Below are 72,089 nucleotides of genomic sequence, written 5' to 3' on the forward strand. Positions count from 1 at the left end.
AATTACCTTACTCTATAAGATTGCCTCATTAATTCCTCTGGCCATGGGATAGGGACCTGCTTTGTGCTAAACCTTTCTCCAGTTCGGATATCCGTTTGTTAACATTCACTTGCCACTGCGGAATATCCTCACTGAGTATTTGTTTAATTGTTTGCACATCATTCTGTACTTGACTATTTACTGCGGTACTGAATGATTCAGAATCTCTATTTGCTATGGCTGCTTCTACTTTAGACTTAATATTCGTGTCAATCTCACTCTCCTTCACTTCTAGCCATGAGTTAAATTCTGTTTCAATTTTATTTGCCTGTTCATTCCACTTCTGCTCTACAAGCTGTGTGGAATCTATTTCGAGCTTTTCTACTCTGTTGGCTAATACACCTATTTCGTCTACCATGTTAGTGTTTGCTACTTGCAGGTTGTTGACCTGTTCAGTCAGCTCCTGCACGGCCCTAGGTATCGACTCATAATTCTTTTTCATATCTGCTATCTCTTTTTTCATACTTTCTATCGATTGCACAAGTTGCTGGTCTCGCTCAGCTTGCTGGCGATCTCGCTCTTCTAGCCTGCGATCTCGCTCAGCTTGCTGGCGCAAATTCTGCCTGGTAATTTAGCACACGCTCTAATATAGCCTGAATTGAATACCCACCAGGCAGATTACCACTCTCTGGCTCCTGCTTTTCTGGTGGTGGTACAATTTCTTTATCTACATCGACTTGATGACTAGTGGGCGGAGGCACTACTTCCTGTGCCCCTGCCCCCCCATTTTCGCCTGTTATATCCTCAAAGAGAGTACTAGTACTACTTGAGGCACCCGGTTCCACATTTCCTTCACTAGCTAATTGTTGTTCCTCAGTATCCATATTGCTTGGACGTTGACTACGCAACTTAACCATATTCCTAAATTGCTTACTAAAACACAAAATCTAACAGTTTTTCCCCTTGCACACAAAATACATCACTTTATATACACTACACTGCACACTAAAAATTACTATCTACCACCACTTTGTCCTGTCACAAATACTAACATCAAACTACGTACAATATGCACACCACTAGCGATATGAGATTACTCCACTGGAGCTCAACTTCTACCAACAGGACAACTACACTGTAGTCTTACCTTTAATTTATCTTATCTCGGGGTTCGGCTGCCCCCCGGATTACGTAGTCGTTAGAGCTTCTCAGTACTATCAGGATCGTCTTCTCAGACTCGCTTGCAGTAGTGCGTTTTGTCATGAAAGAGTGTTTACACATTCATTAATACATAGCATAGATCATGATATACATACATACATTTAACACTAAATACATATATATCTATACATACATAACAATAGACACTGAAAGAAAAATACATAAAATTTTATAATTGTGGCCACTGCAAATTCGGGCCCCGCGTTTTTGGGCGACAGTTTCCCGTCCTGACTACTCTTTCGTTAATTGTTTTTATAAATTGTTAGTCTCTTTGGTTCATTTATTTATTTTTTAATTATTATTATTAGCGTAACAACGCATATATGGAAAGAGTGACGAGAAATTCTTTTAACAATGCTGTGCCTTTAATTTATCTTATCATCGTTACCTTTTAGTAAAATAAAATGTATCTATGGAAGTCTTATTGTTCTGGATCTGGCCTACAATTTAAAGAACGATTTTTAGTAACTGCAACTCATGCTAAGGATCAATATATCTTTCCTACTTCATAGTTATTCAAAGTTGAAATTACTGTTTTATGATCACTGATGTTACAGTTCGTACAATCGTTCAAAAACACAAGTTTGCAGTGGATTTTATTTCTTACTAGAATGCTGTTTCATACCACGACTAGCCCAAGAACATGAGACTCTCATTAAAGAAAATTACGTTATCACTATAAAATTTAGCCAGATCAGAACGGAGCACAGCAAGATTCCTATCAGATTCGGTAAGTACATTAAATTATTTGCACTGTAATTTATATCCTATCAGCAGCCCGCGTCAACCTGCAACACATCATAAAATCTGCTGATCTTCACTGCCAGTCTGGGAGCTAGAAGAAATAATATTATTCTACTATTATTTTACCGCTTCCTTGCGGTATACTCGACGATATTGTAAGTCGTTTAAATACGCCGCGGCAGCGGCTCTTCTTTCTCCACACAGCTCAGCTCCACAGATAATAATTTTTTTTATATAACTGAAAAATATCTTAACAGGATGGGATAATAGGCAAGCAAGCTTTAACAATTAAATAATACACGTTTTCATTTAAACAACTCTATTGAAACATTTAAATATCTCAACAATTACAGACCTGTGTAAATGCACACGTAATGGCGTACAATTCCCAATCTCGACAAAAGAATGCTACCTTCTCGCTCTCTACGACAACAACAGGAGATCTTTCTCTCACAGCTTCCAGATTAAGAAGACAAAGACTTTACTTTACATCATGCATTATATACTAATTCATTTTGTGATCTCTGTACAACATTTATCTTCTGTGTCGGTCTTATTACTCGCCGACGCAGACGTTCTCAGAAATAAATAATAAAGAAAAAATACATAATTTTACACAATGACACAATATGACACATCTAATATTCTCATTATTACACAATATATTGTCTTTGTTTATTACTAGACGTTACAATACATAGCACACGCCCGTCGGGCATTTTGATCACAATATGCATACATCATCACGATATCGACCTATTCCGCAATTGGTAAACGGTCCATTTTAACACGGGTAATGTATCACGAAGCAAATACCGTCCGCACTGGCGGAATGTTACGTGATACCACGTACTTATACGTTAGTGACTACTACAGCGCCATCTATCACAAAGCGAAAAAAGTGGTCCAACTAAAACATTCATATTTCTTTACGTACTACACGAATATGTAATAAAAATTGAGGTTCCTATTTTTAAAAAAACGCAGTTGATATCCGTTTGACCTATGGCAGCGCCATCTAGCGAGCCAACCATAGCGCCATCTGGTTTCCTCCTTCAAGCTAGACGAGTTTCGTTCTTTGTAGTTTTTTCGTTTGATGCTTATTTATTGGGATATTTGGCCCGGTCACTATCAATGAACCACCGTGTATACAGAATGGTAGAAGCGTGTTATGCAATTTTCACTCCTTGATGTTTTAGCATACTCCATATCATTGAAAGATCTTGTAACACAGCAATGCAGTGTCTAACATAAGAAATTTTCGTAGTATTAATCTTGTAATTTTGATTAATGGAGTAATTTTTATGTAGTATACGAGGGTATGTCAATTATTATCCGCAATTTAGTTATATTTTTGTTTATTTTGGTAGTACTGCCGTTTTACGTTGATGATGCATGCTCTGTTTATTTGTTGTTATATCTTTGCAGTTTTCAAGCTGCCAGGTTATTTCCATTATCGCTGCCGTGCTGTTAGTAATCATGACTGCTTCGCGGTCTATTTGCACCATTGAAGAGCAACCTGCAGTGATCCGTTTTTGTGGTTGGAAAGCGTATCTGAGGCGGAAGTTCATCGAAGACTTTCGGTACAGTACGGGAACAGTGTTTTGTCACAACGGTGTGTCTACGAATGGATTGAAAAATTCCGAAATGGTCGCTGAAGTGTTACGCATGATGAAGGAGCCGGACGACCGTTTACCGCCACAAACGAAGAAACCATTGAGCGTTCACGTGAAATCATTCTCTTCGACAGACGATTAAATATTAACGAAGTGGCACATCGTCTGCAAATTAGTCACGGTTCTGCCTACGAAATCATCCACAAAAGACTTGGGTTTAATAAATATTGTTCAAGATGTGTCCCAAAATAACTCACACAGTTTCATAAAGAAACGCTCTTGTTCATCTGGAAAAAACATTTGGATCACTAAGGCAACGAACGGAACAACTTCTTAGAAAGGATCATTACTGGTGACGAAACATGGATCCACCATTACGAGCCGGAGAGTAAACGGCAGAGTATGGAATGGAAACATCCATATTCGCCGTGCAAGAAAAAGTTCAAGACCCAACCGTCCACAGGGAAGCTGATTCTTACTGTTTTTTGGGACGCACAAGGTCCAGTACTGGAACGTTATGGGGAAAGAGGCACAACAATAAACAGTGTACGTTACAGTGAGATGCTTACTGCCTGGATACAGCCTGCAATTCGAGGCAAACGCCGAGGATTGGTGTAGAAAGGTGTTGTGTTATTGCACGGCAATGCCCATCAGGATGCTGCTGCTCACACTGCTGAAATTTGAAGTACTGGGTCATGCTCAATATCGTTCCGATCATGCCCCTTCTGACTATCATTTGTTCGGTCAACTCAAATAGGCACTAAGGGGCCGATTGGCCTCGGACTAAGCAGTGAAAGAAGCGGTGCATTCCTGGCTCGCAGCTCAACCGAGAACATTTCTTTAGGAGGGGACCAGGAAGCGTGTACAACGATGGACCAAGTGTGTTGAAAAGGAAGGAGACTATGTCGAAAAATGATGTTCTTGTTAGTTTACTATTTAATTACAATAAAATTTTATAGCTACTATGCGGCTAGTCCCCCCATGAACCATGGACCTTGCCGTTGGTGGGGAGGCTTGCGTGCCTCAACGATACAGATAGCCGTACCGTAGGTGCAACCACAACGGAGGGGTATCTGTTGAGAGGCCAGACAAACGTGTGGTTCCTGAAGAGGGGCAGCAGCCTTTTCAGTAGTTGCAGGGGCAACAGTCTGGATGATTGACTGATCTGGCCTTGAAACATTAACGAAAACGGCCTTGCTGTTGTGGTACTTCGAACGGCTGAAATCTTAGGGGAAACACAGCCGTAATTTTTCCCGAGGGCATGCAGCTTTACTGTATTGTTAAATGATGATGGCGTCCTCTTGGGTAAAATATTCCGGAGGTAAAATAGTCCCCCATTCCGATCTCCGGCCGGGGACTACTCAAGAGGACATCGTTGTCAGGAGAAAGAAAACTGGCATTCTACGGATCGGAGCGTGGAATGTCAGATCCCTTAATCGAGCAGGTAGGTTAGAAAATTTAAAAAGGGAAATGGATAGGTTAAAGTTAGATATAGTGGGAATTAGTGAAGTTCTGTGGCAGGAGGAACAAGACTTCTGGTCAGGTGAATACAGGGTTATAAATACAAAATCAAATAGGTGTAATGCAGGATTAGGTTTAATAATGAATAAAAAAATTGGAGTGCGGGTAAGCTACTACAAACAGCATAGTGAACGTATTATAGTGGCCAAGATAGACACGAAGCCCACACCTACTACAGTAGTACAAGTTTATATGCCAACTAGCTCTGCAGATGATGAAGAAATTGAAGAAATGTATGATGAGATAAAAGAAATTATTCAGGTAGTAAAGGGAGACGAAAATTTAATAGTCATGGGTGACTGGAATTCGACAGTAGGAAAAGGGAGAGAAGGAAACATAGTAGGTGAATATGGATTGGGGCTAAGAAATGAAAGAGGAAGCCGTCTGTTGGAATTTTGCACAGAGCATAACTTAATCATAGCTAACACTTGGTTCAAGAATCATAAAAGAAGGTTGTATACATGGAAGAATCCTGGAGATACTAAAAAGTATCAGATAGATTATATAATAGTAAGACAGAGATTTAGGAACCAGGTTTTGAAATGTAGGAGACTTACAGGGGCAGATGTGGACTCTGACCACAATCTATTGGTTATGACCTGTAGATTAAAACTGAAGAAATTGCAAAAAGGTGGGAATTTAAGCAGATGGGACCTAGATAAACTGACTAAACCAGAGGCTGTACAGAGTTTCAGGGAGAGATAAAGGAACAAATGACAGGAATGGGGGAAAGAAATACAGTAGAAGACGATGGGTAGCTCTGAGGGATGAAGTAGTGAAGGCAGCAGAGGATCAAGTAGGTAAAAAGACGAGGGCTAATAGAAATCCTTGGGTAACAGAAGAAATATTGAATTTAATTGATGAAAGGAGAAAATATAAAAATGCAGTAAATGAAGCAGGCAAAAAGAAATACAAACGTCTCAAAAATGAGATCGACAGGAAGTGCAAAATGGCTAAGCAGGCATGGCTAGAGGACAAATGTAAGGATGTGGAGGCTTATCTCACTAGGGGTAAGATAGATACAGCCTACAGGAAAATTAAAGATACCTTTGGAGAAACGAGAGCCACTTGTATGAATATCAAGAGCTCGGATGGAAACCCAGTTCTAAGCAAAGAGGGGAAAGCAGAAAGGTGGAAGGAGTATATAGAGGGTCTATACAAGGGCGATGTACTTGCGGACAATATTATGGAAATGGAAGAGGATGTAGATGAAGATGAAATGGGAGATACGGTACTGCGTGAAGAGTTTGACAGAGCACTGAAAGACCTGAGTCGAAACAAGGCCCCGGGAGTAGACAACATTCCATTAGAACTACTGACGGCCTTGGGAGAGCCAGTCCTGACAAAACTCTTCCATCTGGTGAGCAAGATGTAGGAGACAGGCGAAATAACCTCAGACTTCAAGAAGAGTATAATAATTCCAATCCCAAAGAAAGCAGGTGTTGACAGATGTGAAAATTACCGAACTATCAGTTTAATAAGTCACGGCTGCAAAATACTAACGCGAATTCTTTACAGGCGAATGGAAAAACTGATAGAAGCCGACCTCGAGGAAGAACAGTTTGGATTCCGTAGAAATGTTGGAGCACGTGAGGCAATACTGACCTTAAGACTTATCTGAGAAGAAAGATTAAGGAAAGGCAAACCTACGTTTCTAGCATTTGTAGATTTAGAGAAAGCTTTTGACAACGTTGACTGGAATACTCAATTTCAAATTCTACAGGTGGCAGGGGTAAAATACAGGGAGCGAAAGGCTATTTACAATTTGTACAGAAACCAGATGGCAGTTATAAGAGTCGAGGGGCATGAAAGGGAAGCAGTGGTTGGGAAGGGAGTGAGACAGGGTTGTAGCCTCTCCCCGATGTTATTCAATCTGTATATTGAGCAAGCACTAAAGGAAACAAAAGAAAAATTCGGAGTAGGTATTAAAATCCAGGGAGAAGAAATAAAAACTTTGAGGTTCGCCGATGAGATTGTAATTCTGTCAGAGACAGCAAAGGACTTGGAAGAACAGTTGAATGGAATGGACAGTGTCTTGAAAGGACGATATAAGATGAACATCAACAAAAGCAAAACAAGGATAATGGAATGTAGTCGAATTAAGTCAGGTGATGCTGAGGGAATTAGATTAGGAAATGAGACACTTAAAGTAGTAAAGGAGTTTTGCTCGAAGTAGAGAGGATATAAAATGTAGACTGGCAATGGCAAGGAAAGCGTTTCTGAAGAAGAGAAATTTGTTAACATCGAGTATAGATTTAAGTATCAGAAAGTCGTTTCTGAAAGTATTTGTATGGAGTGTAGCCATGTATGGAAGTGAAACATGGACGATAAATAGTTTGGACAAGAAGAGAATAGAAGCTTTCGAAATGTGGTGCTACAGAAGAATGTTGAAGATTAGGTGGGTAGATCACGCAACTAATGAGGAGGTATTGAATAGGATTGGGGAGAAGAGAAGTTTGTGGCACAACTTGATTATAAGAAGGGATCGGCTGGTAGGACATGTCCTGAGGCATCAAGGGATCACAAATTTAGCATTGGAGGGCAGCGTGGAGGGTAAAAATCATGGAGACCAAGAGATGAATACACTAAGCAGATTCAGAAGGATGTAGGTTGCAGTAGGTACTGGGAGATGCAGGAGCTTGCACAGGATAGATTAGCATGGAGAGCTGCATCAAACCAGTCTCAGGACTGAAGACCACAACAACAACAACAACAACATGCGGATAGTAATTGACTTACCCTCGTATTTTGCCACTATTTTTTAAATATTTTTAATGAATAAATAAGATTACGTAATTTGAATGCAATATATAAAAAAGGTTTATGTAATGACATCTAGTAAACGTGCTGGTCTAGTCAGGGCGATTTGCTGTTGTGAACAGTCGAAGAGTATGGCTGAAGTAGGGAACATTGTCGCTGGGCTCGGATGTGCACAGTGTAATTGAGCCTGGGGCGAGCTCTTTTGCAGTAGTCTGACAGAAATGCTCTGGCATGGTGGTTACTAGTGGCATGTAATGTGACACGTTGTAACGTACCAAATTGGAAGAATTGTCTGTTATGGCCAGGCATAATTGTCACAGCGCAAAAAACATCAAGAAGAATTAATGTGAAAGAAGAGCACTGTGGGTCCAAAATTGTTTATTGTAAAGCAACACTAAGAGGAGCCTGTTGCCATGCATCGACAGCGATTATTCTTACCGATCGCTAGTAGTCACCCACTGAAGTAAGACCAGACCATCGTTAATATTTAGAGGTGTATCAAGATTAGCCAGCACAGTTATTTCATTGGTGAACAGTTACCAAATTAACGTTAACGCTATGTTAAAATTGGTTAATCTTGAACTATTCCCAAGTAGGGTCCTATCCTGTCACTATTAATTGAAAGTGAGTGTCACTGTTGGTGTCAAAAGAATAAAATTGCTGAGATAATTTAATTTCGATAATTTGTTTAAAAAATTGAAAGTTATCAAAACTATAAAAATTAATTGAGACTGATAGTTAAATGTAATATACTTTGTTGCTCAGCGAAAAACTCACTTAAAATGAATATTAATATTCACTGATTATGGAAAAGTAATTTCAGTGAGTAGATTATTATAGATCAGAATGTTTAATTTCTTTATGTGATCAATAATTTCTGCTCTCACTCCCAAAATACGTAACAGTGTTATGCAGAAGTTAATCTGAGGTTATTTAATGAAAGTTATACACTAAAAACATATATTTTGCTCAATAAAAATATTTATTTAAGAAAAATTACTAATATCAGAAATTTTAACTGTAGCCATTATGGCAGGCTAGGCAAAACTATTTATTATGAAAACTCAATGCCAAACAATTAGCAGTCAAGCGCATATACTTAGAGCAGTTCGCTTTATTGATTTCATAATTAGATTTATTTCAGGTTGCCAACTGTGATTTAGAATCTCAGCTCGAGTCAGTATAATTGTGTCCCTTCTGACTGTCTTGTATTAATTGTTTTATAAATACTTTTCCATTTTAATTGATGAGTATACATTATTGTTCACTCACACCGTGAGGTGGCGACCGTTTTCTATAACCCTTGCAATCTAACCTAAAAAATTTTTTAACATCATTATCTGAAATTTCACTAACTACTTTGCCGTTTTCATCATTTGTCAAAATTCTTTCGATCGTTTTGCGTACAAGAAGTTGCGCAATAGCAATTCAGTTATAACTGACTCTACATTTTTTTATTTAATTCGATACGTTTTCGCATGCAACAGGGACATTAGGAACAAGTGTCATCAATTATTTAAATTACCCAAAAGTGTAGCTCTGTTTCAACCTTGGCGATTCAATGTTTCCTGAGAATGTCTCTACTATACTGGCATTTTCTGTGTATACTATGAACGCAACTTCTTTAAGCATAAACTGTCTGTGCTCATCATCTTTGAAGCTCTGAGTGTCTGCAATGATATTCACATACTGAGATGCCATTGTGAAGTACTCTAGGTATGGCTCAGCCCCTTTTTAACTATAGAGCTCATTGAACAACATCGGTGAGCGAGCAATAGTTAATCACTGTCATGTAGAAGTGGAGCATACATTGCAGAGTGTTCTAGGAAATTTTCCGATGATTCAGATTCAGTTTGTACACCTAAAGGTCCAGGTTTAATTATCCCATTCTGTTTTAAGCAATCTGTTATCATGACAGGCAGCAGCTCCTTGAATTGCTGTGAGCTGAGTAGATATCCATCCTCTTCCTAGTATGACGCACTGAATCTTACATACATGTCATATGCTAGAATGTATACTTTCTTGCTCCACTGGCATCTGTTAATCTGCAGTTGTCAAATTTGGTGGAATCATTTGCTTTGTTTTCTGTTTTATTGATATAAAACGTAAGTATGCCGAAACTGAGCAACTCCAGTTGAAAAAAATGGCCCCTAAGTACTATGGGACTTAACATCTGAGGTCATCAGTCCCCTAGACTTAGAATTACTTAAACCTAATTAACCTAAGGACATCACACACATCCATGCCCAGAGCAGAATTCGAACCTGCGACTGTAGCAGCAGCGTGGTTCCGGACTGAAGCGCCTAGAACCGCTCGGCCACAGCGGCCGGCCATCTCCAGTTGAACAGAGGTTTCAATAGCTCACGTTTGTCTGTTTGCAATCATTGCTACTGGGCACTCGAAAATCACCCATATATGGAACGATAACTTAAGAAACACACTGGCATTGAAAACTTCTAAAAATTTCAAACGCTGCTCACCTGATACACTGATGAGCGGCATTCCCCATATTATTTTACTGATCGTGATCTCGTTCTCCTCTTGCACTCCTTGAGTGTATAGTTGTTATGTGGCACTCCGTAGCAGAATAAGTCCATGTTTAGCATTCAGAACTATTCGCCGTGTGTCTTCAAAGTATCTTATAAGCAGTTTCTGAGGTATATGTGCAGTAAATCTCTTGTACTGATCCACTATTCTACCAACAGCCGAAACAGGAATGCTAGAGCACCACCTGTAAGGTTTGATTCTATTGTTGCAGTACCATCCATTTTCGCAAATAATCTGTCAAGATATATGACACTCCTACATGGGAGATTTAAAGTGTCTTAGTATTGGATTACAATCCTAAATTCATCGTTCATGTTAAATGTAGTTCATGCAGCAATGGGCTGCCCTATACCCATATACTTTCTTGTACATATTGCCTTGGCTTTATCAGCTAAAATTGATCTGCAGAGTGACGCCTTGGGAGATCTTTATTTTTTGCATATGCAATTTGGTGTTCTAAGCACGCCTCATCGAGCAGGTTACTCCCCTTATTACCACGAGCCAATCGTTTTTGAAGTCAGCGCACACTCCGCTGCAGAGTGAAAATCTCATTCTGGAAACATCCCCCAGGCTGTGGCTAAGCCATGTCTCCGCAATATCCTTTCCTTCAGGAGTGCTAGTTCTGCAAGGTTAGCAGGAGAGCTTCTGTAAAGTTTGGAAGGTAGGAGACGAGGTACTGGCAAAAGTAAAGCTGTGATGACGGGGCGTGAGTTGTGCTTGGGTAGCTCAGTTGGTAGCGCACTTGCCTTCGAAAGGCAGAGGTCCCGATTTCGAGTCTCGGTCCGGCACACAGTTTTAATCTGCCAGGAAGTTTCATATCAGCGCACACTCCGCTTTAGAGTAAACATTTCATTCTAGAAACATCCCCCAGGCTGTGGCTAAGCCATGTCTCCGCTATATCCTTTCTTTCAGGAGTGCTAGTTCTGCAAGGTTAGCAGGAGAGCTTCTGTAAAGTTTGGAAGGTAGGAGACGAGGTACTGGCAGAAGTAAAGCTGTGAGGACGGGGGCGTGAGTCGTGCTTGGGTAGCTCAGCTGGTAGAGCGAAAGGCAAAGGTCCCGTGTTCGAGGCTGGGTCCGGCACACAGTTTTAATCTGCTTGGAAGTTTTATGCCTTTTGTACCAATTTTGTAAACTAGCTCAGTCAAGGCCAATACAGCAAGATGAATATCTCTGGTTCATTCTGTTTGGGGTATCGGACCTTTCCAGGAGGATACTATGTACTGAGACACTGCAGAAACATAAGTCCAAACTGCCCTAATGTGATCAGCAAAATGACTACTGTACCACAATATCCCAAATTTTTTTCATCTTCAAATGAGCACTCCATAGTGAGATCCTTCTTGTCCAACAGCTCGACACAGACTGGGCTAATACATCTGACTTCACTCCAGTCCTTGGTACTTGCAGAAAGTGTGGGAGTGGAGGAGTCCTGTCTTCTGCAGACTGATTAAATAAACAAAATGCAAATTGAATTGAGCATGATATTATTGTAACAGCTGAAAACGATTTGAATTTTGTGTCGTGAGATCCATCCTCTCTATCATCTCAGTACAGGCTGAGTCTTTTCCCTGCCAATTCCCAGATGGGGTAGTGAGGAAGGAAGTGAACGAGGGGAGGACTGGGAGATTTCCCAGGAGGGAAAAGAAGCTCACTACTGAACCGAGCACTCACTCCGTCTTCAGGCCACGAGTGGCCTACCGGGACCATCCGACCGCCGTGTCATCCTCGATGGAGGATACGGATAGGAGGGGCGTGGGGTCAGCACACCGCTCTCCCGGTCGTTATGATTGTATTCTTGACTGAAGCTGCTACTGTTCGGTCGAGTAGCTCCTCAATTGGCATCACGAGGCTGAGAGCACCCCGAAAACTACTGAACTGAGGAGGAGTGACAAAAAATGTGTCCCTTTCTCTAGAGGGGTGGGGGAGGGGGGGCGAGTGGTAGGTATTTCTCAGAAGGATGGATTATCCACTCACAGGTGGTCATAAACCACTTAGCAGAACAATAGGTTGAGGGGAGGGGGAGGGGTGGTTTAACTGATCAGTTTGACTAATTAGCATTCTCAATTTGATAAAATTTGATATCAAACCTCCTTTGCCCCACTATTGTTATGTTTCAAGAGAAATTTTTCGCACTTGAGTCTGTAACGCTTTTGCTTTAACTCACGATGTGAATGGCATAATAACATTGCATTATAAGAGCCATTTATATCACATGTCAGATATGTTCATTTTCACAGATCCACAGTTTAGAATGCAGTTTAGTCTATGGACCTTGGTGGTGGATCTATGTTTCGCCTACAGTCCCAGACATGCCAAAAGTTAAAGTCTCCCAAACAAAATATTGTAAATTCTTTCATTGCGTGTTTTTAGTCTGGAATGAACATTTGATGCACCCATAGGCACTCAATTACCTTGAGGATTCTATGAAAACTCTTGAGGAGGCCATTTTCACAACAGTCTGATTGATCTAAATGTGAGAGTTTTCTATGATGATCTGATGAATTTGGTGATAATTTCTCCGGAGGAATTTTCATTTGAGCGTCTGACGCTACCAGCTCTGCATTGTTCATGACTGCATGACCATTTATCTTCTGCCAGACGCGGGGTCGATTGTGGCAGTGTCTCAGATAATCATGCACCGTCCAGCACGGCAAATCGGCGGTATCTAATGGAAGCGCTGTAGCGGCTCGAGTACCTTAGGGCGCAGTTCTTGGAAGTTTTCTAGAAGTGCCCCATGCAGTACAACGAAGTCCTGCACAGGATTTTACGTGTAAGGGAAGCCAATGACGATCGTCATCTTGCTGGAAATATATCTCCGCAGCAGGATGTTTAATGTGCTTCCCATTCGAGGTGGAGTACCAATGTTCGGGCCGTTTTTGTGCTTCCTCCACATCGCAGACGTACCATGCAGCTCTGCGCAGATTATATGGCGTTAATTGCTCGCAGCATGGTCACAAAATTATTGCGCCACCGTCCTCTCCAGCACGCCTATTGCGACCTTGCAGTTTGGGCCACGAAATAGAGGCTTAGATTCAACGCATCCGTAAGTCAGACTGTTTTAACAACCCGGAAGAAGTTTCCAGCAGGTTTGCAACCAGTTCGCTCATGGTCGTGGTCTAGAAAATACCTCGACGTCATTCGGGGCCTCACGAGGAGACAGCACAACCGGTACCTCAACGGTAAATGGCAGAGAGACTCCGTGCACTTAATCCCACGATGCTGATCTGCCACTGCGGAATCATCACCCTATACACGACTCTAAATCCTTCAGTGCCGGAGGACACTGCAATAGTGTGGGGAAACGCTATCGAAGTGCTCGATAATTTGTTAAAAACCGTGCAGAACAGATCTCTCAGGCTTGTTCTTCTCTTTCTATGGATATTACAAACGTCCAAGGCTCCGCAAGATGGTCGGTATCTTCATTCTCTGGGATAGATTCCGTTTAACTATGCGCCTCTTTTGCATGACGTAGTCAACAAATCGTCTCATCCACAGACGGGCCAATCACGTTCATTAGCGTCTGGGTACGAGCTGATCGGAACTGCTGCGAAATTCGCATATCACACAGTAAAAGAAGAATAAAAATAATAGCATATGCCTACAATGCAAGGACGATCTACGCTATCTGATCATCTATTAGGCGACATTAATTCGAAATGTGTCCTTTCTTCACCTTTATGACGGCCTGAAATCTAATGGGGGGACTTCTTATGAGATATCTGAATGTCTGTAGAGGAATGGCAGCCCATTCTCTCCGAAACTGGAGGAGCTATTGGTGAAGTTGTACGCTGGAGTTTGGTGCGAAGTCGTCGTTCTGTCTCATCCCAAAAGTGTTCGACTGCGTTCAGATCGGGACTATGGGCAGGCCAGTCCATTTCAGGAATGTTATTGTCTACAAACAATTGATTCACAGATGCCGCTTTACGAGAAGGTACAGTTTCATGCTTACATAGTCATCATGACCCGAACTGTTCCTCTACTGTACGCAGTATACAATGTGTAAAATGTGTTCACATCCTTCCGCATTCAGCGTTTCCTTGAGCGCAATAAGGGGGCCACACACTAACCACGAAAACACTCAAATATCGTAATACCACCTTCTCCGTACTTCGCTGTCGGCACAACACATGATGACAGGAAATGTTCTCTCGAGGCTTTCACCAGACCATGACCCTTTTGTCGGATTGCCAAAGGGTACAGCGTGATTCATCACTCAAAATCATTCGCTTCCTGTCATACTCTGCCCAGTATCGTCGCACTTAACACCACCTCAAGAGCTGCTTAAAATAGACTACAGGAATGTATGAATTATGAGTAGCTGCTCGACCATTTTAGCCTTTTCCTTTCTAATCCCTATCCACAGCTAACTGAAGTACCGTTAGCACTTCCGAGATCATGATTGATTCCTTCCGCTGATTTCATGCGGTTTTTTACAACCACTCTCCTCGTAGCTCGACGCTCCCCGTCTGTCAGTACATGAGGTATGCCTCGGTTTAGCTGTGGTTGCTCCTTCGAGTTTCCACTTCACAGACACCTCACCAACAGTTGGGTTGGGCAGCTTGAGAAGAGTCGAAATATCCCTGATATTAAAGTGATATCCAATGTCTTGTCCAGTCTTGAAGTCACTGAGCTCTCACGACCGACTATCTCTGCTGTTACTGCTTCCCTACTGCCCCGTGCCTCCTTTTACATTGGTGGGCCCATCACTCGTGACGTCTAATGGTCAATTCGGCGTTACATGAGGGTGTCCGGATACCTCTGATAGAATATTTACGCACGCGTGGAATCCAATCACAGTTGCATACACATATACAGGTTCTAATATGTTTGATATTGATAAGCCGGGAAGTAAACAATGGCTGAACAGGGTTATAAGTTAATGGGACGACGCTTCGTCACTGCTTTCGTTTCCTGTAGCGAGGTTGTGGCTCCGCTCATGATAGGTATTTACTGCGAACTCTTTGCTTGTGCTCGCCGTCGGTGGAGTCGTGTGCTGCACAAATAATATTTTCGTGACCTGAGACCGAGCACAGCCTAGTATCGTTGGACAGTGGGTTACGAGATCTTCCATAAAGTTACTGCAAATTTTCTTTCTTAGATAATGCCCCGTCTCTTATTGTCTCTATATCTACGGACGTTGAACATTAATCTTCCTTCCTCGGAATATCTTTCACCTCTGTCTTTTAACCGGTAGAATGGTGGCCCGAAACGCTAGTACAAAATTCAAGAATGGGTCCCTTTTGCAAATGCATGATCCTTTCCCAGAACCATCCTAATAAACCGAAGTCGTTAATTTTCCCTATCAGCAATTGTTTTCTCATATTCCTCTATATAGTTCCGCAACTCCAACCCTGGTTATTTAATACACCTACTTAATCCACCATCTTATCACTACAATAGCCTCAAAAACCTACTGGATATCTTATTTATGTCCATTATTTCGAAACTATCCATATTTTATGACTCTGTCTTATGCGAAAAGCTCAAACTTCCTCAAGGAGGTCTCTCTTTCTTTCATTTATTGATCCGATGCAATTGAGGTAACTATGATGGATAAACTTGTAATTTTATTTCATTTGTCCTTGTTCGATACAGTAACTAAGAAAAAGTTGTAGGTCTGCTCTTTCCTGTGAGAGCTTTATTAAAAAACCTGCTTTACACTTTGCATCAATCAGTTAGTGCGTCACGTACCGAAAATATATTCCGCTCGTAGTTGCTAATTTACTGCATATCAACTACATTCGTCTGAAGTTACTCTGAAAATTCATTCTATCGATTATGACAATGCGATCAACTCCATGTCATTGTAACTTTCAAAAAATCTCCTTAACAATTATTTTTACTTTGAAATCTTATTAGTTTTGTCTGCATTAATTGTCTACTGTAACGTATGATATTATGTTTGTTTTCTTTTCGCTTCCTATTCCACACAGTAACGATGCAATGATATGACCCTCAGTTCATCTTTTGGAGTAGCAACATGAAGCCCCACAATATCATCCTAGACAACTTTCGAACTGATCATTTTTGCCGAGGTCTTGCTCAGGCCTTTCAAGTTTGTAGCCCCAGGGTGAACAAAAGCGGAGAATGAGCACTAAGACACAGTACATGAATCCTCGTATATAAGTTTTTACCGGCAGTTTCTAGCCGGCCGCAGTGGCCGAGCGGTTCTAGGCGCTTCAGTCTGGAACTGCGCGACCGCTACGGTCGCAGGTTCGAATCTTGCCTCGGCCATGGATGTGTGTTGTGTCCCTAGGTTAGTTAGGTTTAAGTAGTTCTAAGTTCTAGGGGACTAAAGACCTCAGATGTTAAGTCCCATAGTGCTCAGAGTCATTTGAACCATTTGGGGAGTTTCTACCACTGTGCATGTCTTTCCATTCGACAGAGAGGGCGGATCTAGAGAATCAGTCCATACGTTTCTCTTACCGGCCCATACACCTTGTACATTGGTACTTTCATCGTTACAAATAACATAGTACAATTTCCACGTCACAAAACAATGCGTTTTATTCCCTGCTTGTTTGTTTTGACGATACTCAGTAGCAAGCTTCTTGGGCGGCTTGGTCTCTAGAGTGTTCCTTGAGGTACACGTGCTGTACACGCCTCTCATCTTGGCTCGCGATGGATAGAAGCTGTTGTCCTTGACCGCGGGCAAGCTACGAACCTGCTCTCGCCGCTACCCGGAACGTGTGTTGCGGATACTGCAGGTCGTATCATTAGTTCCTAAATCGGACTAAGACAAGTGGATTTGTGAGCATAAATTGTTTTAGAACAGTGCTAAATCAACAATGCGCGCAGACACGAACGTCTGTTGAGCTTAAGTGTCAGAAATGTGTCTAAACAATAACAACGGTATGTTGATAATGTTTGCTTTTGGACCGTCCACTTAGAACAGAATGCAACACACTTATCGTGCTATACGCTTTTCGCCTTTATTCTTTGCAAGGGATCTTCAATGGCAGGTTTCATGCATGTTGTTCTATATGCTGTGCTTCTGTACAATTTTTGGCGCTGTCCTTTCTCTTATAATTACCACTTGGAATTTTGTTTTTCAGACTTCACAGCACTAGGAACTGAACACTTATAAGAAGAACAGAACAAGTGTTCAGTTCATAGTGCTGTAAAGTCTGAAAAACAAAATTCCAAGTGGTAATTATAAGAGAAAGGACAGCGCCATAAACTGAACAAAAGCACAGGATATACACTCCTGGAAATGGAAAAAAGAACACATTTACACCGGTGTGTCAGACCCACCATACTTGCTCCGGACACTGCGAGAGGGCTGTACAAGCAATGATCACACACACGGCACAGCGGACACACCAGGAACCGCGGTGTTGGCCGTCGAATGGCGCTAGCTGCGCAGCATTTGTGCACCGCCGCCGTCAGTGTCAGCCAGTTTGCCGTGGCATACGGAGCTCCATCGCAGTCTTTAACACTGGTAGCATGCCGCGACAGCGTGGACGTGAACCGTATGTGCAGTTGACGGACTTTGAGCGAGGGCGTATAGTGGGCATGCGGGAGGCCGGGTGGACGTACCGCCGAATTGCTCAACACGTGGGGCGTGAGGTCTCCAGAGTACATCGATGTTGTCGCCAGTGGTCGGCGGAAGGTGCACGTGCCCGTCGACCTGGGACCGGACCGCAGCGACGCACGGATGCACGCCAAGACCGTAGGATCCTACGCAGTGCCGTAGGGGACCGCACCGCCACTTCCCAGCAAATTAGGGACACTGTTGCTCCTGGGGTATCGGCGAGGACCATTCGCAACCGTCTCCATGAAGCTGGGCTACGGTCCCGCACACCGTTAGGCCGTCTTCCGCTCACGCCCCAACATCGTGCAGCCCGCCTCCAGTGGTGTCGCGACAGGCGTGAATGGAGGGACGAATGGAGACGTGTCGTCTTCAGCGATGAGAGTCGCTTCTGCCTTGGTGCCAATGATGGTCGTATGCGTGTTTGGCGCCGTGCAGGTGAGCGCCACAATCAGGACTGCATACGACCGAGGCACACAGGGCCAACACCCGGCATCATGGTGTGGGGAGCGATCTCCTACACTGGCCGTACACCACTGGTGATCGTCGAGGGGACACTGAATAGTGCACGGTACATCCAAACCGTCATCGAACCCATCGTTCTACCATTCCTAGACCGGCAAGGGAACTTGCTGTCCCAACAGGACAATGCACGTCCGCATGTATCCCGTGCCACCCAACGTGCTCTAGAAGGTGTACGTCAACTACCCTGGCCAGCAAGGTCTCCGGATCTGTCCCCCATTGAGCATGTTTGGGACTGGATGAAGCGTCGTCTCACGCGGTCTGCACGTCCAGCACGAACGCTGGTCCAACTGAGGCGCCAGGTGGAAATGGCATGGCAAGCCGTTCCACAGGACTACATCCAGCATCTCTACGATCGTCTCCATGGGAGAATAGCAGCCTGCATAGCTGCGACAGGTGGATATACACTGTACTAGTGCCGACATTGTGCATGCTCTGTTGCCTGTGTCTATGTGCCTGTGGTTCTGTCAGTGTGATCATGTGATGTATCTGACCCCAGGAATGTGTCAATAAAGTTTCCCCTTCCTGGGACAATGAATTCACGGTGTTCTTATTTCAATTTCCAGGAGTGTAGAACAACATCCAGGAAACCTGCCATTGAAGATCCCTTGCAAAGAATAAAGGCGAAAAGCGTATGACACGAAAATTGTGATTCATTCAGTTGTAATTAGACAGTCCGAAAGCAACAATTATCTACTTACCGTTATTTTATAAGCAACTGAGGACGACAGCACTGCAAAATTTGAAGATGAATAACAATGGTGTTTCGGACTTACAGCCAGACCTCGATATTTTGGTTGGCGGCCATTAAGCCATCTTCAGATGAGCTTCACACTGGAGTTTTCTAGTCCTCGTCGCTGCCTTCATGCCGAAAATATGTACATGGTGCATGTGCATAGGTTTAAAAATGGTGTCCGCGTGTTCTCGACATAATTATTTCATTAAAAAAATTTAAGAGCACTCCTGCATAGTACTGACTCCTTTTGCCATATTTCGGCTGACAACCAGGCAGCCATATTCGAGGAATCGATCATTTGCCGCTGCGAGCGAGATCGCGAAACGGTGGCATGATGCACTAATATTTCTTAGTAATAGGGAAGCAAAGATAACGAAAGGAAACAATTTGAGATATTCAAATAATATGCCATGGCTTAAAATTCTATATCTGTTGGTCCCATAGAGGGATGGGATGAAGATTCCAATTTTTGCTGTTTATCTGTACTCATTAGGTATTTAAAAGTTTCATGCTTCTTGACGTCGCACTGATTAAATAAGCCCTGTTCTTCTTCCGATATCCAAACATTTCGGAGAAATGGACATTTCTCCTTCATTTACGGAACATTCATGGCACATGCACTGGGGAAATACATTTAGTTAGACCGTGCTGTAGCATAAATTCTTTTCTGGAGGGCACGTTTACCTCGTAATAATTCCCTATTCATGGAGGCCCCTTAGAGAGAGAAACTTGCTGCAGTGGTCTGTGGGATGCGTTGCAACACACATCATAGTTTAGTTGGGCAACAAACCATGAGAGTGCCAACGCTTGTTGGGCAGGAACTAGACGCAGAGACACCTGTCCTTCACGAATAGGGGATGGATAGAACAGTGGCGGTACACACGTTTTTCTCCCGCTTCCTCCTACCTCAAGGGTTATGTCAGGAACAAGGTAATGAATTCTGACTCAAAGCACCAAGTTTAAGTAAAACGCTGAAACAAACATTTAAGAGAATGGAAAGAATCATAAGCTTATTCATCTGCGACTTGAACCATGGCAATTATTACTGTCAAAATAGCCACAATGCCAGTTACCACTGTAATTTTGGACATCTGGATAATACCCTCTGCTACATTATAATATAGGGACGGACTGGGTGAATTAAAAGACTTGTAATATCAAATCTAGGTAGATGTCAGAGAGAGGAATGGTGATCATCATAGCAAATGCCTTTTTGTTCCACTAGACAAGGACGAGAGCTTCACTCAAGTGTGACAGCTAGAGGAGGGAGACTGACTGAATGGAAACTGTGAGGGTTAGTCGTGAGTAATCTGTGAATAACTCAAACTGTATCTGGTCACGAAAGGACTGCGTCCGTACTGAAGGCCCGATCAGACACATTTTTTAAAATCTGTCACGACGTTTCAAATGCTGTAAAGTCCGGTGTAACCTCGGTAAAACGAAAATAACTACTGAATACCCAAATGTGACTTGCGGGAACGTCTTGTGCTTCCATAATCAGCTCTAGGTTGACTCTAAAAAAATTACCACTGCTATCACCACACCAGCATCACAAGAAAAAAAAATTCTTTTACTTATCGAGAGTCAGACAAATATATTTATCGAGTTAAATTCAGTTCCCAGATTGCGAGCGTTAGGAAAATCAAACTGACACCGACATTTATTTAAACGCATGACAATAGACTGACATGTACAGGAAGTTTCTTCGTGAGAATATTTTGGGAACAGCTGTAAAATAATTATTAGCATATTTGTAAGATTTAATGAACTGGTGGAAACTCTATGTCTGACGCCAGGAAATCCCGAGGAAGTGGGTGACAAATGTTTACCATCTGACGTCACCACATGACTTATCGTAAGTGTAGCGATTGAGCCTATCGGTTTGTTGCACTTGATCATCCCAACCACCGTCAAATATTCCCGTCCGTGCGGCTCTGGGCCCACGTGAGTGATTGTAGCGCTCAGGGGTCAGGGGTAGGAGGCAATACTTTTTTTTCATTCCGTTAAACAATTGTGTGTTTACAGTGAGGTAAGATTTGCGATTTCATTTACCGATCTCGCGATCTCCGTTTTCCGCTGGTTTATTTCAAAGTACAGTACAACAAAAATCTATCGTATTGCGTCACAAGTAAATGAATATAAGCTTCCAAATTATGTCGTTACCAGTAAATGACCTACGTTTCCCTTAGTAAAAAAGGTATGTAAAAAAATTTAAAAAAAGCAAGGCACAAAAGAAATGAAAAAGTAAGAACAGCTTTTGCATGGTTGCAGCAAGGACAATAATTTTGTAATTTCAAGCTTCACAACAGACCACATTTACAAAAGGTGATCAAAATTTGCATCGTTTGCTCCAATAGAAGTCATTCCTTCATGCCCAAGTCAACCACTACATGTGTGGCGAGGTACGTCATGTGGTGGCGCCACGTGTTCAACTTCTCTAATTCATTTTTGGGGTATTTCCCGACATTTGCCATCCCACGCGTCTTATATTAAATTACTTGTCTCACCGTCGCCTACGTCTATTTGGGAATTGTTAAACCTTAAAAAGAATCACCCAGTAGACGCACGTCGCATTTCACTATGGTTCAGGGTCAAAATATGCTATAAGAGTAATACGTGGTACTCATCCACGATCATCTTGTAGACGTCTGTTTAAGGAGTTAGGCATTTTACCTGCTACTTCACACTATACTGATTTTTTCATGAAGTTTGTTGTAAATAATCGACTGTAGTTCAAAAGGAACAATAACAGTAGAAAAAATGGCATTCATTATTTCCTATTAAGGTTGCATGTAGCACAAAAAAGGGTGTACAATGCTGTCACCAAAAGTTCTGGTCACCTAACCAAGCTCATATCCACAAAATTATGCATCACTACAATAATATAAACAATTTATCACATAGCAGTAGGCGATTTTGAAGTAATATCGGAAATTACGATACTATTATGAGAAAATTTTTAACTTAAGTTTTACTTTTTGAGTGAGAAAAGCAAACGTTTATTATTTTGTGGATCACAACAAAGAAAGCTACTTAAATGAACTGTGGAGGAAAGGTGATCTAGGCGCTTATAATTCTGAATCAGAAATCATAAGCTCAAGACAGAACTATTCTGATATACAAAATTGTTCTTCTCAGTAGAACTTCGAAAAAAAAATGTCTCGCTTTGGTAAAATGTTGTCACATAATGACACACAATGGCAGAATACATTGAGAAAACAGAAAATTTCCGACAGAGAATGAAATAAGCGAGCTAACCAGTGACCCAACACAAAGATATCAAGGAAACGTAAAGACTCTCTTAAAAAATATCACAGACATCTTGAGACAGAACCAGACAAAAAGAATAACACAAAAGAACACTAAAGCATCACTTTTAACAAGCCTGCCAAAGGTCCACAAACCCCTCATCCCAGTCAGGCCAGTGGTTGTCTTCAGAAAAGCCCCATCTTACTTACAATCGAGAGACATGCACACCTTCCTATACAATACATACACGTACACAAACAACAGAAGCCTCAAACACAGGAGACATAATAGAGAAAATTAGGAATGTAAATATCCCCCCAACAGCAAAACTGGTATCCTTTGACATAACATCCATGTACACAAACATACCCACAGAAGACACTATAAACATTATAGAAGAACAGCTAAAATGCCAGAAATTCCCAGATGTACAAATAAACGAAATCTCATACATTCGTAGGCTAATCACAGAACAAAACTACTTCACTTTCAACAACAACTTCTACTTGCAACAAGAGGGGCTTCCCATGGGGTCCCCCATCAGTGGAACCTTAGCCAACATTTTCTTGGAACATATAGAGAACACAATATTCAATAAAATTGTAACAAAAGGGTGGTACAACATAATCTACTTGTACCGATATGTGGATGACATAATCTGTCTTGTAGATGAAACACATAACAGGATAGAAGAGCTACACAGCAACATCAACACAGTACACCCACAAATCCACTTCACAATGGAAATCGAAAACAACAAGTAACTAATTTTCTTGGATCTTACAACCATAAGAAACAACCACCAACATGAATTCTCCATCTACAGAAAACCCACATCCACAAGCACTGTTATCCACAGCTCATCCAAGCACCCTACAGTGCATAAATATGCCAGTTTCAAAAAAATGGTTCAAATGGCTCTGAGCACTATGGGACTCAACTGCTGAGGTCATTAGTCCCCTAGAACTTAGAACTAGTTAAACCTAACTAACCTAAGGACATCACAAACATCCATGCCCGAGGCAGGATTCGAACCTGCGACCGTAGCGGTCTTGCGGTTCCAGACTGCAGCGCCTTTAACCGCACGGCCACTTCGGCCGGCTATGCCAGTTTCACATACATGTTCCACAGGATAAACAGAACACCTCTTAAACCACAAAACTACACACAGTAACTAAATATAATCAAACAAATTGCTGTTGAAAACGATTACAAAACAGACATCATAAACAAACTCAACTACAAGGTAAAACTGAAACATGCAGTACACACAGACAACACAGCAGACCACACCACTTCAGTAAAAAGAGAGAGATGGTACACATTAACATACAATAAAAAAATATCACATAGAATAGAAAAAATCTTGAAGAAGCAAGGGATCCCAATAACATTCAGAACAAACAATACAGTTCAGGAAAGACTAAAACCAGTCAGAAAAACCTCAGACAATTTCAGCAACACTGGAATATATCAACTCACTTGCAACTCCTGTCAGGCCCAATACATAGGACAAACAAGCAGAAACTTCCGAACGAGGTACACAGAGCACATGAGAGCTCTAAAGAGTGACAGCACATACACTCCTGGAAATTGAAATAAGAACGTGAATTCATTGTCCCAGGAAGGGGAAACTTTATAGACACATTCCTGGGGTCAGATACATCACACGATCACACTGACAGAACCACAGGCACATAGACACAGGCAACAGAGCATGCACAATGTCGGCACTAGTACAGTGTATATCCACCTGTCGCAGCAATGCAGGCTGCTATTCTCCCATGGAGACGATCGTAGAGATGCTGGATGTAGTCCTGTGGAACGGCTTGCCATGCCATTTCCACCTGGCGCCTCAGTTGGACCAGCGTTCGTGCTGGACGTGCAGACCGCGTGAGACGACGCTTCATCCAGTCCCAAACATGCTCAATGGGGGACAGATCCGGAGATCTTGCTGGCCAGGGTAGTTGACTTACACCTTCTAGAGCACGTTGGGTGGCACGGGATACATGCGGACGTGCATTGTCCTGTTGGAACAGAAAGTTCCCTTGCCGGTCTAGGAATGGTAGAACGATGGGTTCGATGACGGTTTGGATGTACCGCGCACTATTCAGTGTCCCCTCGACGATCACCAGTGGTGTACGGCCAGTGTAGGAGATCGCTCCCCACACCATGATGCCGGGTGTTGGCCCTGTGTGCCTCGGTCGTATGCAGTCCTGATTGTGGCGCTCACCTGCACGGCGCCAAACACGCATACGACCATCATTGGCACCAAGGCAGAAGCGACTCTCATCGCTGAAGACGACACGTCTCCATTCGTCCCTCCATTCACGCCTGCACGATGTTGGGGCGTGAGCGGAAGACGGCCTAACGGTGTGCGGGACCGTAGCCCAGCTTCATGGAGACGGTTGCGAATGGTCCTCGCCGATACCCCAGGAGCAACAGTGTCCCTAATTTGCTGGGAAGTGGCGGTGCGGTCCCCTACGGCACTGCGTAGGATCCTACGGTCTTGGCGTGCATCCGTGCGTCGCTGCGGTCCGGTCCCAGGTCGACGGGCACGTGCACCTTCCGCCGACCACTGGCGACAACATCGATGTACTGTGGAGACCTCACGCCCCACGTGTTGAGCAATTCGGCGGTACGTCCACCTGGCCTCCCGCATGCCCACTATACGCCCTCACTCAAAGTCCGTCAACTGCACATACGGTTCACGTCCACGCTGTCGCGGCATGCTACCAGTGTTAAAGACTGCGATGGAGCTCCGTATGCCACGGCAAACTGGCTGACACTGACGGCGGCGGTGCACAAATGCTGCGCAGCTAGCGCCATTCGACGGCCAACACCGCGGTTCCTGGTGTGTCCGCTGTGCCGTGCGTGTGATCATTGCTTGTACAGCCCTCTCGCAGTGTCCGGAGCAAGTATGGTGGGTCTGACACACCGGTGTCAATGTGTTCTTTTTTCCATTTCCAGGAGTGTATTCAACTTTTGCAAAACATCTAATGAACAAAAACCATAACCCCACTAATATCGAAAACGATTTACACATTCTGAGAGACAGCAACAGTCTGTACTGACAACTATCAATATAAGAAAACTACTACATACAAAAGGCTATAGTCGATGGGAAAAATGTAATAAACGAAAACACAACACTGAACAAGGACACAGAACAGAAAGCACACACATACAAGAGAACCACTTCCCCATCACACACAGAGACATAAATAATGAACAGAAGTCGTCGTAATTAGCGCTACAGTTTTTCATAGCTTTTCTCGCCACATGCGATACACCTCTCACGACACACGCGAACAGCAAGATGGCGTAATATTCTGGATCAGAAACAAAGTGCGAAAGTTTTGTTTTTCTGTGTATAAAAGCAGCTACACACCATCCAACGAACTTGAGTACATGAACAGTCAAGTAACAGCTCCGTAAACACCAAATAACTGGTTTCCACAACACTACCCCAATCCCAAGTATATATTGCTGACATAAGAAGTTCACCTTTTAGTATTTTGTTTACTAATAGCCGCTCACATGGCTGCAAATGACATGATGTTCGCTAAGTAAAAAAAGGCAACAGAAAAAAAGTGCACAGGAAATATGTCGCAAACAGCGACAATAATTGCTTAAAACATGCTGTAACATACAATAAATAAGGTAGTATAAAAGTATCCGTAGAAAACTATATTTCAAAAAACGAATAGTAAAAATGTAATAATGTGCTACTGTGTTTGTATAACCATGCTATTTTCTGCATGTTTTAGATTTAAAAAAAACCACTGATTATAGTGAAATTTGTCGCGAAACTAGTTTGGGAGAATAAAGAAATAAACGCATAACAAGGTGTTTTGCATCAAGGCGGACTCAGTTTATGATATTCCTGTTTATCTATGCAAACACGGACAAAATGGAAGAGTTCCAAGATAAATTGGAATTCGAATCTCGTCTAGCCATCCAGATTTAGGTTTCCTGACGCTTCCCTAGACCGACGAAGTTGAGCGACGGCATGGCTTTTCTGTTAAGGACGTAGTTGGTTTCCTTCGCCTTTCTAGTGCTAGCCGGCTGCGTGACCATCTCTAATGACAATGTCCTCGACATTTACTGCAAGTACACTGCATTCAATGTGCACTCTTGTTGACTGGACATTAAACTCTGGTGTTCTTTTCATTTGTTTCCTTATGCGGAATTCAAAAACGTTAAAGAAAAAAGCGAAGATGATTAATGAGGAAACAATAAAAGACATGAGAGAAAGTGTAACTGACGTTAATAGCAGTAGGCTTACTGTGGGCCACTTGTCAGCAGTCGCAGGTTCGAATCCTGCCTCGGGCATGGATGTGTGTGATGTCCTTAGGTTAGTTAGGTTTAACTAGTTCTAAGTTCTAGGGGACTAATGACCTCAGCAGTTGAGTCCCATAGTGCTCAGAGCCATTTGAACTTGTCAGCATTCATTTATGTGAAATGATTTCCTCAAAAATAATAACGCAATAGTGGCAACACATTAAGGCAACCTTCATCACGTATCATGGTATCTTAAAGAAATAAGTATAAAACAAGAAAAGGGACTTTCATGAACGTGGCTGAAGTGTCATGGATTTTGAAGTAGATTCATGTTACAAACGGTGCTACAACATAATAAGAAAAGTTAGAAATTCAAAAAAAGAGGACATTTTATCTGCACTTGACTACACAGAAAAGAAATTGTAATTTGATCCAAAAGTCATCAGTTGGATGAAATACATATTTGACGAAATATTGCTTTATCTGTCGAGTACGAATGTCATCTTGGACCACCGTTCCCACAAAACTGGGGTATATCATTTTCAAGCGATTTTAAATTCACTGAAAAAGCTCGCATTCTTTTAAGAAATACACAGTTTCACCCTACATTTTACTAGCATTGAATACTTTCTTCCTCTATGATGATGAGTTCAATATATAGCGCTGTAAGATGTAAATGAATGACTACTAAATTTGTTGATCGATACACTTCTGGTTGCCAAACAGGATCGACAGTCCCATTTTTCAGCATAAAACTTCGTACAGTGGCGTACTCGAGTTTTACGGTGTCGAAAGTTATGGTCTTAGTCGAGTTGATTGCAAGAACACTGTGTTCCGTGTTCACACTTGTTCTTGACTGGGCACTTACCTAGTCCTCAGGCAGTCGAACTTAGGTGTTATTTCTCCAGTCGCTGGCAACCGTTGAGATTGAAGAAGACTGTGATTCAGTTTACCTGATACACTTGTTGTTGCAATATGCAGTATAACTCAACATGTCAACATATGAGGCTACTTAAGTTTCAGTTAAAGAACATTTAAGAGTAATAACTCTCAAATACTTAATTAGCTGACTAGTATAGTCGCCAAAATACTAAATCTGAACATTGTCAGACCAGAATATATTTCATCAATATGACCTGAAAATCTTAAAAATCTGAATTAATTCACTTTCTTACACTTTCGTTTCCATAGTCTGCTATCTTATGGAAAAGTCACTGACATTCTGTATGAGAAGATCTGTGATACGCGAATATTCCACTTACTGTTATTATCAATGTAAACAATGCCTTTTTTTACTTCTAAATTCTTATATCCCGCAGGGCGTCTGTGTCAACAAGACATGAGCCATTAATTTCAGGAACTCTTCCAACAAAATATCTGAAGTATCAAAATTGTCACAAAAGTTCCAAATGAAAGTAACTGTCTCAATAATAATAATAATAATAATAATAATATGCAATTTTTTCTGTTTCTTTTTTGTTGATTACAGTATCAGCTACTTTTGAGTGGTATATACATGGTGTAAATTTTAAGTTGATAAACCAGAATAACTGGAAAAACAAGGTTCACACGAAAAAACGTGTACAATCCAAAGTTGATAATTTTCGAGGGGAACATCTGCTGGTGCTAAAATTAGCCCGCCACCCCAGCCCCCTGGGGGTGGGGCGGGAGGCAACTTTAAAATTTCAAATGGAAACCACTACTTTTTATCGCAGAATCAGATGCTACATAAAAAACTACGTACATTTTGTCTTAAATATTTGTTTTGGTTCTTGGTAGTTGGCGCTGTAATTCAAGAAAATCCATGTTCTCATTTTTGCGTGGAAAATGGTTAAGGATAAATAAAAAATACTTATTTACTTAGCAAATTTAGCTAATGAGTTCACTCGTTAGTAAGTAGGATGTTTGGTTAGTTAGTTAGCTAGTCAGATGATCTGTTTGATAATTAAAAGTTGTATGGCCTCATGACCGCGAAACAAACAAAACTTATCCGAACCTGCGGAAAAAATTAATATTTGGGTCAACATTTGTAAAACTCTAATTCTTATCTCTCAAACCCATCCCTAAGCGGAGAGAGGGAGAGTTAGTTTTAACGAATTAAAATTTACGTAGTAAATAAATATTTTTTATTTATCCCTAAATATTTTCCACGCAAAACTAAGAACACGGATTTTCTTGAATTACAGTGCCAACTAGGCAACGGCCTTGCCGCAGTGGATACGCCAGTTCCCGTCAGATCACCGAAGTTAAGCGCTGTCGGGCGTGGCCGGCACTAGGATGGGTGACCATCTGGGCCGCCATGCTCTGTTGCCGTTTTTAGGGGTGCACTCAGCCTCGTGATGCCAATTGAGGAGCTCCTCGACGGAATAGTAGCGGCTCCGGTCACAGAAAACCATCATAACCACCAGGAGAGCAGTGTGCTGACCACACGCCCCTCCTGTCCGCGTCCTCAGCTGAGGATGACACGGCGGTCGGATGGTTCCGATGGGCCACTTGTGGCCTGACGACGGGGCGCTTTTTCACAGCGCCAACTACCAAGAATCAAAACAAATGTTTAACACAAAATGTACGTAGTTTTTTATGTAGACCCTGACCCTGCAATAAAAAAATGGGGGTTCCCATTCGAAATTTTAAAGTTGCCTCCTGCCCCACCCCCAGGGAGCCGGGGTGGGGCAGGAGGAACCAGCAGATGTCCCCCTCAAAAATAATCAACTTTGGATTCTACACATTTTTTCGTGTGAATCTTATTTTTCAGGTTATTCTGGTTTGTCAACTTAAAATTTACACCCTGTATATGAGCGATCAACAAGATTCCGTTTGAGGACGTTGCTGCAGCCTATATGAAACGTAGGGTGTCCCTGTTGAGAGTATATAAGCACCAGCATGTAGGCAAGGGATTAGTGTGACATTCGTATCTTTCCGACGTGCGTGCAATAAATGTGGAAATGTGAACTTTAGCGATATTATTATCAAATACATCCACAGAAGACCAACGTACTGTTATTCTTATCTTGGCTGCCGAAGGACAAACATCGGTAGACATCCATCGGAGAAGAGCAATACGCATGGGGCAGATTATCTGTCGAAAACCATGGTAAGCCAAGTTCTGTGCCGGTCGCGATTCGACACAAGACGCCGGTTGATCTGGAAGGCCAACCTCACCGTCAACTCAAGTGGGAGACATTCAAGCACCCGCCCTATAGTTCTGCTCTCTTTGTCATGCCTTCGGTCCCTTGAAAAAAGGGCTTGAAGGATCGACGATTGCTGTCGGACGAGGATGTGCAGCAGGCAGTTAAGACTTCTTCACGCCGTAGGACACAGTGTTTTACCAGACAGGTAGCTTCAACCTGGTGCGTCGGTGAGATGATTGTGTCAAGGCTCACGGGGATTTTGCCTGATTAGCATACAGAGTCTGGGCTGTACGGCGTTCGAATAAAAACTTTTTGATCGTCCGTTATAAATATTCGTACACGTAACAGTACTTCCTAATTTCTGATTTATTTCAGTGAGTCATAACCATCGTAACGCAATGAAGCGTAGTTAAAAAGGTCATATACAAGGTGGTCCATTGATCGTGATCGGGCCAAATATCTCACGAAATAAGCATCAAACGAAAAAACTACAAAGAACGAAACTCGTCTAGCATGAAGGGGGAAACTAGATGGCGCTATGGTTGGCCCGCTAGATGGCGCTACCATAGGTCAAACGGATATCAACTGCGTTTTTTTTTTAAATAGGAACCCCCATTATTTATTACATATTCGTCTAGTACGTAAAGAAATATGAATGTTTTAGTGGACCACTTTTTTCGCTTTTTGATGGATGGCGCTGTAATAGTCACAAACGTATAAGTACGTAACATTCCGCCAGTGCGGACTGTATTTGCTTCGTGATATATTACCCGTGTTAAAATGGACCGTTCACCAATTGCGGAAAAGGTCGATATCGTGTTGATGTACGGATATTGTGATCAAAATGCCCAACGGGCGTGTGCTATGTATGTTACTCGGTATCTTGGACGACATCTTCCAAGTGTCCGGACCTTTCGCCGGGTAGTTACGTTATTTAAGGAAACAGGAAGTGTTCTGCCACATATGAAACGTCAACCACGACCTGCAACAAATGATGATGCCCAAGTAGGTGTTATAGCTGCTGTCGCGGCTAATCCGAACATCAGTAACAGACAAACTGCGCGAGAATAGGGAATCTCAAAAACGTCATTGTTGAGAATGCTACATCGATTGCACCCGTACCAAATTTCTGTGCACCAGTTGTGCTACCGGGCACAAGAGAAATTACGAGACGATGACAGATTTTTTTGCACCCGTTCTATTTAGCGACGAAGCGTCATTCACCAACAGCGGTAACGTAAATCGGCATAATATGCACTATTGGGCAGCGGAAAATCCACGATGGCTGCGACAAGTGGAACATCAGCGACCTCGGCGGATTAATGTATGGTGCGGCATTATGGGAGGAAGGATAATTGGCCCCCATTTTATCGATGGCAATCTAAATGGTGCAATGTATGCTTATTTCCTACGTAATGTTCTACCGATGTTACTACAAGATGTTCCACTGCATGACAGAATGGCGATGTACTTCCAAAACATGATGGATGTCCGGCTCATAACTAGCGTGCGATTGAAGCAGTATTGAATAGCATATTTCGTGACAGGAGGATTGGTCGTCGAAGCACCATACCATGGCCCGCACGTTCAAAGGATCTGACGTCCCCGGATTTCTTTCTGTGGGGAAAGTTGAAGGATATTTGCTATCGTGGTCCACCGAAAACGCCTGACAACATGCGTCAGCGCATTGTTAATGCATGTGCGAACATTACGGAATGCGAAATACTCGCTGTTGAGAGGAATGTCGTTACACGTATTGGCAAATGCATTGAGGTTGACGGACATCATTTTGAGAATTTATTGCATTAATGTGGTATGTACAGGTAGTAGCAGCATGCGTTCTTAGAAATGATAAGTTCACAAAGGTACATGTATCACATTGGAACAACCGTAATAAAATGTTCAAATGTACCTACGTTCTGTATTTTAATTTGAAAAACGTACCTGTTACCAACCGTTCGTCTAAAATAGTGAGCCATATGTTTGTTACTGTTACAGCGCCATCTATCATAAGGCGAAAAAAGTGGTTCAACTAAATCATTCATATTTCTTTACGAACTACAAGAATATGTAATAAAAATGGGGATTCCTATTTAAAAAAAACGCAGTTGATATCCGTTTGACCTATGGAAGCGCCATCTAGAGGGCCAACCATAGCGCCATCTGGGTTCCCCCTTCAAGTTAGACGAGTTTCGTTCTTTGTAGTGTTTTCGTTTGAGGCTTATTTCGTGAGATAGTTGGCCCGGTCCCTATAAATGGACCACCCTGTATAAGTAGTATTTTTCTACAATTCCATTTATTTAACTGGGCTACAGTAAACATGACGTGCACCTAAACATAACTGTAGAACAGTTTGAGCCCTCAAAGTTTGGCCTTTTAGAGGTTCCTACCAAGCGCGGACGACTTAGAGCTTAGCTGGACGCAGTCTCAGCTACCGGTTGCTCGAGCGAACGGCTGTTAGAACGCGCAGCCGCCGCCGTGACCGTGGCAGCTCTTGGCTCGTGACGTCACCGCGGCTGAAGGTCAGCCGCGCTCCTCAATTCTCACGCCCGTGCCTCCTCTGCAGCTCAAGGTGATTGCCACCGCCGAGAAACCCCCTCCGGGACTGACGCGCCTACGTGGCGCCCTATCACGTAGGTCGTAGAGTGCTCCGCGCTGCCGGCGGAAACCTGAAGCAGCGAGCCGCGAAGGCTGCCTATCACGTTGGAACATCTCTTCGAGCTGAATCTAATTACGCTGCAGAAACGTGTTGCGTCTCGTGCAAGACATTTTGAGTTTCACTTGATGCTCATTCGATTAACCGTTGTTTTTAACTACTCTGCTGGCAAAATACGGCGAAGCGCAAAGATAATATGAGAGATATAACTACTTACCAGTTTCACCAGCCATATCATTTTCCACCATTTTTCAGACGGTTTTATTTTATCTCTGAAATCTTACAAACAGCTACATTTGAACTAGTTTTGTTATAGGCACTAGCGGTTTCGCGGTTTACAGTCACATTATCAGGAAATAAACAATAATAGCAATTGTAACCACCATACATCAGGTAATAGCAGAGCCATAAGCACCTAATTATAAGAATAGATGTAGACACATGTGTACTTAAAAAAATTAAAGGATGGTACACAACATGGCTGGGAATACAGAGGACCGAACCTTCATATTCAAAACCACGCTCTCCACAGAATCGATATTCAGTGAAAAGTTGGGCAACGGAAAACATCCAATGGAATGTTACACGGACGCCCGACGATGGACCACGATATGTTGCGTTGGATCCATCATATCACTTTCGCTCTTTGGTCATAGGCGCGTTATTGGTATGGCATTGGGTGTTTTCCGTTCCCCAACTCGTTACTGATTATCTGCCCTGCGGAGAGCTTCGTTTTAACTATGAATGTGGGATCGTCTAAATTCTCAGCTATGTTGTGCAATATCTTTTAATGTTTGTTAGTAGATTCTTAATGACCCTGATATGACTTCGATGTGTAGAGGTCGAACCACTATCACTGTTTATTTCTTGTTGTTTAGATTTACGGATTACAGATTTTTATTCTTTGATTATCGTTCTACGAAGATTATGATTTTAATTGTGGTTGGGCCTTCTGTATTCTTCGCCATCTCGTTGACCATGTTGTAACATTTGTAAGAATATGGTTTTTTTATCTATTCTTATAATTAGCTGCTTATAGCTCTGGTATTGCCTGCTAGAGCTACAATTGCTATTTCTACACTATGTGGTTAAAAGTATCCGGAAACCCGGCTGAAAATGACTTACAAGTTCGTGCCGCCCTCCATCGGTAATGCTGGAATCCAATATGGTGTTGGCCCACCCTTAGCCTTGGTGACAGCTTCCACTCTCGCAGGCATACGTTCAGTCAGGTGTTGGAAGGTTTCTTGGGGAATGACAGCCCATTCTTCACGCAGTGCTGCACTGTGGAGAGGTATCGATGACGGTCGGTGAGGCCTGGCACGAAGTCCGAGTTCCAAAACATCCCAAAGGTGTTCTATAGTATTCAGGTCAGGACTCTGTGCAGGCCACTCCATTGCAGGGACGTTATTGTCTTGTAACCAATCCGGCACAAGCCGTGCATTATGAACAGGTGCTCGATTGTGTTGAAAGATGCAATCACCATCCCCGAACTGCTCATCAACAGTGAGAAGCAAGAATGTGCTCAAAACATCAATGTAGGCCTGTGCTGTGATAGTGCCACTCAAAACAACAAAGGGATCAAGCCCCCTCCGTGAAAAACGCGACCGCACCATAACACCACCGCCTCCGAATTTTACTGTTGGCACTACACACGCTGGCAGATGACGTTCACCGGGCATTCGCCATACCCAAAACCTGCCATCGGATGGCGGCATTGTGTACCGTGATTCGTCACTCCACACAGCGTTTTTCCACTGTTTAGTCGTCCAATCTTTAAGCTCCTTACACCAAGCGAGGCTTCATATGACATTTACCGGCGTGGTGTGTGGCTTATGAGAAGCCTTTCTACAATGAAATCCAAGTTTTCTCACCTCCCACCTAACTGTCATAGTACTTCCAGTGGATCCTGATACAGTTTGGAATTTCTGTGTGCTGGTCTGGATAGATGTCTGCCTATTATACATTAGGACCCTCTTCAACTGTCGACGTTTTCTGTCAGTCAACAGACGAGGTCGGCCTAAACGCTTTGGTGCTGTACGTGTGTTTTCAGGTTTCCACTTCACTATTACATGGGAAACAGTGGGCCTAGGGATGTTTAGGAGTGTGGAAATCTCGCGTACAGACGTATGACACAAATGACACCCAATCACTTGACCACGAAGTTCGTGAGTTCCGCGGAGCATCCCATTTTGCTCTCTCACGATGTCTAATGACTGCTGCAATCGCTGATATGGAGTACCTGGCAGCAGGTGGCAGTACAATGCATATAATATGAAAAACGTATTTATTTCTTGCTGATTAGACATCCAACTGATGATGTGGCTATAAGGCACTAAACCAGTAGCGTCTAATAAAAAATTGGCTCAAGTACAGCTGTTTTCGGGGTTACAGATACAAAATGTACAACTACAGCTATGTGTGTTCCGACTACAGAATAGATTGTTTTAAGAAGGTGATGTATTCTAGAATAGTCTCCCATCTGAGCAACAGAAGAAATGGTAAATAATGTTCTTAAAATTATTTTCGACTGGTTTTCTGCGAATTGTCTCATTATCAGTTTAAAAAACACACGACATATTCGGTTCTGCCAATCTAGAGGAAGAACACAAGTGATATGTATAACACATGGTCAGGAAATAATAACTAGGATAGAAACATCAACATTTTTAGGCGTCCATATTAATGCTTATTTAAACCGGGAGTGAACCACTTTGGAACTCATAAAACAACTTATTCAGCCACATTTGCACTTCGGATCATTCCAGATCTTGGGGTTAGAAGAATTAGTAAATTTACACATTGTACATGTTTTCATTAAAAAATGTCATATGAAATAATGTTCGGGCAACTCATCTTTAAGAAAGGCTTCATTGCCAAAAAAAGTGCCGTATGAATAGACGTCATGCTCACCCACGACCATCTTGTAGACATCTTTTTAAGGAGTTAGGGATTTTGATTACTGCTTCACAGTATATATATTTCCTTATAAAGTTTGTTGTAAATTATCCACTGTAGCTAAAAACATAGAATGACACGTGTTCTTACAATACCAGAAGAAAAATCGACGTTCATTACTCCGTATTAAGGTTGTCTTTAGCGCAAAAAAGGGTTCACAATAGTGCCACCAAAAGTTGTGACCACGACCGAATGATACAAAATGTCTGACAGACAGCATAGCACATTTTAAACACAAACTGAAACAGTTTCTCCTTGAAAACTCCTCTTTCGTACCAGAATTTCTATTTTTTTAATTTGTAAAAGCCGATGAGTAGGAACTACTAACTCACATCTGTATTTAAAAAAAAGTGTAAATGGTCTCCATGTAGCCATATCTACATATGAATGTGCAATGTGAATGTAACATAACTCGCTTCACATTGTCACGATTAATCGTTCAAATGATTCATAAAACGCGAAACTAACTAACTAATCAGCAATAGGAAACCATGTCATCACTCAAAGTCACAAATAAATTTCAGCTGTGTGATTTTATAGCCATTATCATCATGTAGAAACTCCATTTGGAAAACAGTTTCTTAGAGTAGAAACAGCCTTAAAAATTCAATGAACATTACGTTACTTATTTTACAGGAAACTTAAAGAGACCTTTGCAGAAAAGGGAACCTGTATGAATATTAAGAGCTCAGATGCAAAACCAGTCCTAAGCAAAGAAGAGAATGCAGGAAGGTGGAAGGAGTGTATGGAAGGTCTATACAAGGGCGATGCACTTGAGGGCAAGATTACGAAAATGGAAGAGGACGTAGATGAAGATGAAATGGGAGATATGATACTGCGTGAAGAGTTTGACAGAGCACCGAAAAACCTAAGTTGAAACAAGAACCTGGGACTAGACAACATTCCATTAGAACTACTGATAGCCTTGGGAGAGCTAGCAATGACTAAACTCTATCATCTGCTGAGCTAAATGTATGACAGAGACGAAACACCCTCAGACTTCAAGAAAAATATAGTAAATCCAATGCCAAAGAAAGTAGGTGTTTACATACGTGAAAATTACCTATCAGTATAATAAGTCACGGCTGCAAAATACTAACACGAATTCTTTACAGACGAATGTAAAAACTGGTAGAAACCGACCTCGGGGAAGATTAGTTTGGATTCCGTAGAAATCTTGAAACACGCGAAGCAATATTGATCCTACGATTTATCTTGAAAGATAGACTAAGGAAAGGCAAACCTATATTTCTAACATTTGTAGATTTAGAGAAAGTTTTTGACAATATTGACTGGAATACTCTCTATCAAATTCTGAAGGTGGCAGGGGTAAAAAAAAGGGGGCGAAAGGCTATTTACAATTTGTACAGAAACCAGATGGCAGTTATAAAATCGAGGGCATGAAAGGGAAGCAGTGGTTGTGAAGGGAGTGAGACAGGATTGTAGCCTGTCCACGATGTTATTCAGTCTGTATATTGAGAAAACAGTAAAGGAAACAGAAGAAAAATTTGGAGCAGCAATTAAAATACATGGAGAAGAAATAAAAAAAAATGAGGTTTTCCGAAGACATTGTAATTCTGTCAGAGACAGCAAAGGACCTGGAAGAGCAGCTGAACGGAATGGGCAGCGTCCTGAAAGGAGGATATAAGATGAACATCAACAAAAGCAATACAAGGATAATGGGGTGTAGTCGAATTAAAACAAGTGATGCTGAGGGAATTAGATTAGGAAATGAGACACTTAAAGTAGTAAATGATTTTGCTGTTTTGGGGGCAAACTAATTGATGACGGTCAAAGTAGACAGAATATAAAATGTAGACTGGCAATGGCAAGAGAGGTGTTTCAGAAGAAGAGAAATTTGTTAACATCGAGTGTAGATTTATGCTCCAGGAAGTGTTTACTGGATGTATTTGTTTGGAGTGTAGCCATGTATGGAAGTGAAACATGGACGATAAATAGTTTAGACAAGAAGACAATAGAAGCTTTCGAAATGTGGTGCTACAGAAGAATGTTGAAGATCAGATGGGCAGATCACGTAACTGTGATAGTGAACGGAATCGGGGAGAAGAGGAATTTGTGGCACAACTTAACTGGAAGAAGGGATCGGTTGGTAGGACACATTCTGAGGCATCAATTTAGTATTGGAGGGAAGCGTGGAGGGTAAAATCGTAGAGGGAGACCAAGAGGTGAATACAGTAAGCAGATTCAGAGGGATGTAGGTTGCAATAGTTACTCGGAGATATAGAAGCTTGGACAGGATAGAGTAGCATGGAGAGCTGCATCAAACCAGTCTCTGTTCTGAAGACCACAATAACAACAAAATGTTCTCATGACCTAAGTTTGTTTGGGCTCCAGTTTAGAAACTTGCCGTTTTGTAGGAGTACCTCTTATTTGTGAGAACTGGACAATATTATCCTGCATCTAGAGCCATACACCTCAGGGTGTGTGGCGGAGTGTACCTCTTGTATGACAGTCATTTCCCCGTTTACTGTTCCAGTCATGAATGTTGGACAGGAAGAATGACTGTTCGTTAGCCTCCAACTCAGTCGGACTCTCTTGTTTAATCTTCATGGTCTCTTCGCGAATCGCTGGGTAGCTGTTCTCATTCCCTGATTTAGGAGAAGCACTCGAGAAAGTTTTGTAGGCTGCCTACTTTGTGGGTGGACTACACCGTCCATGGGTTCTTTCAATGAATGTCCGTCTGGCATCCCATTCGTACCTTTCTTTCGAATAGTTTTAAGTCGCAGTTACACTTTCATTCTTACTGTACGAGTTCTCCCAGGTATTTAATAGATGTGACTATTTTTGGAAAAATAAAACGAAATTCCGTTTAGGGAGATCTGTGACAGATTTATTATGAAGTTTTATTTTTTACGCAGTCGCTTTTTATGACACTATCGTAACTGGTTTCGGCACGCAGTGGCCAGCTTCAGATGCTATTGACAAAAAACGCATGAACGTTTGTTCACCAAATGTCGTCTGTAGCATCTGAAGATGACCACTGTGGGCCGAAATTGGTTAAGATTGTGCCATACAAAGAGAGTGTATCAAAAACAGACCGAAATTTCGATGTGACTGTTTAGAGAAATTGTTCAGCAAGCGTGTACTCAAACAATAAGTCTTTTTCCGCTTAATCTGTCCATACATTTTTTAAATGTTGATCAAGGGTGCAGGTCTTCCTGTATTTTGCTGCATTTGTATAGAGTTGTGATTTATCTATGTGCATTATCTGTGAACAGCATCACGAAGTTTCCGAAGTTGCCCACTGCTTCATTGGTTTTGTGTCGCTATGGATCGGAGGCAATCCTCTCTGGCTTCCGGCGGCTATCTGATTTGGTGAAGACTGCCAGTCTCGCTAGCGGGATGAAAGCAGAGCTCACCATCTGCAGCATCGTCGACAGGACTGACTGCGGACCTTTGGTACAGCGCCGAGTGGAGGGTCTGAAGGCTGTGGTTGGCTTGCATTGTTGGAGTATATGCTATTCTAGTGTTGGGCAGTTGGCTGCTAACAGCGCGTAGCGTTGCGCAGTTGGAGGTGAGCCGCCAGCATTGGTGGATGTGGGGAGAGAAATGGCGGAGTTTTGAGAGCGGATGATCTGGACGTGTGTCCATCAGAGAGAGTAAATTTGTAAGACTGGATGTCATGAACTGCTATATATATATTATGACTTTTGAACACTATTAAGGTAAATACATTGTTTGTTCTCTATCAAAATCTTTCATTTGCTAACTATGCCTATCAGCAGTTAGTGCCTTCAGTAGGTTGAATCTTTTATTTAGCTGGCAGTAGTGGCGCTCGCTGTATTGCAGTAGTTCGAGTAACGAAAATTTTTGTGAGGTAAGTGATTTGTGAAAGGTATAGGTTAATGTTAGTCAGGGCCATCCTTTTGTAGGGATTATTGAAAGTCAGATTGCGTTGCGCTAAAAATATTGTGTGTCAGTTTAGTGTTGATCATAATAGGTAAAGAGCGAAATGTCTAAGTACGTTCGGTTCTGCTCAGCTGTTTGAAAGTCAAATAATGTAAGAGGTTTATCAGCACAGTAATTCAATAATTTCTCTAAGGGGACGTTTCATATGTCGACCCTTAGCCGAGGATACCTCACTGGAATCTTCTGATTTTTTCTTGCAGTTTCTGTAATTAGTGTAGCTATTGTTTATTGCTAGCGCGTAATTATAGAGACAATTTCCTTTGTAGTTGTAGTCTTTCATTTTTGTACAGTAAAACAGTTGTGGCATGCATATAGATTTGCACCAAGTATTTCGCAGCTGCGCTTGCAATTAACGAGATATTATTTTCAATGCTATGTTAATGTGTTTTCTTATTTTGCTCTTCAAATTGCGCTTTTCTGGGTTATCGTGCGAAATATTGTGACAATTACGGCGTGTGAAAAACGTAATACTAGGCTCCATTGTAAATTGAGAAACGACAGTGAAGACGAAAGCAGTGTGTTAGCGCCATCGTGTGATAAATTAACTAATATTCGAAGTAGTAATTTGGTAATTGTGCATAGGAAAATGGAGCGGGCTGCAAATAATGGTGTAAACAGTGAAACAATTAGTGAACGGGGAAGTATTATCGATCGATCGGTCGGCAACAGCTCGCCTCAGGAATCCGAAATGACAGGACACAATCTTGCAAATATTGTAGATTCAGGTTTTGCGTCTTCACCGTTTTCTCAAATAAGTCAAGACACATTTTCTGCTTTTCAAAATGCGAATATTGCCGGTTCAAATGCACTGCCGAATAGCACTGAGGAACATGTTTCAGACACCAGTGCATTGTTATTACAGTTAATGCATCAAATGGGACAAAGGCTACAAAAGTTAGACACAACGCTTGATCAAAATCAGAAAAAATGGGACAAAATCTTCAAGAGTTAGACATAATGGAACAAAATCAGAGACAAACACAGCAAAAGCTTCAAAAGTTAGACACAATGGAACAAAATCTTCGGAAGTTAGACGCAATGGAACTAAATCTTCAAAAGTTAGACACCACGCTTGAACAAACACGTGAAGAACTAACTACTGAGTTACATAACATTGAATCGAAATGTCAAAAAGTCTGTAATGACGTAAAAACACAAATTTGTAAGCATTTTCAAAATATTTTTTCGCGGCATGAAAATGCATTACAGAATCACGAAGCAGCCATAAAAGAACTGCAAACTATTGTTCATGAAAATCATGAGACCTTGCTGGCTAAAATTGACTCCGTTGCATCTACCGATTCTGTTACGTTACTTACAAAAACTCAGGAAAACTTAAAGGACACAGTAGATACTCTGAAAATTGGTTCAGAAAGACACATGGAGGAAATTAGTTCATTATCAGAGAAAGTAGTCGAACTTACGGATCAGCTAAATAATTTATCTACGAAGATAGATGATAATCCGAATGACACAAGACCAGTAGTCTTTAATGACACAGAAGAGTACGAACAAGTTAGGAAGTTCAAACAAAATCAGAATCAAATTAATACGCAACACCAAAGAGAAATCCGGGAAATACAAGATCAGTTGACACAGGTATTACAAGAATTACGTATTTCAGAGGACACTCGCACTCCAATACGGGAAGAGGGACATAGAAATACGGAACAGCCACAAAATAATAACACGAGGCACTTCGGAAATCATGAAAGAAATTGGCAAGGTACACCGAATTTTGAGATGGAACCGCCGAAACGAAGTAACAATGACCGATATGCGACTTGCCGATATGATGATTTTGACTATAAGCTGTTCATTACTACACGTAAATTCAAAACATTTAAGAATTCCGACAACGACATTCATCCACAAGCATGGCTTCATCAATTCTCTCATTGTTTTCCTCCCAACTGGTCATTAGAGCACAGATTAGAATTTATGTGTGGCTACTTAGAGAATGAACCAGCTGTAAGAATGCGATCGGTCATTCATGATTGTCACAGTTAAGGAGAATTTTATCATGCCTTCCTCTCAGCATATTGGTCTCAATCTACTCAAGACTGAGTAAAACATAGCATCATAATGATGAAACATTTCGAACAATCTGAATGTTCGAGTCTTGTGAAATATTTTGAAGACATGTTGCACAAGAATCAGTACCTGTCAAACCCATACAGCCCCTCAGAACTCATCCGCATTTGCTTAATCAAATTGCCTGAACATTTACGACATATTATTTTGGCAGGACGTTGCAAAGACCACATTGAAGCTTTTCAGGGACTGTTACAAGAATTGGAAATTGACACTGACAATCGCGGGACACGAAAACAGGAACACAACAATCGCAGGTCACATCCGTCACAATTCCGAGACGAAAGAAATAACTGGACACGCCAAGGCTATTCTTACAACGCAAATCGTGACCAAAACAGACACCACCCCGTATGACAACCGTTGGCAGAGTAGTAATAATTACAGAGGAAGATCGCATTACCATAGTAATGAATGTGACAGAGACAACCTAGAAACAGACAATATGGGAACCAAAACAATTATTATCAAGGGAGACAGAATAACTACAGACAAAACGGTCCTCCGCGCAGTTACGACTCAGGGAGAAGTTCTCCACCACGTGACCGACAAGAAATTAATAACAGAAATTACCGACATGACGAGAGACGATATAATCGTAACGACAGACCTGAATTGCATCAGAACTGGTGGGATTCAAACAAGGTGAATTTGTAGAAGTTAGGTCTCCTAATCCCAATAACGACGCGCGCCAACAAAGAGACAGACAATGACTCGCACCGTAGGCAGCCACGTGCGCCGGCTGGCTCAGCGAAAAATAACATAGACGCTAAACTTGAGAAAAATTTTAGCATTCCTTACCGACGTATACAACATGATAATTACTTTGAAGTTGAAATTCTGCGCACTAGAAAGGGTGAAGGATTGCACCACATTTCACATGTAAAACCGTTTCTTGAGAGATAATCTGCTTTTTAACTTAGTCTTTGCCATAAAATTTTTCACTTCACGTCACTAGTAATCTTTGTCACAGTTAGAAACTGTTAATATGCAACTATATTTTAAAGTTAACTATCCAGTCAATAACCTAGGGAACTTATTTAGACAAGTAATTACAAATGCATTGTTATAGTGAACAGAGGACACAGTGTTATTGTGTGTGTACATTCTTGCTTGTTAGTTGCACGATTACGTAACGACTATAAGGCTCACATTCTTAGATCATATACTGGTTCTGCTAATGAGATTTTAATGCAACATTTTGGTTTACTTGAAAATACATTCTGGATTTAAAGTACTTTCTGAGAGATACCAGATGTCACAGTATTTGGTTTCTTTGACAGCTACATGATTATATCACGACACTACTAATGTATGACACAATTTATATTGTTGCTTTTGCTCTGTATCTGTTTCATATCTGCGCAGTTTTTCTGAATTCTTCTGGAAGTTAAAACATGTTTTAGTAGTAACTTTTGTGGTATAGCTACAATGAGACAGCCTTTTCCATAGCACAACAATAGTTTACATTATAGCACTTTCTTGATCACGGTAATGTACGTGATAACTACGATATCTATATGCATAGCATTTCACTTTTGTTTATTACGAGGTAAGTACATTGACTTCTGCAGCACTTTGCTTACAGAGGACGATAACTACGACACTTCGACAGAATTATCTTACAAGACGCACAGTTTAGCGCTATGGTACATGTATTTGAGTGATTAATTGTGTACTTAAAACATTTATTTTTAAAGATTATTGAATTACAAAGAGACAAAGGCTTTCCGTGGATATATTTCATTCCATTGCTGTAATCTGTAACACCTGAGGGTATAATTACATTAATCCTCAGGGGGTACATGCCTACTTTGTGTACCATGTGTTTGGCAAGCACAAGGAGCCCTAGCTAATATGGTATTTGCTTATACAACTTTACACATCGGTACCATATTTCTCTAACACAGAATTACACAGCTATCTGATTATTTAACAGAGAAACAAACATTTTTTTACTACGGCAGTGACAGATGTTTACGCAATTACACAGTTGGATAACTTCACACTTATGAAATTGTATTTTGTCTGTACTTTGTGAACTGTTCATATTTTTTTGGAACCATTGTGATATTATGAGAGCTTTGAATAATGTATTTGGTATGTGATCATGATTTTTAAAGTACGTTTGAAGTAGATGACACTACTGAAATGAGCAGAGAATTTTTCTTAGGTCTTGAAATTATTGAAAGCAGCTATGACAATTTTGAGATGTGATTGATCTGTTATGGTGTTATTATTACGATGACGATGTGTATTATGCTGTTGAGGTATGTTTATGATCAATAAGCTGATGCTATATGAGGAATTTGATTATGATACATATTTATTATGATGAAATATTGAAGAAGTGTCGACGAATATGTATATGTGTAATAAGGTAAGGAATAATGAGTAGTGGTTAGGGACTCTGATTTGTGAAAAAGGATGTTGGAAACCAAGAATCGTACTTTAAGAGTTGTGAAATGTGTGTATATCCATGAATGTATCACAATGCCGGTGAAAAGATTTGAACACTTATATTTATAGGATTTTGTTTCTACACATTTGTAACGGAAATTCTCGACCTGTGAAATTTTTTTGTGTGAGACAGTCACTGTAGTGCTAACTGCTGTCGTAAATATTTCGGTAAGAAAGCTAAGTGACCTTGACGTAATGCGTTGTGGGCACCCAGCTGTGCCACCTGCCTCGAGAAAAAGCCATTAGGTGAAAAAAAAGAGGCCATTAACCTCACTATTGACATTCCTTTGTAGACAGCATCGTAAATACGTCACACTCAAACTTGAAATCATATGATTACACTGTGGAGCTCTTAATTTATGATATTTACTAAAATGTCTAATGAAATGATGAGAAACATTTTTACATCTAATGTCTTTCTAGCTGAGAGATATTTGTACTGCCTTTGGAGACGCCTTTTGCCTAGTGAATGACATTTCATGCCTTGCTCTATATAGGCTATATATATTTGCTCATTTCGTTTAATATGTAGTTTCTAGCTGCACTGCAACATCGGGTAAAATAAAATTTAATAGATGTACTAATACAGATATTTTATGCCTACAGATCCAGTAAATAATAATTTTATGATCTACTTAAAAAAAAGGGAATACAAATAGACATTTCCCTTCACAGGAATTGCATAAATAATTTTTTTACGATTTGGTAACTTGTCTGCTAGAGTAAGTCAATGTGATTCATCACTCTAGTGTTAAGATGTGACATAGGTATTAGACATGGCCATCTTTAGTGTAATATTTTTTCTGCTTGAGCTTTGTCATATTTAGGTATAAGTTGTAGCATTTGCTGCTGTTGTTTGCCAGGCATAGTTATGCTGAATTTTACATTGTATTAAGCCAGTTTTACTACTGGTTTATTTTTCTTTTTGCTGCACATTGGCTCATATTAGTGATAACGTTGCATTTGTTTTGCTAATTTATATTTATTGCTGCTTGCTTTGCCAATTTGCATTTTTTGCAAATTGTTTTGTGCTGCTGCATTGCCTCCTCCCTTAGTTTAGCATCTGAGCTCAGTAGATTTAAGTTAGCTTAAGAGAGGGTAGGCTATATAAGAGAATGAGTTGTGATGAATTGGATGAAATTCATTGACAATGTATAAAAAAAAGTGGAATAAGAGGAAACATCTATGAAATGAAGTTTTTGGGTTGGACTGCAGTACCAAACGTCACACTGAAAACAAATCCTGTCCTGTCCTTTTGTGTCATTCCACTATGTGTCTGTGTATTTGTGTTCTTCCTATCTTTATGTGTTTATCTGATAAGATGTATGTTGTAGAATTTTTCCAGTACTCAGCTACATTCACTATGATGAACTATAATGTTATCATCAAATATAATTTGCATTTATAATATGTTATTTACTTTGTAAAGATGTTTAGACATTATTTATTCTGTTTTGTTTTAATGCTCACGTGTCAAGTTGATGTTTCGAAAGTTATTCTGACCTTTTATGTATTTACTTATGTCATAATTCCTGTAACACTGATGTATATGTTATTTCGATTCTTTTGTAAAGCCTGCGTTACCACAAATGTTATCTGTATTGTTATGTTCCTTAATGATGTATTTTGTACCTTTATAATTGTACTCTTATGTTGTAAATTTGTAATTGTATAGACACCAGTTCTTCAAATTAAGTTACATTTCACTGCACACATTTCTGTTGGTCGTAGTATATGCACAACATGTGAGAAGTTGGAACTGTTAGTGTTTGCACGTGTTTTAATAATTCAGCAAGGGACTGGTTAACAGCATTGCTGGTTCTAAGGACAATTCCAAAAACTTTGTGAGTACACAAGTGGTGGTTAATGGACTTGCTATATTGTCCACAAGACTCTTCGATGGTGAATGTGTCGCAGCAGATGGCTGCTGGCCGTCTCTACAATGACTACAGTGGGTCTGCATCTTTGATGGCCCACTAATACCATTATTTCTACAAGGACTGCAGTGGGTCTGCACCTCTGGTGGCCCACCAATACCGTAATCTCTAACAGGACTACAGTGGTCTGCTCTGTGATGACCTACCTACCAATATTCTTCAACTTCAACTGACTCTGCTGTGAGTTTGCTCTGTTGTGGCACATTACCTGTCTGCATGTCAAAAGTCAGCATTGTCTTTCCGTTCGAAGGTCAACACTACTTCTTCAAGACTGCTTGGAAATCCACTATTTCTGTGTGTATTTTCTTTTGCTGATCAGACTTTGTGCAATGCTATCACCGTTGTGATAAATGATCAGGACTGTCTCTATGAGAACAATTTTTGCTTTTGAAGAACAACATCAATAAGCGTGTGCATTTGATTTCTTTGTCATTGTAATTATGAAAAAAAATTTCAAATCTGTGTTGGCCACTGCCCAAAACAATTTGTAAAATTTTTGTGGGGAGCATGGGGGCTATGTAAGTAGGCTGTTTAGGTTTTTATGTTGGTAACGCCACGTAGCGCTCTGTATGAAAATCACAGGCTGTGCTGTGTGCAGTCTGTGACTGGTTAGCATTGTTGAAATGTTTTCTATTGTAGTGGGCAGTTGGCTGTTAACAACGCATAGCGTTGCGCAGTTGGAGGTGAGCCGCCAGCATTGATGGATGTGGGGAGAGAAATGGCGGAGTTTTGAGAGCGGATGATCTGGACGTGTGCCCATCAGAGACAGTAAATTTGTAAGACTGGATGTCATGAACTGCTATATATATTATGCCTTCTGAACACTATTAAGGTAAATAAATTGTTTGTTCTCTATCAAAATCTTTCATTTGCTAACTATGTCTATCAGTAGTTAGTGCCTTCAGTAGTGCGAATCTTTTATATAGCTGGCAGTAGTGGCGCTCGCTGTATTGCAGTAGTTCGAGTAACGAAGATTTTTGTGAGGTAAGTGATTTTAATGTTAGTCAGGGCCATTCTTTTGTAGGGATTATTGAAAATGAGATTGCGTTGCGCTAAAAGTATTGTGCGTCAGTTTAGTGTTGATCAGAATAGGTAAAGAGCGAAATGTCTGAGTACGTTCTGTTCTGCTCAGCTGTTTGAAAATCAAATAATGTAAGAGGTTTATCAGCACAGTAATTCATTAATTTTTCTAAGTGGACGTTTCAAAGTCATCGAGTAAAACAGAAGTGGTATTTGGCGTCCCCCATGGAACAAAAGAGATGTAAGAGACAATCTGCTTAACAATCTTCGACTGTTTGCGGATGATGAAATCCTGTCTTATAAAGTCATGAGATGATCAAAACAAATTATAAAACGAATGAGACAAGATAACTTTATGGTGCGAAAAGTAGCAGTTGGCTCTAAATAACGAAAAGTGCGAAGCGATCCGCTAAATTTCCGTTACACGACAAATCACACAATCTATAGGTTGTAAATTCAACTAAATACTTAGGGATTAAAGTTTCGAATAACTGAAATTGAAACGATCACATAAATAATATTGTGGGGAAAGCAAACCGAAGACTACGATGTATTGGCAGAACAGTGAGAAAATGCAACAGGTCCACTAAAGAGACTGCGTACACTACCCCTTTACGTCCTCTTCTGGACTGCTGTGCGATAATGGACCCGCGTCAGAAGGATCAACGGAGGGCAGCGAGGAAGTTCAAAGAAGGGCAGCTTGTTTTTTACTATCGCGAAATAGGGGATAGGGCGCCAGGGATATGATACGTAATTGGGGTGGCGATCCTTAAAACAAAAGAAATGGCTCAAATGGCTCTGAGCACTATGGGACTTAACTCTGAGGTCATCAGTCCCCTAGACCTAGAACTACTTAAACCTAACTAACCTGAGGACATCAGCCCAAGGCAGGATTCGAACCTGCGACAGTAGCAGCGCGCGGTTCCGGACTGAAACGCCTAGAACCACCCGGCCACAACTTCAAAAGAACAAAGGCGTTTTTTGTTGAGGCAGGATCTTCTCATGAAATTTAAATCACCAACTTCCTCCTCAGAGTGTGAAAATATTTTGTTGCCACCTGCTACAATGGGAGGAATGATCACCATAATAAGAGTTCGCACAGAGAGAAACAAGTGTTCGGTTTTACCGCGCTGTTCGTTACTGGAACCATGGAGAAATAGCTTGAAGGTGGTCGATGACCCCTCTGCCAGGCACTTCATTGTGAATTATAGGGTAATCATGTAGCTGTAGATAGATGTAGTGTCTTTCATTAGGGGTGACGGCATGCTGTCATTCGGAAGAGAAGAAGAAGAGGAAGAAGAAGAAAATAGTCATCAGACTGCAACTAAAATACGCACAGAAACAACCAAATCGGCCGATATCATCACATACCTGCAGAATCACTGGAGTCCAGTTTGGGATGCTTGTTAGTATCATCAACACTGTCAGTACATCGCTTCATGCTTCACGAACACAGAACGCAGCAAGGTCCAGGAAGAAAAAAGAACAGGGGTACAGCTGTTCCTACTGAGAAGCACCAGAGACTGCTCTAACCAGTCTATTCAGTAGGCAATTACTACGGAATGATGGGATGACCACCACTGAGAAGCACTAGAGAGTATTCCAGCCAGTCTACTCTGTAAGAATGAAGGGTAGAATGGCTGCTATTGAGAAGCACTAGAAAGTAGCTCTGGGCAGTCTACTCAACATATGTAGGAAGGAAACGATGTGATAGCTACTGAGCAGCAATAGAGTGTGACTCTAGCCAGTCTATACAGAAGCGAGAAAGGTAAGTGACTCCTGTCAGCGCTCAGACCGGAGTGATTGAACGCATAAACGTGACCTTTTTTTATAGGCGAGAGCCGCATTCCATTGTTTATTTCACCCAACAAGAATTAAGTACGCTTATCGCAGAATAGGCAGGTTGGAACCAGCATGCGTAGACATGGACGAGCCAAAGCCTGTGTGCTATCAAGTTAGCGTGCACGCTGGTCCATCACGTGAATGGCAGTGAAATTCACTGCATCTGGTGAGCGAAGAAAAGCATTTTTTCCCGACACTTTGCGGCTTCCCGTTATGGGCAACTCTACCATCAGTGTTCTTATTTTCAGTGCAGGTGCATGCTATATTCGATGCTTTGCAGCTCCCAGTTTATGGTAGAAGATCGTTCTACAGATGATAAAGATAGAAAAGTTAGATAGATAGATAGAGAGAGAGAGAGAGAGAGACAGAAAGGGCTTTGAGAGCTGCGAAGTGGTTATTCTCTGCAGGCCGCGCGGAGTGGCCGCGCGGTTAGAGGCCCCATGTCACGAATCGCACGGCCTCTCCCGCCGGAGGTTCGAGTCCTCCCTCGGGCATGGGTGTGTGTGTTGTCCTTAGCGTAAGTTAGTCTAAGTAGTGTGTAGGTCGAGGGACAGATGACCTCAGCAGTTTGCTCCCTTAGGAATTCACACACATTTGAACATTTTTTGTTCTCTGCAGAACTCCGCCCACGCCGCACTCGCTACTGTGTGATATCACGCGTCGCTGCCCACCTGGACAGGTGGAAGCGGTGGGGCTCCACCACTCTCGTAGTGACTGCGCTAATGGGAAGCATTACGACTCAGCGTAGGCGTTTGCCATGGCGCATAATGGTGTGGTTACAAGCGTCTCTAGGTAAAAGGGATTGTGATATAGGCCTCGCAGTGGCGACGATGAATGGTCACTTTGAACATGAGATGTGCACCTCAGTTCATGTATTAAATAATTAGCCATTGGGCCCTTGGATACCGGCAGCTAAGGACAGATGGCACTTCTAGAAACGTTTTGATGAGGCTTCTAGAATTATAATGTTGACCCTCAGCAAACTGCATGGGCAACAAACAGTAACTACATTCCTGATTCCTGTAAGAGTAAGATGTAAGTTGATAATCCAACTTAAAAGTATATATATATATATATATATATATATATATATATATATATATGTGTGTGTGTGTGTGTGTGTGTGTGTGTGTATGGTGGACACGTAAGTGATTTATCACTTATGTGCCCACCATACTTTTTCCTGGGACTCCGAATAGCTAGGCAGTTATAATCTTCAAGGCTCCTCAGTGATGCACTTCTGATTATGTCATGAAGCCACAACACTTTTTCACTCTCTTTGACAGAAACTATGCTGTCTTTATGATTGTAGATTCGGAGCGATGTCGCCATTTTTTCGTACTACAATCTGTCGTCGTCCCAACACTTTCTGTGGGGAAAGCGAGTCAACCAAGCAGTTATCCATCGAGTCTCGGCATTTAGTACAGTTTTAAATGGTCTGTGTGAGGTGACGCGTGAAGTGACAGTAGTGGAGAAGATTGTTATTACTCATTCAGTGTTGGCGAATGCAACGAATGTGTCTTTAAACTCAAACTTCCCACACTCTTCTTAAAAGCCCGGCACATCCACGAAAATGTTCGGACTTTCAGGTGCCATCGTGGCATGCCACTGGTGTGAAACAGCAGCGCTACTTTTATACTAATTGCTGTACGATTGCTTTGAGAGGCGAGTAATTAATGCCTTGATCACGCAAAAATAATGTGTAGGCCATGGTACTTGGAGACGAATTGTCTGATGAATCAAATTCAATAAGGACGTATTTAGAGCCTGTCTTAACACTCTCATTTTGCTTTGAATAATGGATAGCGACGGCTAGCACTAATTCTTTAAACTTCAGTGGGCTGATATTGCAATCAAATGCACCCCCCTCATAGGAAGAAGAACAAAACCTCGAGTACCTGTCATACAGTGCACCGATATTATCATTGTTCCACTCAGGCTTTAGGTTGTAGTATTGGTAATATACAGAACTCTGGAACACTTTTGCGTTGGTTAGGTTACAATTGTCAAATACCCTGGAATACTTATTCACATTTTCTCTCCTGTCTATCTGCAATGGCAGACTAATGAATGGAGGGATTTATAGTTGAATAGCTATCGTTATTGACCAACTATGCCTTGGTGCCGTCAGTAGAACACTGTACTTGTAGAGTTTCCGGAAACGGAAACTCAATGGCAGCTGAACTCCAGAATTTTGCACATGTGCAAGTTTCAGATGGTCCTCATCTGATATGCGTATGTATGGTGCTTTCCAGACCAACATTTACAAAACAGTTATTTTTCTGCTGCTTGCGTTTCTTGAACATACCAATATTATCTGTCTAACTTTAAATGAGAATCAGTTCCTGTTTGGTTTTCATCCTCAAAGAACCCCAAAAACATTTCGAGAGGGATACGCATCCTAATGTGATTACTTATCAATCTGTGTATGAAGCACATCCATTTTGTAGAGCAATCAGCTCCGAATTTGATATGGATATGTAAGTTTTGAATGTTGATGTGATTCCAGTGTTTCTCGTGTGGTCGAGAATGACATTGTTAAGTTTGTATAGTATTCCTTAAAACATAAAGATGAATGCATTACGTGTAGCTCTCAATGTTTCTGGCTCTCAATGTTTCCGCTGGAGTGCTTCCATCATTCTTCATAAACGCTCCTTCAAATTATAGGAAATTACTCTTTGGAATTGTTAAATTATCTTGATGATGTATGAAAATTTTTATCTCATTATTATTGTTATTGAACGTAGCTGAAGCAAAAGGTTTGTGGGAGATATACTTCTGATGAGTGATTCCTCTGTCGTACTGAACTGGTGTTGTAATATCGAGTTACGTCATTACGAGGTTTCAATCCTATCAACTTGAGAAACTCGTTATTCTGACGTGTTACCACAGTGTCCGTCCATCGTGGAGTGGTTCTGATTAGTGTGCTGGTTGGTTTTATGATTAATGCCCATAATACTAATTTGAATGAAGACATATTACGATTTACTCTCCTCAAAAATCAATCAGACTCACATCCTGATCAACAGTGTTCAACTCGGGATGGTCTAATGTCTGAACAGTCACTGAGATGTACATCAGGCTGCTTAGCACCTCAGCGAGTTTGTATCCTGCTCCCACTGTAGAGAAAAATCAGTAGATAGCATGCATTAATCGGTCATTGAGGTATAAATTCACGGAGATATTACACATGACACAGATCATGCCAACTGATAAAACATGATGTTAACAGAATCTTCCGTCGTTTCTTGGTAGAACAACATTATAATAAATGAAAAGCACCAGTTTGCTTTTGTTCTACAATATTACTCATATTGTTAACCGGTTTTCGGCCTACAAGGCCATCTTCAGACTTTATCACCAACAACAAAAATGTTTGCAAACAACGTTGGAAGAGAAGTAACACGTCAAGACTGAAGTAGAAACTTACAGTAAGTAACATCTTTGGCTGTGTGGTGGTAATGCAATGAAAAAATAAAAATTCAACAGTACATAAATAACAATGGAGGAGACAGGAAACCTTTAACACAAAATAGAAACAGCATGCATACATAACAGTTTCTATTAATAAACAAAACTAATAAAATAAAATAAAATTAGTACTATGCAAAGCTACATCAGGAGGTATGAAACATGGAGAGTGATAACCAATCCAATTAAAAGAAGAGACAATTTTCAATGTAACCGTGGAATACATAAGGAACTTAAGCAATATCAATAAAATAAACAGAAATAAATAAATGCAGCAAATGGGGGCGTTTGAGGGATCCTACAGTAAATGCAGTCTTTGAAAGTGTAGTCATACTGCATTTTGACATTAACATTATAATTAAAGCAGTGGATGTGTAACAGTTTGTATTAAATAAATGAACTAAGTAAAATATGAACAATATTTGATGAGACAACTACAAGGGGTGTTTAACATGGACAGTAATACAAGTACAAGTTAAAAGAAAACCTCAACTATTGAAACTACAGCCTATATGGAATACAAAGACAACTTCAACAAAACAATATCTCAATGAATACAGGAAAATGGGAATATCTGGGAAGAGACAGTGTGGGAAGTAATGAACAACAGAAATGATTATATGAAGTTTAGGAGAGGGAAGTGTTTAGCTATGTCTGGTCATTTAGGATTAGATCTGTGCCGTGAGCAAGATGTTTGTTAATTTCCAGGGCTTCCAGCAGGTTGAGTTTATGGCCTTCGTTTCCTAGGTGAAGTACACGGGACACTGGCGGGTAGTTGTGACCCTCATTCAGTACATGCTCAGCAAGTGCAGAGTCTGAATTCTGCAACCTCCAGCTGCGTTGATGTTTAGCCAGCATAGTTGCTATGGCTCTGCGTGACTGACCAATGTAGCCTAGTTGCTATGTCTCTGCCTGACTGACGAATGTAAAATTTGTCACAGTCGGAACAGGTGATTTTGTATACCCCACTGTTGGCTAATAATTGGATCTTATCTTTGCTATTAAAAACACAATGGGCTGTCATGTTCCTGACCTAGTAGGAAAGCCTATACTTGCAGGATTTCAGTGCTTTGGCTACAATCTGTGATACCTCACCTAGAAATGGTAGTGTATACCATTTCTTGCAGACAGTGGATGGGGAAGCAGGTGGGGCGTAAAGGAGAGGTATAATTTTCCGTTTTTGTTTCTCGTGCAAGATGTGGTCAATAAGAATTGGATTGTAGCCATTGGCTGTGGCAATAAATTTTATTGTATCTAACTCTGCCTTAAAATCATCTCTGGACATGGGGATAGATATGAGACGATGTACCATTGAGTGGAAAGCTGCATGTTTGTGAGCTATGGGGTGTTGTGAGCAAGAAGGAATTACAGTGTCTGTAATTGTAGTTTTTCTGTAAATTTTGAAACAATGTGTGTGTGTGTACTGATGTCAATTGTGAGATCTAAAAAGTTTATGGATTGGTTGCCAATCTCCATTGTGAACTGGATATTTTTATGTTGACTGTTTAGGTTTTTCAAAAATGTGTTGAGTTGTCTTGTAGTACCAGTCCACATACACAGGACATCATCTACATATCTAAATCAGTATTTGATATTTGCGCTCAAAGGTTCTGTTTTTAGACAAATTTGTTCAAAATGGTCCATAAATATTTCAGCCAACAGTGGAGTAGGAGGGGAACCCATAGCTAAGCCATCTAATTGTCTATAAAGAGTTCCTTGGAACTGGAAGTAGTTCTGTGCCAGGCATGTCTCCGTGGCCAGTCTCAAGTCATTCACTTCCACAGAATTGACATTAGACTTGTGCATCAGCTCTGTCAGAATATCAATGCATTCTACCACTGGTGTGTTAGAAAACAAACTGCTGACATCAAAGGATACTAATTAATCGATGTGTGAGACAGATATAACTTTTGACTTATTTACTAAGTCCACGGAATTTGAAATACCATGCTCTGGTTTGAATTTAGCCTTGCTCTTAATTAGGACATCCAGTTTACTAGCTAGTTTGTAAGATGGATCAGTGAATGGTGATACAACTGGACGAATAGGAACATCTTGTTTATGTAGTTTAGGAAGCCCATACATTCTAGGAGGCACTAGGCTCATATTAGTTAACAGTTTTGCTTCAAACTCAGAGAATATGGTTTTGCATGAATTGATTGCATATTTAACATCCTCTTTGAACAATTTAGTAGGGTATTTAGGAAGGACTTGGAAGCCGGTGGTATTCAGGAAATCATTAACTTTATCCACATAATCAGATTTGTTCAAAGCATCCACTGGTTGATCTGACTCGTAAAGTTTCTCACTAATATTAACCAAATCCTGATTCCTCGAGTAACCCAATATTGAGCCGTCCTGACTAAAGTCTATTGTCCCTTTTGTTTTTTTTATCTCTGCTTTAAACCCATTAACATTTGCACATAACTTAATTCCTTGTGCAGATCGTTTTGTAATTGCTTTTAAATTGTCAATGTCGTATGAGCCACGATGTACGTCCACAACTTTTCCAGCTTCTAAATGAAATTTATTTTCCCCTTTGGTGATGTTTGGAATGTTGTAGTAAGTTTCCAGACCGATCAATGCAATACTGGATTCACACTGGCTTAGATCTAGTGAGGGGAAGTAATCTGCGCTTGGTAGAGATGAGTGCTCTTTTAAAGTCCAATTGTGTAATATCACATCTAAACCCCAACTGGCACAGTGATGATGTGTGTGCTGCTTGGTTTTATGCATTTGTAAATTGTATTCATCGATTTCTACAAGTTATGTGAAAAGCACAACACACAAAACATCTCTAAGAAGAAGAATTCCCCATAGCGGCGGCTGACTGAGCTACAGGTGCACGATATCTCACAGTAAAGATAACCAATCTGTCCGTTTCTTATAGTTGGCCTCCTTCGGCTACGCCTTTTCTTCACTTCACCAATTCTGATGATGCTCTCCACTCCAGCTGGTAGCACATGAACTAACTTTCAATGAAATGATAGGCCTGGGAAGGGGTTTCTTCACAGTAGAATTCAAGGAGCTTTCATAGAATCTACTGCTTCTTTGTAATAAATCAATTTGTTGGAGTTAAGACAGTAAAGATAACCAATCTGTCCGTTTCTTATAGTTGGCCTCCTTCGGCTACGCCTTTTCTTCACTTCACCAATTCTGATGATGCTCTCCACTCCAGCTGGTAGCACATGAACTAACTTTCAATGAAATGATAGGCCTGGGAAGGGGTTTCTTCACAGTAGAATTCAAGGAGCTTTCATAGAATCTACTGCTTCTTTGTAATAAATCAATTTGTTGGAGTTAAGACAAAGATATGATATAGTACATAGTACTATCATTGTATAAAATCGCTGAGGTTAATTACGATGCTCAAATGTAAAAATAGTTCAGCACAAGTAGCGTCCTATCTTAAGTCTGTCTTCTTCTGTCCATGTCAATTTAAGGACGAACTTTTATGTTACTCCTGTTATTTTGATAATAATCGTAATTTCAGTTTGAAAGACGTAGTTCATTTTATGTTAATCACTTGAAATCCTGTGATAATCTAATGTCCAGCAGTTCTGTGAGTTCCAATTCTGATTATGGTGGGAAACGATCAGTTTGATGACATGTCGATTTGCGCACCACTCGTGCATCATTATGTGCAGGTTTGCATGCTACCAGTCGAATCTTACAGTCTACATTACTTTCACAAAGTTTGATTAATGTTTTTGTAGTATGATGCAAAACATTTTATAACATTATACTTCATATTGATGCAGTCCGCCGTCACCAGACATATCTGCTCCTCAGCAAAGACTTTAGGGCTTACAACCACCAAAGTAGATAAGCAAATGAGTTTTTCGACCATAAACAGGCTGAGTCATTCAAGATTGAGAATGTTTTAATATGTCTTGCTATGTCCTGATCTTGCAGGGGTTACTGATGTTGTCTTGACATCGGAATATTTCATTTTCGGAAAATTCAACACTAGCATTTCAATTACAATTTCATTGCCTCTTTTTATTACCTCCGAAAAGCACTCTTAATGAACTGGAAAACACAATGGAAAATGTTCAACACGTGAGCATTACCACACATATTCCAAAACGCTTGTACAAAATATGCTGCCACACGGAACTTTTTATGCACAACGCCAGGATATTTATGATACTGCTTGGCGCCATTCCCCACAAGATTTTCCACTACTGTTAAATTTCCCCAGTCAGTCGTGACTGGAAGGCCATCCGTGACCGTCTGCCACCACAGTGAGAGTATCCAAAGGAAAGTAGTGAGCATAGCCCTTCTTACCAGTGTCAGTGTGAGGCATGCACAATAGCACGACATAAGATTTGTTCATCTGATCTAACGATGTCTAAGTCTGTAATTCCTGTCACCATTCGAAATTAAACTTTTTGGCACCTATCAAGATCACTTCCTACAAGATTGTACATGATTTTACTCTGCAACATCAGACGAATAAAGTAGCTTATTGCACAGCTGAGGTTGGTGTGACCCCAACCACCTGGTCTGCTCACAGCTAACCCTCCTCATGATCTGCCTCTAACAAGATGACACTATCCCTGTTTGTAAACTTTTCTCCATCCTGTGATATCAGACACGTCACGTTGATTGTATTCATATGAGGACTATTCGGAAAGTAGGGTCCGATTTGTCGGGAAATGGAAACAACTGTCAAAATTAAAAAAATGATTTATTTGCAACAGTCAGCTACTCCGATCTGCCACTTCTCTACATGGTTTCCGCTCAAACTTAGAGATTTGTCGTAGAGTTGTACCAACTTTCCAACACCATCGTCGTAGGAGGCAGTCGCCTGTGCTTTCCGGCAATTCTCTACCCTGGTCTACAGCTCCTTGTCTCTGCCAAACTGTTATCTTCTTAGCTAGCGGTTCATGTGAGAGGAGTGAAACTCAGAGGGAGCCAGTTAAGGGCTACATTGTAGGTGATAAAACATTTCCCATAGAAAACGCTGCAGGAGCATCTTCATTGCCCCTGAAGATTGGTTCAAATGGCTCTGAGCACTATGGGACTCAACATCTCAGGTCATCAGTCCCCTAGACTTAGAACTACTTAAACCTAAGGACATCACACACATCTATGCCCGAGGCAGGATTCGAACCTGCGACCGCAGCAGCAGCGCGGTTCCGGTGGAGCGCCTAGAACCGCACAGTCACCACGGCTGGCTAAGGCCCCTGAAGAGTGCGGCCGAGAAAAGTCATGAAGAAGGAGACGCATGGCAGCCATGTGGGCTGCAAGCCATCGGCGATATCTCTCACCAGGCCCTTGTACTCGGTAGGAGACACTATTTTCTAATCATTTTAACGTGTTCACTGTGCAATCAGATCTGAAAAGAGTGACGTGGCACAATCGACGGGCATACTAGAGACATTGCCCAACACGTCTGTGCAATGCTTAATGGGATTTTCACTGCGATTTCCATTTCGCTCCCGATGGGACGCCACCTTCCGAATAGACCTCGCAAATTAAACTACTTTTATTAGCGTCAACGTAAATCACGATTATACTCAGAACCCCTCTTGAGACAATTTTAGGAGTGATCTGCCTCATCCACGTAGTATTTTTACAGACAGTCTATTTCTATTTCTCTCACCTTACAGCGACAGGGACAAATTCATTCCGCTATTACCATGGGCTGTCTCTCCCCTCAAACTGCACCTTACTTAGTTTCGACGGAAGTAATCCTATACCAGCCATGTAGGAGAGTGTTCATCAAACTTCTTTGCTCAAGAGCCAATACAGACATTGTGGGGTCTCATCTCTGTCAGCATATGTATCAATCTTATTAGTAATTGATAACCTACATTAACTAGTATGTTGTTGTTGTTGTGGTCTTCAGTCCAGAGACTGGTTTGATGCAGCTCTCCATGCTACTCTATCCTGTGCAAGCTTCTTCATCTCCCTGTACCTACTGCAACCTACATCCTTCAGAATTTTTTTAGTGTATTCATCTCTTGGTCTCCCTCTACGATTTTTATCCTCCACGCTGCCCTCCAATACTAAATTGGTGATCCCTTGATGCCTCAGAACATGTCCTACCAATCGATACCTTCTTCTAGTCAAGTTGTGCCACAAACCTCTCTTCTCCCCAATCCTATTCAATACCTCCTCATTAGTTATGTGATCTACTCATCTAATCTTCAGCATTCTTCTGTAGCACCACATTTCGAAAGCTTCTATTCTCTTCTTGTCCAAACTAGTTAACGCCCATGTTTCACTTCCATACATGGCTACGCTCCATACAAATACTTTCAGAAACGACTTCTGACATTTAAATCTATACTTGATGTTAACAAATTTCTCTTCTTCAGAAACGCTTTCCTTGCCATTGCCAGTCTACATTTTATATCCTCTCTACTTCGACCATCGTCAGTTATTTTGCTCCCCAAATAGCAAAATTCCTTTACTACTTTAAGGGTCTTATTTCCTGATCTAATTCCCTCAGCATCACCTAACTTAATTCGACTACATTCCATTATCCTCGTTTTGCTTTTGTTGATCTTCATCTTATACCCTCCTTTCAAGACACTGTTCATTCCGTTCAACTGCTCTTCCAAGTCCTTTGCTGTCTCTGACAGAATTACAATGTCATCGGCGAACCTCAAAGGTGTTATTTCTTCTCCCTGGATTTTAATACCTACTCCGAATTTTTCTTTTGTTCCCTTTAGTGCTTGCTCAATATACAGATTGAATAACATCGGGGAGAGGCTACAACCCTGTCTCACTCCCTTCCCAACCACTGCTTCCCTTTCATGTCCCTCGACTCTTATAACTGCCATCTGGTTTCTGTACAAATTGTAAGTAGCCTTTCGCTCCCTGTATTTTACCCCTGCCACCTCCAGAATTTGAAAGAGAGTATTCCAGTCAACACTGTCAAAAGATTTTTCTAAGTCTACAAATGCTAGAAACGTAGGTTTGCCTTTCCTTAATCTAGCTTCTAAGATAAGCCGTAGGGTCAGTATTGCGTCACGTGTTCCAATATTTCTACGGAATCCAAACTGATCTTCCCCGAGGTCGGCTTCTACCAGTTTTTCCATTCGTCTGTAAAGAATTCGCGTTAGTATTTTGCATCCGTGACTTATTAAACTGATAGTTCGGTAATTTTCACATCTGTCAACACCTGCTTTCTTTGGGATTGAAATTATTATATTGTTCTTGAAGTCTGAGGGTATTTCGCCTGTCTCATACATCTTGCTCACCAGATGGTAGAGTTTTGTCAGAACTGGCTCTCCCAAGGCCGTCAGTAGTTCTAATGGAATGTTGTCTACTCCCGGGGCCTTGTTTCGACTCAGGTCTTTCAGTGCTTTGTCAAACTCTTCACGCAGTATCGTATCTCTCATTTCATCTTCATCTACAACCTCTTCCATTTCCATAATATTGTCCTCAAGTACATCGCCCTTGCATGTTATGATACCCCAATAGAATGGCTATAGTAGGCGTGCGATTTGTTGGCCGCCGGCCCCCAAGTATTGATCGTTTAAAGTCACTACAATTGGAAACTCTTCTTGTCGACTGTTCTCTGTTTCTGATTGCTGCCACTGTCAGCGATCCCAGAGCTGTGACACTGTAACTGTCTGTCGATGTGTCGTTGTGTTGTGTGTGTGAGTAGATTATGACTTGATTAATATCAATAGCTGTACTTATACTTAAAACCAATATGCATTATAAAACATGATCACAAATGTTTATCTAAATATTATGGATGTCATCTTTCTTCTGCCCTTGACACTGCATTACAATAACCTTGATTTGATTTTATATTCCTTGCTACAAATATGCACTGCATTGAAGATAATCATCTCTTTAAAGCACAGCCACGGATCTGTGTTACTTTCGTGTCAAAATTTGTACCATAGCAGCAGACTGGTACAAGTTGCACATGTGCTCAAATTGTCAGCACTGGAAGAAGAATAATAAAACCTTCCCCCTCTCAGGAAGTCGAAGCCTTCAGTGGTCATTCTACTTATTCCTCTGAATCTGAGGTAGGTAACCATCTTTACTGAACTCATGGCCAAATCCATCAACTTCAATTAAAATCTTCCTTCTGATCATGATATTGTGTTACAACAACTTTACTTTAATTTCACATTCCTTGCTACAAATATGTCCTTCAGTGAAGATGATCATGTGTTTAAAGCAATGTAGACGTAAAGGTAAATGCAGCTGGGTTTAAGGAAAATGATTTGTGTTTGAATATTGTGAAACAGGGGAGAAAGATTCGATTAGTGATTTAGAATGTAATGAGATGTAATGAGATAAGAAAAGCATGTGAAGAGGAATGTAGGTTATATTTTTTATTTAGTTGCATTGCAGTTGCACATAGTTTGGAACCATTGTTGAATGAGACATCTATATTAGGGAACTTTGGGTTTTTCACTAAAGATTGAGTACTTTTCACTGTAAGGCATTATTCATGTTTTTATTATTTATTTTATGGCCTTCATTGGACCAATCAAGTCAAAAATACAAAGTTGCAAACAAGTTGTTACACAGCGATACAATTTGGCTCAACAATAACTTAATATGATATTTAGGTAAAATAATTATTATAGTCTATTCTTATATGAAAGGTATTTTGTTCTTCTGTCTGCCCAATATATCTTAATTCTTTCAGATAAGTTCTTTCTTTCTTCATCTGAGATCACTCTTTCTGTACTCCTTTTATTGATTTTCATTTGTAGTCTGGTTTGCGGGTCTTGCAGTATTCTGGTTTTCTCTGTCTTGTTTTTTAGGTCATCTCCTGTACTTTTGAGTTCTTTTATATCTTCCTTAATTTCTGTGATCCATTTAAGGTCGCTCTTGCTATTCCACAATTTTTGTATTATTTTCTTACTAATTCTGTTTTCTGGAGTTCTCATCAGATGTCCAAAGAATGAGATGTGTTTCATCCTGATCGTGCTCATGACTGGTTCTATTTTCTTATATACTGTTTCATTTGATGCTATTTTCCAATGTCCATTTATTTTATACTGTTTATTTATACGTGTCCTAATTATTCTTCTTTCTGTTCTTAGTATTCTGTCAATTTCTGCTGTATTAGTTGTTTTGAAGATAGTTTCAGCTGTATACGTTATTTCTGGTTGTGTAACTGTTTTATAGTGTTTTAATTTTGCATCTATAGATAGGCTTTTTTTGTTTTAGGTAGTTTTGGTAATGCAATTTGCGTAGTTCAGTTTTTTATTCTATTCTACCATGATGGCCTCTCATTTAGATTGTATGTTATTATTTCGCCTAAATATTTAAATTTATCAACAATTTTGGTTTCCTGTTCTCCTATTGTAATTTTGTTTGCAAGTGGTGGATCAGTTAGCATAATCTCCGTTTTTTCAAATGATATTCTAAGGCCTACTTTCTCTGGTATTTCTTGTAGTGATTTCACTTGTTGCCTGGCTTCTTGAACGGTGTTGGCTAGGAGAGCAAGATCATCAGCGAATCCCAAGCAGTTTAAGCTAATATCATCTCTTGCACTTCCAATTATTATCGTCTTTGGATTGTACTTGTATCATTCTCTCATTGTGTATTCCAGTGCACAGTTGAACAGTAATGGTGATAGGCAGTCACCTTGTCTTAAGCCCGTTTTTATGGGGAATGATTCCGAAATTTCTTCTCTAAACTTCACTTTTGATTTGGTGTTGGTTAGAGTGACTTGTATTATTTTAATTAGTTTTGGATGGAGTCCTAGATTTCCTAAAATTTTTAATACTGAAGGTCTGTGGAGACAGTCATATGCCTTCTTAAAATCTACAAATGTAATTGCCAGAGGTTTGTTCCGTTTCTTGTAGTATACCATAATCAATTTTAAACTAATTATCTGCTCTGCACAGCTTCTCCATGGACTGAAACCTCCCTGATATTCCCCTAACTCCTGTTCTAATTGCTCCTTGATTCTTTCATATAGGATCTTGGATAGAATTTTGTATGTGCAATCTAGGAGAGAGATTCCTCTGTAGTTGCCTGGGTTGCTCTTATCTCCCTTTTTGTGTAGTGGGTGGATGATAGCTGTGGTCCAATGTTCGGGGAATCGTTCTGTTACCCAAATTATTGTTAGAGCCATGTGTAAGGAGGTCTCGACTGTGTCACTTTCATATTTCCACATTTCAACAAAAACCTGATCTTCTCCACATGCCTTATAGTTTTTTTGTTCCATAAGAATTTTTCCTACTTCTTGGAAAGTTGGAGGGTCTAGTTTGTTAGGTTTGGTTTTTATTGGGCCATTTATATTGATTTGTAAGGGTTCTTTGGGTTCCTCGCGATTCAGAAGTTTGTTAAATGCTTTTGCCATGATTTCTGCATTTTCCTTGTTACTGTGTGTCATTCTTCCATCTTCATCTTTCAGTATTAGTGTAGGGGCCTCATATTGTTGTAGTTGTTTCCCAAAGATTTTATAGTAGTTCCTGAAGTTTGGTTTTGTGATAATTACCTTCTATAGAGTTTATAATATCTTTATGGAATCCTCTCTTGATTCTTCTAATCTTTTGTGTGAATTGTTTTCTTTCATTTTTTAGGTTGATGGCATTTTCTTCAGTTTTATGTGTTTGAAACTTTAACCATGCTTGGTGTCTATCTTCACGGAATTTGTCACATTCTGATGTCCACCATGTATATTTCCTTCATGGGTTCAACGGAGCTAAATTCTCTGCTTCTTTTTTAAGATTAGGCACTAGTTGTTCTAGATCATCTGTTAATTTGATGGTTTGTGTTATTTGTTGGTATTTATTATTTTTAATTAGCTGATGTGGGTCAAACCTCCATTTTATTTTGTTAATTTTTCTGCTCCTCTTCTTTAACGGAGTGAATTTGATTTTAATTTTAACTATATAATGGTCTGAGCCTGTGTCTACTCCTCTCAGTACTTTAACATTGTGGATCTCCTTATGAAAATTTTTCTCCATATAGACATGGTCTAGCTGCCACTCCCCTTTCCTCCAGTCTGGATGTTTCCATGTTTTAAATTTACTTGGCTTTCTGTTAAAGTATGTTGATTTAGATATAAGGCTGTGTTCTCTGCAGGGTTCTACAAGTCTTATGTGGACTACATTTTCCAATTATATCTTTATATTTCCTTTCTTTTCCCAACTGAGCATTGAAATCTCCCAATAAGATTTTTACATTCTTTTTATTCACTTTGTTCACAGTTTGTTCTAGAAGGTCCCAAAATTTATCTACCTCTTCCTTTGTTTTTATTAGACAGTTTTTTTCATTTGTTGGGGCATGAGCATTTATTATTGTATAGGTCTTACTCATTGTTTTAAAACTTAGAGTCGCAATTCTTGGTGTTACTGCTTGGAAATCCGTTACTGAATCTATTATTTTTATGTTTACTAAAAACCGTGTTCCAAACTGGGGACATTGTTTCATTGCCATCGGTCCTGGCTTCCCATTATAAATCCTGTATCCTTGTGATTCGAATGGGTCCTCTGTGGTGTTTCTCATTTCTTGGAACACTGTTATTAAATTTTTTTGTTTATTTAGTTCACCTGTGAGCTCCTTGAGTTTTCCGGTCTGAAGTAGTGAGTTTATGTTGTGTGTTGCTATATAATTTATCTGCTTATGTTTAATCTTCTTTTTGTGTTTTACTGTGCATTTTGATGGTTACAAACGCTCCGAGTCGTTGCTGTCTTCTAGTTGACTACCCACCGAATCCGATGTAGCCTTTTCCTTCCTTTTTGAGCAGGACGGTGGAAGTTTTTTCCTTAAAGACCTTTCCATTTTTGACTTTCGAAGGTTGTCAACCTTAGTTGGAGCAAGCTCCGATTTACGACTACGGTCGTTAACCGCAGCTGTTTTATTTCACTCAAGTCCGCCGGTAAACCGGTGAGGACTTCCCTATCCGCCACCTGGGACGCGCCACGTAGGAGTATCACCTCTCCTCCTACTATGACAGCATAGTTTATTAATTATTTGTTTAACTTCTGTGAGAGTAAGAGTTTGAGATCAGTGTTACCCTCGGTTAGTTAGAATTTCAGACAGTTAATAATATATCAGGTAGTTTAAAACAGTTTGTTAAAGGAATATTTCGCCTAAGAGCACTCTCCACATCCTCGATCCGAGCCATTTTTATTTAAAGAGGATCCCACTCAGTGATGGGTATACAATAGTTTACTTGTTGTCTGGAGCATTGCACTACTGTCTCAGCAAGTATAGTTAGAAATTTGCAGCTGACGCACTGAGAACAGTAAGCACTGCGTTTCCAAGCAATTACTTTATGAAATATTTTCATTTCAGGATCAGTTTGCTGCGACAATTACCAACGCACAGGGACGATTTCATGGAAACCATTATCAGGCAGATCATTTACGCACTGGGACCATTTTGTTTAATTACAGAGATTAATTGTAAAGTTCAGGATTTAATCAGTTTCCACATTTTTTAGAAAGATTATAAAACAGTGCCAAATTCATGTTGTATTCTCGCAGGCTTATACGAGGGTTGGAACTTAAATAGTGGCAACTATTTATACACAACGCATACAAAAGAGTTACATGTTTGCACCTGTCACTGTCCTTCAAAGTAGTCACCAGCGTTAAGTACAACCCGTTGCCAGCGAAGTGGAAGGCGTAATATGCCGTTAGCAGAGCCTGTTCTCCGGGAATTCATCAGATTCGAAAATCCTTCCAAATTTCCTTTTTCATAGGCTTCTGTTCCGAATTCAAGTTGAAAATTCAGTGGTTGTAATTTATTCACAGCTGACTCAAGATGGGAAGAATACTTTGATATGATTTTTCAGACAGATTATGCATGTTATGTAAGATGTTGAAGGTTGTAGATGGAGGGCTTGTGAGCACGTTTCGGACTGAGAAAACGGAAATCATGGGATACCTTCTAATATGGTGTCGGACATCCTTTTGCGCGGCGTAGTACAGTAACTCAGTGTGGCATGGATTCAAGTCGTTGGAAGTCCCCTGCAGAAATATTGAGCCATGCTGCCTCTATAACCATCCATAGTTGCAAAACTGTAGCCGATGCAAGAATTTATGCACTAACTGACCTTTCGATTTCGTCATGCTTGGAGATCTGGCTGGCCAAATCAATCGCTCAATTGTCCAGAATGTTGTTCAAACCAGTCACAAAGAATTGCGGCCTGGTGACGTGACGCATTGTCATCCTTAAAAATTCCACCATTTTCTGGAAACATGAAGTCCATGAATGGCTTATAATGGTCTCAAATTAGCCGAACACAATCATTTCCAGTCAATGATCGGTTCTATTAAACCGTAGGACCCAGTCCATTCCATACACAGCCCACACCATTATGGAGCTACCACCAGCTTGCACAGTGCCTCGTTGACAACTTGAATCCGTGGCCACACTCGGATCCTACATCAGCTCTCAGATCAACTGAAACTGGGACTCATTCGATCAGGCCACGGGTTTTGCAGTCATCTAGAGTCCAACCTAAATGGGCACGAGCCCAGGAGAGCCACTAGAGGCAACATCGTGCTGTTAGCAAGGTCCTTAGCGTCACTCGTCTGCTTTCATGGCCCATTAACGTCAGATTACGCCGCACTGTCCTAACGGATACGTTCGTCGTAGGTCCCACATCGACTGCTGTCTGTTACCACTGCCAACTCCAGGGAAACGGCACTACTCTCGGTCGTTAAGTGAAGACCGTCGGCCACTGCATTGTCCGTGGTGGGAGGCAATGCCTGAAATTTGGTACTCACAGCACACTCTTGGCGCTGTGGATATCGGAAAACTGAGTTCCCTAACGATTTCCGAAATGGAATGTCCCATGCGTCCAGCTCCAACTACCATTCCGCGTTCAAGGTCCGTTAATTCCTTTCGTGCGGCTGTACTCACGTCAGAAACCTTTCCACATGAATCACCCGAGTACAAATGACATCTCCGCCAGTGCACTGCCCTTTTATACGTTGCGTACGTGATAGTACCCGCCACCTGTGCATATGCATATCGCTGTGCCATAACTTTTGTTACCTCAATATAGATTCTTGTCGCAGTCAACAGAAATATTATTTTGAGGTGCCTCAATGGTTATAAAATGTTTGGGTAAAAGTGCTATAGACTTGTATTTTGAGACTACCTTATTTCATTCAAATCCGGAATGTTCTTCTTTTTAAGAATGTCCTTCCTGAAATATTTAATCATTTACTTTATCCTTCTTAATTTGTTTCCGATATCTGATAAATTATCAAGTACATCGACCTCTAGGTTCAGCTGACAGGAAGCATAATGAAAACTTATGGCTTTTTAAAATCTGTCTCTTTTGCTTTGTTGAACTCAGTCTTACCAGCCTATCGCGGAACATACTTTAAACATCAAGCAAATAAGCTTAGTCATTTCTAATCCTATCTATCCAAATGGCTCTGAGCACTATGGGACTTAACATCTGTGGTCATCAGTCCCCTAGAACTTAGACCTACTTAAACCTAACTAACCTAAGGACATCACACACATCCATGCCCGAGGCAGGATTCGAACCTGCGACCGTAGCGGTCGCGCGTTTCCAGACTGTAGCGCCTATGACCCCGGCCGGCCTGTCTATCCAGAGAGTCACAGTAAACCATCAGCAAAACATCAAGCACTCAATTTACGTAATAGGACAAAACATGCAATTTATTCTTTCATTAATATTTGAGAATATTTCTCGTGGAGAACAGCAGTCTGGCAATAAGTGCTTTAAAAATGAGCATACACAGTCTCGACTGCAAAAAAAAAAAAAAAAAAAAAAAGTTTTTTGATGCCGAGACTGGGTGTGTTCATTTTTAAAGTATAGTTTCATTGTACAACTAACATCAAAATATTTTTAATTTATCATAATCTCAGACACTTTTGCCCCTTGTTATTAATGTTAACTGTCTCCTCAACGAACAATGAAAATGGTTCGTTTTCATTGATATCTATTACAGCAGTTTCTAGAATTATAGATTAAAAAATGTTATTCGGAAGGTTCTGACTCCGCAAAAAATTTATTTATACTTTACTGGGTGCGTTCTTAGGTAGTTTTCAAGAACTTTTTCTCCCAGATCAACGTGAAAACGAATCACGTATTTAAAATTCCCATCTTCTGAGTGTTTTCCGCCAGTCATAATATCATGAAAACCCGTAAATATTTTAATTTTCGAAATTTGGCAACGTCTGCATGTATCAGGTTTAATTTAGTCTTGTAACTTTAAAGCTTCATTAAAAATTTGGCTATTCCAACAGCTAAAAGGGTAGGGGAGTGGTAGTCTCGACCCAGCTATGTTCCTCCCGTTATTGACGTACCACCACTTACGGATGTTGTTGACCACCATCACTGAATATTTGATAAACTGTAGCTATTAGAAAATGCTGAAACCAGCCACTAGTTGAAACATTAGTTTATTATCGTTAATGTTCTAGTGTGTTGTTATGCAGTGCTTCCGTCATTCCTGGTGCATGTTGTTGTTATCTTTCTCCCTTACATGACTGTTCTCAGTCTGTGCGAGGGCGACTGATAATTATTGTGTGGCTTTTAAGCTTTGTCGTAATATGTTAGCTCTAATTCTGAGTGTTCGTATTATAATCGTTTTGGCCAGTTGTTCAGTAGTGCTTAGTGTTATTGCACCTTTTGACAGGCATTTCTAAGTAAACCAAACCCTTAGCATATTTGATGCCTTCTACCTAGTATTGCTGAATTACCACTGTGGTTCTTTTCAGTGTGTTGTGAACCTTGCGTGTTCTAGTTAATGTTGTTGCTCATAACGCCAGCTTTAAATACAAGGCTTAAAACTATTTTGAGAAGTTATGTGGAACAGTTTTCTCATCATGTTGTAATTCTGAATTGTAACGAGGTTCCTTAGCCTTAGTAACTTTTCTGACTTCTTGTCATCGGGTTATTTGGCAAAAACTGTGGGCACGATCATTCAGAGCAAATTTCGTCTATATATTCTTACTGATCTAGTGAGATTGTACGAATATTTTATGCTTTGGCCCATGTGCACGCAATTGCTCTTGTAAGTTTTTAAAGACTGGTTGTAATATAAAAAATAAAGAAGTTTTAAAATTGCGTTCACTGACCGCTTAATCCAGCCCTATCACTTCCTGTAGCGTCACAGTTAATCACAATTAATGAGGCTGCTTCACTGGAACAGATGGGAAAACTCTTAATGTGGCACCTTGTGCGGTAATTATTTTGACTAAGTAATGAGGGAAGCATACAGCAATTTTAACATGTAAGTCTCTGTATTGCTCTGAAATAGAATTTTCATCTGTAGCCTTCTTATCAGAGGCGTTTGCCGATATAGCCTCCTTAACATTCAGCTGCAAGAGTACTAATAATATAAGGCAACTACATTAGCACATACTGTAAGAACAGAAGGAGTAAAAATATCACGAAACAATTGGTTCGTAAAGAGAACATTTTTGTCTCAGACCCTCCTACCAAGTCTGCTACAAAACTGCTCCTACCAACTGCTGTTCTTAGCTGATACAGGACGACCTCCCACGTTGGACTGGCTTTCGTCCTTATATAAACGGGTAACAGGTAAGTTATTAATTATTACTGTGATTTAAATATAATGATTTTCAGTGATTAATGTAATATTCGCAGATTTGCATGTATAACAACATATCCTGCTCCCCCCCCCCCACACCCCCTGTCCCCTGAACCCCTCGGTGGGGTGGCTTACGTGCCTCAGCGATACAGGAAGCCGTGCCGTAGGTACAACCACAACGGTGAGGTATCTGTTGACAGGCCAGAAAACGTGTGGTTCCCGAAGAGGGGCAGCAGCCTTTTCAGTAAATGCAGGGGCAACAGTCTGGGTGATTGGTTGATCTGGCCTTGTAACAGCAACCAAAACAGCCTTGCTGTGCTGGTGCTGCGAACGGCTGAATGCAAAGGGAGACTACAGCCATAATTTTTGCCGAGGGCATCAAGCTCTATTGTATGCTTAAATTATGATGGCGTCCTATTGGGTGAAATATTCCGGAGCTAAAATAGTCCCTCATTCGTATCTCGGTGCCAGCAGGATGCCGTCAACAGGACAAACAAAAGTGCCCTTCTACGGTTCGGAGGATGAAATGTTAGATCCCTTAATCGGGTAGGCAGGTTAAAAAATTTAAAAAGGGAAATGTATAGGTTGAAATTAGATATAGTGGGAATTAGTGAACCTCGATGGCAGGAAGGACAGGACTTCTACTCAAATGGATACAGGGTTCTAAATACAGGGGTAATGCAGAAGTGGGTTCAATAATGAATAAGAAAATAAGAAAGTGGATGAGCTACTATGAACAGCATAGTGAACGCAATATCGTAGCCAAGTTAGACAAGAAGCCCACGCTTACCATGGGAGTACAAATTTACATTCCAACTAGCACTGCAGATGATGAAGAGATTGAAGAAATGTATGATGAGGTGAAAGAAACTATTCAGATAGATAAAGGTAACTAAATTTTTACTGTGATGGAGGATTGGAATTCGATAATAGGAAAAGGAAGAGAAGGAAAAATAGTAGGTGAATATGGACTGGGGTGAGAAGAGATGGCCGGCCGCGATGGTCTAGCGGTTCTAGGCGCGCAGTCCGGAACCGCGCGACTGCTACGGTCGCAGGTTCGAATCCTGCCTCGGGCATGGATGTGTGTGATGTCCTTAGGTTAGTTAGGTTTAAGTAGTTCTAAGTTCTAGGGGACTGATGACCACAGATGTTAAGTCCCATAGTGCTCAGAACCATTTGAACCATTTTTTGAGAAGAGATGAAATAGTGAAGGCAGCAGAGGATCAAATAGATAAAAAGAACAGGCCTAGTAGAAATCACTGGATAACACAAGAGATATTGAATTTAATTGATAAAAGGAGAAAATTTAAAAAAGGAGCAAATGAAACAGGCGAAAAGGATTACAAAAGTCTAAAAAATGAGACTGACAGTAAATGCAAAATTGCTAAGCAGAAATGGCTAGAGGATAAGTGTAAGGATTTAGAAGCATATTTCAGTAGGGGTAAGATAGATATTGCCTATAGGAAAGTTAAAGAGCCCTTGGGGGAAAATACAAGCAGCTGTATGAATATCAAGTACTCAACGGTAAATCAGTCCTAAGCAAAGAAAGGAAAGATGAAAGGTGGATGAAGAATATAGAGGGCCCATACAAGGGAAGTGGACATAGATGAAGATGATATGAGAGATATGATACTGCGAGGAGAATTTGACAAAGTTCTGAAAGACTTAAGTCGAACAAGACCCCGAGTGTAGACGATGTTCCGCCAGAAGTACTGATCTCCTTGGGAGAACCAGCCATGACAAAACTCTTCCATCTGGTCTGCAACATGTATGAGACACGCGAAATACCCTCAGACTTCGAGAAGAATATGGTAATTCCAAATCCATAAAAAAAGAAGTAGTTGCTGACAAGTGTGAAGATTACCGAGCTATTGAAAATTACCAAACTCTCAGTTTAATAAGTCATGGTTGCAAGATACTAACACGAATTCTGTACAGAAAAATGAAAAAACAAAAACTAGTAGAAGGGACCTCGGGGAATATCAGTTTGGATTCCGGAGAAATGTAACAACACGCGAGGCAATATTGACCCTACGACTTATCTTAGAAGATAGATTAAGGAAAGACAAACCTACGTTTCTAGCATTTGTAGACTTAGAGAAAGCTTTTGGTGTGTTGACTGGAGTACTCTCTTTGAAATTCTAAAGGCAGCAGGTGTAAAATACAGGGAGCGAAAGACTATTTACATATTGTACAGAAACTAGACGTCAGTAATAAGACTCGAGGGGCATGAAAGGGAAGCAGTGGTTGAGATGGGAGTGAGACAGGGATGTAGCCTATCCCCGATGTTACTCTATCTGTACATTGAACAAGCAGTAAAGGAAACCAAAGAAAAATGTGGAGAAGAATTAAAGTCCAGAGAGAAGAAATAAAATCTTTGATGTCTGCCGATGACATTGTAATTCTGTCAGAGACAGAAAAGGACCTGTAAGAGCAGTTGAACGGAATGGTGAGTGTTTTGAGAAGAGGATGTAAGATGAAAATCGACAAAAGTAAAACAAGGATAATGGAATGTAGTCGAATTAAATCAAGAGATGCTAAAAGAATCAGATTAGGAAACGAGTAGTAGAAGAGTTTTGCTACATGGGCAGCAAAATAACTGATGATGGCCAAAGTAGAGAGGATATAGAATGTAGACTGGCAATGGCAAGAAAAGCATTTCTGAAGAAGAGAAATCTGTCAACGTCGAATATAGATTTAAGTATTAGGAAGCCTTTTCTACAGGTATTTGTTTGGAGTGTAGCCATGTATGGAAGTGAAACATGGGCGATAAACAGTTTAGATAAAAAGAGAATAGAAGCTTTCGAAATGTGATGCTACAGAAGAATGATGAAAATTAGATAGGTCGGTCACGTAACTAATAAGGAGGTACTGAATAGAACTGGGGAGACAAGAAATTTGTGGCACAACTTGACCAAAAGAAGGGATCGGTTGATAGGACACATTCTGAGACATCGAGAGATCACCTGTTTAGTATCTGAGGGAAGTGTGGTTGGCAAACATCATGGAGACCAAGAGATGATTACAGTAAGCAGATTCAGAGAGACGTTGGTTGCGGGATTTATTCGGAGATGAAGATGCTCGCACAGGATAGAGTAGCATGGAGAGCTGCATGAAACCAGTCTTAGGACTGAATATCACAACAACAACAACATATCCTTCATAAAGAAAGAAAATATCTCAAATAATGCTTTTTGTTAAACATAAAACATTCCTATACTTGAAATGTATTCCCAACAGAGAATATGGATAACCATGGGCTGTATAATGGAATGACGGACCGGGTCTCGAACCCTGATTTCCCGCATATTGCGAGGTGTCGCATTACGATTACGCTACCCGTGCACGACTCACGGTCAGAGACTTCCATACGTCGTCAACTATGTGTCT

At 40.8% G+C, this 72,089-nt stretch overlaps 1 pseudogene; it reads left to right on the forward strand.

The window, feature by feature from the left end:
* The first annotated feature begins 28,905 nt into the window (after positions 1 to 28,905).
* LOC126212883 (5S ribosomal RNA) lies at positions 28,906 to 29,023 on the forward strand (annotated as a pseudogene).
* The last annotated feature ends 43,066 nt before the right edge of the window (positions 29,024 to 72,089 follow it).

Source organism: Schistocerca nitens, chromosome 1, assembly GCF_023898315.1.
Source record: "Schistocerca nitens isolate TAMUIC-IGC-003100 chromosome 1, iqSchNite1.1, whole genome shotgun sequence".
Taxonomy (NCBI): Eukaryota; Metazoa; Arthropoda; class Insecta; order Orthoptera; family Acrididae; genus Schistocerca; species Schistocerca nitens.